This window comes from Heteronotia binoei, chromosome 1 (assembly GCF_032191835.1).
Source record: "Heteronotia binoei isolate CCM8104 ecotype False Entrance Well chromosome 1, APGP_CSIRO_Hbin_v1, whole genome shotgun sequence".
NCBI lineage: Eukaryota > Metazoa > Chordata > Lepidosauria > Squamata > Gekkonidae > Heteronotia > Heteronotia binoei.
The window spans coordinates 136,901,461-136,973,549 of record NC_083223.1 but is presented as its reverse complement, the minus strand read 5'-3'; the positions used below and the strand labels follow the sequence as shown (position 1 = coordinate 136,973,549).

The 72,089-nt window shown below is 42.7% G+C and overlaps 1 protein-coding gene across 1 annotated transcript; it reads left to right on the top strand.

The window, feature by feature from the left end:
- The first annotated feature begins 19,286 nt into the window (after positions 1-19,286).
- NOX3 (NADPH oxidase 3) lies at positions 19,287-66,141 on the top strand. The gene is made up of 13 exons (XM_060258989.1): positions 19,287-19,367; positions 19,761-19,856; positions 20,458-20,568; positions 22,446-22,530; positions 33,808-33,953; positions 35,391-35,572; positions 35,897-36,026; positions 43,775-43,867; positions 48,860-49,113; positions 54,524-54,686; positions 60,768-60,914; positions 63,543-63,667; positions 65,402-66,141. Exons 1-13 carry the CDS (start codon positions 19,323-19,325, stop codon positions 65,526-65,528), a joined length of 1,704 nt encoding a protein of 567 aa, XP_060114972.1. The 5' UTR covers positions 19,287-19,322; the 3' UTR covers positions 65,529-66,141.
- Positions 66,142-72,089: the final 5,948 nt, after the last annotated feature.

Genomic DNA, 72,089 nt, shown 5'->3' with positions numbered 1-72,089 from the left:
CGACTTCCGGATCTCCTACATCCCCCATACCCAGAACCGGAAAGCAGACGCGCTCTCCCGGAAACCGGAATACGCCCCTGCCTCAACTGAGACCGCGCCCGCTGCTCCAATCCTGCCGCCCTCAGTATTTGCAGCCACCTCCACTTCACCAGCACTCGTGGAGGACATTCGGGCTAGCCAGGCCAATGATCCCTGGGTCCAGCAACACCTCCAGGCTCTCCAAGATGACCCAACAGGGGAGTTCACAACTCGAGGCGGCCTCTTGCTACACCGCGAACGCCTCTATGTGCCGCCCGGGCCATTGCGGGCAGAAGTGCTACGCCTGACCCACGACTCGTTACCCGCCGGGCACTTTGGACAGCATAAGACCACCCACTTGCTGACAAGGGAATTCTGGTGGCCACGAGTTCGCGCTGATGTTGCCCGCTATGTCAGCTCCTGTGACGTCTGCCGACGGGCCAAAGACATCCCAGCCAAACCCTCAGGGTTGCTGCAGCCCTTGCCCACATCCTCAGGACCCTGGGATACCATCTCGATGGACTTCATCACGGAACTTCCACGCTCCAAGGGTCAGACTTGTATCTGGGTGGTCGTCGACCTATTTACCAAGATGGCCCACTTCGTTCCGTGCCCGAAACTCCCCACAGCGCAGGAGACGGCCCAGCTTTACCTGCAACACATCTTTCGTCTGCACGGACTCCCAGCCCATCTGATCTCCGATCGGGGCCCTCAGTTCTCCTCTCGGTTCTGGCAAGCCCTCCATTCCAGCCTGGGTACTCGAGTGCACCTGTCCTCAGCCTATCACCCACAGACAGATGGCCAGACAGAGCGCACCAATGCCACGCTAGAGCAATATCTCCGCTGTTACACCTGTTACCAGCAGGATGACTGGACCACTCTATTGCCCCTAGCGGAGTTTGCATACAACAACGCGGTCCATTCATCCACCCAAATGACCCCGTTTGCTGCAACCTACGGGTACCACCCTCGGTTCTTCCCCACGATCCTACCACCCACGAATGTCCCCGCCGTCGATGCCTACCTGCAAGAACTCCGTGCCAGCCAAGACTTGCTCCGAGAGCAGCTACAGCAAGCCAAGGAGGCATATAAACGGGCTGCGGACCGAAAGAGGCAAGAAGGCCCTCCAGTGCAGCCGGGGGATCAGGTGTGGCTCTCAACTCGCTACCTGCGCCGGCCTGGTCGGTCTCACAAGCTGGATGCACGGTTCATTGGACCCTACCCCGTCGTTGAACAAATAAACCCCGTCGCCTTCAGGCTCCAGTTGCCACCCCACCTCCGCATTCACCCCGTGTTTCATCGCTCCCTCCTTGTTCCGGCTGCACCCCCTGACCCAGCTCGGACTCCTTCCCCACCGCCGCCACCACCAGTGTTGGTGGATGACGAGGAAGAATATGAGGTGCGCCAGATCCTGGACTCCCGGTACCATCGTGGAGGCCTCCAGTACCTGGTGGACTGGGAGGGATACGGCCCAGAAGACCGGTCTTGGGAGCCCGAGGACAATCTTCATGCCCCGGACTTGGTGCACCAGTTCCACAACGACCACCCCGACCTTCCAGGTCCCTCGACGGAGGGGGGCCCTGGGGGGGGGGATAGTGTCATGGGTGCTGGGGACCCTTCAGAGGAAGTTGAGTCTGATGAGGAAACTGTGCCCCTGCCACCTGCACCAGTGCCCCTGCCTCCTGCTGGAGAAGATCCCAGCCCCCCTGCCTCGCCCTCTCGGGTGGCTCGTGTGCGTGACCACCTCCGGCAGGACCTCAGGGATCGGAGGAGGGCGGCACGCTCACAAGCAAGACGCTCCCTGAGCCCTGAGTTCTGAGAGGATTCTGGCCCTTCTAAGAGCAAGGATGCTTGAGTGGTAACAGGATCCTGGCTGCCTCCCTGAGCCAGCAATTAGCCCAAACGGGCAACAGCCAGCAGAGGGCTATATAGCTGTGGGCTTTGGGAGGAAGCTTTGTGGAAGCAACTAGTCATCTCCCTGACATTCTAGCATCCACTCCGGCTTGACTTTGGTTCCTGACTCCCTGACTTTGGCTTTGGACTTCTGGACTCCCTGACCTCGGCTTCTGGACCTCAGACCTGCGATACTTCTACAGTGATTCGGATTTGGCGCCTCGGACCCTCCTGCTTACTGGCTACAGACCTCGGACTGCCTCTGGACTTTGCCTGACCCGGCCCCAGCCGTGACAGAGTCCACATATGAAGAAATAAACTCTTCGGTACCAAAAAGTACTCCAGAAGGTGCTAGGAGAGTTCTTCAATTGAAAATTGTAATGTGACACGCTTCCTAGGTAAATCTCTGAGTGTTTCAGTAGCGATCTTCGTCTGACCACAATTATTCCATTAATATCTGGAACTAAATATATACACAACATAATATACTGAATATGTAACATAAGCCCCTTCCAAAACCTGAAGAAACAACACAACTCATCCAATGCTCAATGTAATGCAAATACAGTTAGTTTCTCTCAATGGCATTAGCGGTTCTAGTACATGAAAAATGCCACACCTAGCCATTAAATAGAAAACACCTGTGTGAAACTCTGAATCTAATTTAAAGAAGATGACTGCACAATTATGGTGCTGGCTGATGATGATTATAAAAAAGAAGTGAGATCCAATGCCATGTTGAGACCATGTGGTGAAACAGTATTAAATTTGTGAATGAAATAATTCTTTTTGCAAAAGTAATTTGTTTGTCTAAGAATGATTACTGAACTGCAGTTTATAAATGATCCCACACTTAAGTTCCTTGGGATCATGATTGTGCTCCAACATATGGCTAACAATTGGAGCTTCCAATACTTTGAGTTTAACCCTAGATAAGTGTTCCAAAAATCGGGCCTTAAAAGGTTGCATAGACGATCCTATGTAGAACAATGGACAGCTACATTGAAGATAGTAAATAATCTTGGATGACTCACAATTAGAAAAATATTTCAAGTGCCAGGTGAAATGATTACTAGTAACCTCGTTAGTCTGAACTGTGTAGTTACACACAGTACATTTCTTCCCGCACCTGTAATGTCCATAAGGAAAATGTGTTTCTAGAAAGCTCTTCATGGTAAGGTCGGAATGTACAAAGAGATCCTGCAAATTACATCCTCGCTTTCATCCTACTGTAGGAAATTCCATATTTCCCAAGGAGGGTTGGATAATGTGCCAATGTCTGTGCAGTATCTGAACAAGTTGTTTATAATGAGGTGTATGATTTAAGGTACAAATCATACTACTGCTGGTACTAGCTTTTTTAACAAAAAGTTCACTTCTGGGTATACAATCTGCTTTATCCTTAGCCCTACGAACTACCTCAGCTGGATAGCCATGTTCTAAAAACGCTTTGGTCATTTTTACACTGCTTGACCAATAATCCTGCTGTGATGTAGAATTCCTTTTAATGCATAGATACTGGATGTAGGGCATATTCTCCATGATATGATAGGGGTGGAAGGATCTAAAGTGTAGAAGGGAGTTGCAATCAGTGGGTTTCTGAAAAACCCTTACACCCAGTTTGGTGCCATTTCTAATATCAGGGTTGGAGGATGGCAACCCTGATTTACACTAGATCTTCAGACTTGTGGGCCTAACAGAGGTTTTCCACTGCACCTTTGTTGTTCTAAGTTCCTGTCAGTGAAAACACTACAAGAGCAGGCTAAGGGAAAGATAAGAATAGTTTTGGGGACAAAAGAGGTTTGGGGACAAGGCCTGCATTTATGACCTATTTGGTAAATGGTGTTTTGTAGTAAGGGTTAAAGTGGGAGAGTAATTATTTAAAAACATATGTTCTTAAATGGTATTTTGTAGTAAAGGGCATAGCCAACCTTAGTCACTCCATCCTAGGCTCTAATACATAAATGTCCTTCCTCTGTCCTTGTTTACTCCTGGTCTATGAAATGATGCTGTTAACTCCCTTCCCATGTATTTGAGCCCTCCCAGTACAAGTGTTGAATTCTTGGAGACAAAGGCCAGACATGAAATGCAGCATATTCTTCCACTTCTTCCAGGTGCATTTTCTAATGTGTTATAACATAGATGGATGCTAGCAGAGAATGCATGTTAGGCCATGTGTCTGCTAGCTGCTTGTTACTGACAGAAGGTTTATAGAAATTCAATAAGTTCTCTTCATGAAAACTTGAATCACTGTATTGTCAGCCAATCAAAGTTGAACCTTAGCCTCTGCTTGTTCAGAATCATCTGAAAACAGCTTTGCAACCCAATCATCTTGCATATTTTCCCCCTTTGAGAGTTTGAATGGTTGATCAAACGAATTCCAAAGCTTCTTGATCCATTCAGCACAGAGACAAATGTCACACGCTTACTTCCTTGGGAAATTGGAAAATGAGGCATATAAAAGAACACTATTTTACATCCTTTTCAAAAGCTGCATGTATAATAGAAGCTATAATGTGCTGGTGATTGTCTGGGCAAATTTTACCTTCAAAATTAAGGTTACACATCCAGAAGAACCTACAGATATAGCATACTTTATATACCTTCATATTATTGTTCATACAGGCAGCATGTCTACAAGATAAAGTAGCATTTTGCTAGGTACATATATGTTGTAAGATACATGCAGACTTTATGTTAACATTGGCTTGTAACTTAACCATTAAGAAAGTACAACCCCTTCACCTATAAATGACTTCTACCTCAATTCCATGGCTAGCAGGATTAATTAGCTTGGCAAATATATAGAGGCCACAATACTTATAATGGAGTTGGGATTCACCAGAGAAAATGGGTAACTAGGGTTGCCACATAGTACTATGTCATAGTACAACACAGCACCAATTTCCAACATAAATACACAAATCCAATAAGGTAATATGAGGCTATGTTACTGCTATGTTGCCTGTTCACAGATAAGAAAACTGGAAGAACCCCAATGGATTGGATGAAAGATTCCTCTAGGCCAGTATCCATTTTTCCCCTCTGTGGGAGACAATCAGGTGCATCTGTGAAGTCCACGAGCTGCTCCCTAGCAACTGATATTTAACAGGGTACTGCTTCTGAACATGAAGGTTCCATTTAATCACAGTATCTAATGCCTGTGGATAGACTATTTATCATGAATGTGTCTAATCCTCTGTTAAAATCATCAATGATGTTAGCGGTTATGAAAGGATAAAGGTGCTCTTAGGTTAGCAGAGGTTTATCTGTGGGGATGGGACAATTAAATTTTAAATTACATCTAGGATGAGAGAGATAGGTTTAGAGAGATCAGTTAACCTGGAAAAGGAAACTGAATCCCAGTATCAAATTCCATCATTTGACTAAACTGTTGGGGTAGATAATCACTGGTCTTGTACCTTGAATAAAACTTTGTTGGTCTTAAAGATGCTACTGGACTCTAACTTTATTCTGTTGCTTCAGGCCAACATGGTTTCCCACCTAGATCTATACTTGTCTTCCATGGCAACTTAAAACTCTGTTAATCCAGACTTTTGAAGTGATTTGTCAAAAGCAGTTTGGGAAAGGAAGTTTGAGCCTGCCCTCCTAAATTATGGTTATTTAGACAGAAAGCTTCCATACTGCAGGACAATCTATACTTGGGGAGGGATGGTGGCTCAGTGGTAGAGCATCTGCTTGGGAAGCAGAAGGTCCCAGGTTCAATCCCTGGCATCTCCAAAGAAGGGTCCGGGCAATAGGTGTGAAAAACCTCAGCTTGAGTCCCTGGAGAGCCGCTGCCAGTCTGAGTAGACAATACTGACTTTGATGGACCTAGGGTCTGATTCAGTATAAGGCAGCTTCATATGTCCATACAACTATTAACCTGGGCTATAATTCCATGTCAAGACTCAAAAATCAGAAAGACAGTTTGATGTAGTGGTTCAGTGCGCGGACTATTATCTGGTAGAACCGGGTTTGATTCCCCACTCCTCCTCCACATACACCTGCTGATGTGATCTTGGGTCAACCACAAGTTCTCTTAATGCTGTTCTGCTCAACAGCAGTTCTGGGAGAGCTCTCTCAGCCCCACCTACCTCACATAACAGGGTGCCTGTTATGGGGAGGGGAAGGGAAAGGAGATTTGTAAGCTGCTCTGAGACTCCTTTGGGTGGCAAAGGATGGGGTATAAATCCAATATCTTCTTCTTCTCTTCTTGTCTGTGTTAAGATTCTTAGTCTTGGACCCATTCCCCAGAAGAGAAATGTAGAATACTGAAACCTGACACCAGAGACCTACAGCCTGACTCAGGACACATTTTCAGATTGTGGAGTACACAGATTGGGTCTGGGGTCCTCACTCTTTGTCAGCATTATAGCCAGGATTTTGTTCTTGGGGGTGGGGCTGGCAGGGGGAAGCTTAGCATAATGGAGCTTACTTCTGAGGAAATTTGGTAAATGAATCAGGCTGTGCAAAGGAATGGAGCAGCTGCTGTTGTTTTGTTTTGACTGAGCAACTGATGTTTTTCCAGGTCAGGGCTAACCTTTTAGAAATGCTTCTTTGGCCAGAAACAATGACATGGTCCATTCACACCTACTTTCCAGCCCAACAACTTTCCAGCCCAATTTAGAAATGTTAATGACCTCCCTGGCCAGACAATGAAATTGACAGTTTTCACACCTGAAGCCAGGGCTTCTTTTGTAGCAGGAACTCCTCTGCATATTAGGCCACACACCCCTGATGTAGCCAATCCTCCAAGAGCTTACAGGGCTCTTAGTACAGGGCCTACTGTAAGCTCCAGAAAGATTGGCTACATCAGGGATGTGTGGCCTAATATGCAAAGGAGTTCCTGCTACAAAAAAAAAGCCCTGCCTGCAGCTATAAGCTGTCAGATAGCAGGGAAATAAAAATGGCTTTTACCTACAAAGGGTCATCATCTCTCCCCCCCCCTCCCCCGCAGACATGGCACTATCAATCTTCTGGCTGGGCTGGACAAATTGGGGGAGGGGCATTGCCTGGTGAGAGCCCCCTCGTAGCTATGGGCCTGCTCTTTGTCCTAAATTCCTAAATTCCTCAGTTCCTGTGCATGTGACTCCTAAATCTGGATTGTGACTGCAGCATATACTTCAGCCTTCCCAGCCTGTATGATTTTCCTAATCTGAGTGTTCATGTCAGTTCTCCCCAGGGAACCATTTCAGGTAAGGAAAGCACAGTGGGATGTAGGAGGCTGAAGCCCCTTCTGCATGTCACAGTTCAAATAGGTCATCACATACACAGGAATTCAGGAGATCATGTGTAACTTTGCACAGTCCTTTGTATACTATAATGTGGAAACTGACAAAATTGTGGTCTATCTCTCTGTCTGTGTTTGTCTGTCTGTCTGTTGCTCTTTCGTACTCAGACTCACATTCACACACACACACTCAATCAGTTTGTTAGTATAGACTAGACATTTGGACCCAGTGTAGCCAAATCCTTTTGTGTCCTTTAACCAGATTCTTGTATATCATGAAGGTAAACCTAACCCTTTCCCTTGCAGCTTCCCTAGCAATTTCGGTAGACTTCCTTATACTTTGGCAACCCTAGAACCATTTGTCATGAAAATAAGATAAATCTGAAATACAGAAGATGAATAATTCATTACCAAGAATAATTAATTCACTTGGTTTCCCTCCTTTTCATTCCATGGGGAATATCAAAACTCTTATGTGTTTTAATGGTTGCTTTCAATCTTGTAGTAATAAAAGAACTTGTTCTGAATAGAATGAGAAGCATTTTGTACCCACCTGTTGCTCTGACATACTGTAAAAGCATTCAAATGCATTTTTGTCTTAAAGCGTGAAAAGCTCCAGGCTAGCTTGAAGCTTATAGATCTGGAGGGGGAGAAAAGAACTCAAAGAATTATCAGTTGTCTTCCTCTTTCAGGGAAGAGAGGCTGCAGTCCTACGATCACTTTCATTTACTTTAATGGAAATCAGAAAATATGTAAACTGATCTATGGATGTAGAAAGCTGTTACAGCTCCTGGACCAGATTATGCACATTGCAGGTGGAAGGCTGTATGTTTGAAACACATGAACACACAAAGCTGCCTTACATTGAATCAGACCACTAGTTCATCAAGGTCAGGATTGTCTACTCAGACTTGCAGCTTCTCTCAAAGGTCTGAGGTAGAAGTCTTTCATATCACTGAAGTTACTATTTGATTGTTTTAGCTAGAGATGTCAGGGATTGAACCAGAGACTCCTATTAATACCCCAAATGGAAAACACAGAGAAAACTAGCTTATCAAGGCAAAAGACAGGGTTCTGGGCAAGCTTTCTATAATGTCTTTGTGTGCAAGAAGTCCCCCCCATAAACAGAGCCAGATTACTAAATAGGCCGACTAGGCAGCGGCCTACAGGCCCTGACACTTTAAAGGGCCCCACGCCACGCCCTTGCCTCAAGGAAGGGAAGGGCTGTCTGCAACAGAGCTGCAGTAGTACTGCCAAAGAGAAGCAGGGGTCGAGGTTTTCTTTTCTTTTTTGGTCAGGTTTTAAGGTGCTACTGGACGCTTCCTCTTTTGTATTATTGTAGCAGCTAAGCTTCCTTTATGTTCTCCCATCCAAATACTGACCAGTGCCTGCCTCTTCAAGTCTGCTTTTGCCAGTCGTTTAGCTTGGAGAAAGCAAGCAGGTTCTTAGAAAGGCTCCTGCCTGTCTCTTAATCTTGCCAGAACCCCAGGTCCTAGTTTTTCAGATTCCTCCTCTTCGCCAGTCTGCCATAGGGTTGCCAAGTCCAATTAAAGAAAAATCTGGGGACTTTGGGGGCGGAGCCAGGAGACTTTGGGGGTGGAGCCAGGAGACATTGGAGGTGGAGCCAGGAACAAGGATGTGACAAGCATAATTGAACTCCAAGGGAGCTCTGGCCATCACATTTAAAGGGACAGCACGCCTTTTTAAATGCCTTTCTTCCATAGGAAATAATTAAGGATAGGGGCAACATCTTTTGGGGCTCATAGAATTGGACCCTCTGGTCCAATATTTTTGAAACTTGGGGGGTATTTTGAGGAGAGGCACTAGCTGCTACACTAAAAATCTGGTGCCTCTACCTCAAAAAATAGCTCCCCCAGAGCCCCCAATACCCATGGATCAATTCCCTATTATTCTCTATAGGAATCATTCTCCATAGGGAATAATAGAGTGCCTAGTAGACATTTCCCTCCCCACCACGCTTTCTAAAGGGGGGGGAGGGCCTCCATACCAGGGAATCCCCCCTCCCTGCCCCCTCCCTCTCTCTCTCTCACACACAGAAATATTTACCGTACTTCTTCTTCCACCAGAATTTGCTCACTGTGAAAACGAAAGTAAGGCTGCACAGGAAAAGAAAGGGAGGGGCCATTCCTGTTTCCTGTGCAGCCTTAAAGGGACACATTTTAAAAATGGATCCCAAGCTGTAAAACAACATGACTACATGTATGTTCTCTCTCCCCCCGCCCCCAGATTTTTTAAGAGCGGGGGAGGAGGCTGAAAATTCGGGGGTCCCCCACCAGGGCGGGAGGGTTGGGAAGCCTAGTCTGCCGACAGAGGGAAGTCCCAGCCCTAACAGTCACCATGTGCAGCCTTTCCAGGCTGAGGCTTTAAGTCTTTAGGAGCCAGTCTGAATGGAGCGGGGAACAGTGGCTGTTCCCAGTGCTGTGAGTAAGAAACTAGCCCAATCCCTGTGTTTGTTTTTGCATTCCTTTTAGTTAGAGCTCATTGCACAGTAAAAATAGAGAGACAAGAGTAAGCTAGAACCTTTGGTTTCCCTGTGTTGGTCTGGAGAACTTGGTTACATTCAACAGCTTTCCTGTGTGTGTGCTGTTTATTTTGACTGCTCTGTGTGTGTGTTAATTCCTAGCTATCCTCAGAAGTTTATTCTGTATTATTTCTCCTTTGTCACAGTCATTCTTCTTTTTGCTTTGGGGAGGGGGGAGCTGAACAACTCTTTGGATGATTTGTAGCCTGCTTGTGAATGTTCTCTCTTTTTAAATGTTATATTTTGATATTTTCTTCAGGTACCATAGGGCTTTTAGTCTGTTTGAACATGAGTCTTATTTGACTGTACTAAATCTGGAGTCATAGGTAGCAGGCCCTGATTCCAGAGCATTCCCAGCAAGCAATCTTGACTGGTAGAACAGGTGACAAGATCAGTGTGAATAAATCTAGAGTCCAGTGGCATCTTTAAGACCAGCACACTTCCGAAAGCACACTTCATCTGCCTCTTATGTGTGCTGGTCAGCTGTAGAAGAGCTGGATTCAAATCCAGGAGTAAATCATAGAACCACATAGTTTGCATTTCTGTTCTTCCGAGGGTTGCCAAGTCCAACCCCAGAAATATCTGGGGACTTTGGGGGTGGAGCCAGGAGACTTTGGGGGTGGAGCCAGGAGACACTGGGGTGGAGCTAGGGGGAGGGGGGAAACGGCGCCGGGGAGCGTGGCGAGCCGCCCCGCAGCTGCCGCCTCTTCTCTGCTCGCTGTGGCTGCTCCTCTGAGATGGGCTCAGGCTGAGCCCATCTCGGAGGAGCAGCCATGGCGAGCAGAGAAGAGGCGGCAGTGGCGCGGCGGCCTCGCCCGCTCCGCCTCTGGGATGGAAGTGGAGGAGGGGTGGAGGCGGGCCGAGGGCATGGCGAGCCGCAAGTCCGGGTCCTAGAAGGGCCCGGATTTGCAGCTCGCCATGCTCCTGGCCTGCCTCGCCCTCCCCTGCGCTGCTGCCACCTCTTGGCTGCTCCTCCGAGATGGGCTCAGCCTGGGCCCATCTCGGAGGAGCAGCTGCGGTGGGTGGGGAGGGGGCGGCAGCGGCGTGGCGGCCTCGCCTGCTCCAGGATCGGGCGGCTCGCCATGCTCCCCGGCGCCATTTCCCCCCCTCCCCCCGCTTCCATTTTTTTGGGGAGCGGGGGAAGAGGGTGGAAATCCTGGGGTCCCCCGCCAGGGCAGGAGGGTTGGGAAGCCTAGTTCTTCCTAAGGCATTGTGTGTGTTTCAGTAGAAAAATAAAACAACTCTAGTCTTCAGTCTTGCAGCATTTATAGCTGTTTCATAGCTTTTGGATTCAGTATCTGAGTGCTTCCGTATGTTCCAGTTGCAATATGTTGTGGTGCTTGGGGTGAGGGGGCAACAGTGGGAAGGTTTCTACTGTCCAGACCCTGCTGGTGGACCTCCTGATGGCACTTTTTTTTGTTTGCCAATGTGTGATACAGAGTGTTGGACTGGACAGGCCACTGGCCTGATCCAACACTGCTTCTCTTGTGTTCTTAGGGACCCTGCCTCTTACGTGTGTTGGTCAGCTGTAGAAGAGCTAGATTCTAGTATTATATCTATCGCTGTATTATATTATCTTTATATTATGTTTAGAAAGAAAATGAAGGATTGTTGTATTATTTTTTCTCACAATATTTTTAAAGCAATTTCAAGTTGTTTATTTGATATCTCCTTTGTGTGTGTGTGTGTTTGTGTGCATGTGTATCTAGAAGTCATGGCGATAATTCATCTTTTCTTCAGAAATTGGTAAGGGGAGGTGCCAAAAGTTAGCCTTGCCTAGGACATCAGATAAGCTAGAGTCGGCTCTGATGACCGTGCTTAATTTCCAAGGGCTGAGAAGATCAGGCTAGCCTGGACTATCCAGGACAGGGCACTTGGAGCTTTGCTTTCAATATAATTTATTAACTTCATTTTTGTTTCACTTTTACCCCCAATGAAGATCCCAAGTGGCTCACAACATTATCACCTCCATTTTATCTTCCCACAAACCCTGTGAGGCACAGGGTGGCCATAGGTAACCAACAAGGTTTCATGGCATCAGTTTACACCACCACTCTTACACACATGCACACACACACACACAATTCCCTGGGGATGTTTCGGTGGGAGGGTATGTGAGAAGTCCCCAGTCTTCAACAGCAGTTATAATCCATTCAGATATGGCATATAGATTTCTTATTTAACACTGGTTGCTAATAGATTCTGTATTATGAAATGTATTATTAAATGCTTGTATGTCTGCAGGAACTAGAAAACAGCTAATTGTAACTGTTCTAAGTTATTTTATATTTCCAGCAACTTTAACTATGCCAATTTGCTGAGCTATATTTTAAGATAGAGAATGCTTACAAGTGTGTGTGGCCTTGTGGGAAATGTGTGTGTGTGTGTAGTATAAATATCACATAGGTGATATTTCCACCTCTTCCTAGTCCATGGCCCAAAAATCTGCTGTAAGGTTTTGTTTGCCCTAGAGTAAAAGGACTAATGTCTATAAAATATCCTGTTGCCACAAAGCACATACAAACTGATTAGAGACAGACACTTTGGTGAATGAAGACTTCTCTTGAATCTGGAGGATGGCTTGTAAAATGATGCTCAATAATAGCAGCCAGATGTTTCAAGCACGTTGTCAAGCTTGACTTTTAGGTAGGCTTGCTGAGTACATATGAACATGAACATATGAAGCTGCCTTATACTGAATCAGACCCTTGGTCCATCAAAGTCAGTATTGTCTACTCAGACTCGCAGCGACTCTCCAGGGTCTCAAGCTGAGGTTTTTCACACCTATTGGCCTGGACCTTTTTTTGGAGATGCCAGGGATTGAACCTGGGATCTTCTGCTTACCAAGCAGATGCTCTACCACTGAGCCACAGTCCCTCCCCCAAGGAGGTAGTTTTTTCATGTAAGACATCAGAATTTGAGCTGTTCTCGCCTATGCACTATATTTTATAGCACTGAAGATGTTCCTGTGGTACTATGAAAAAACAGATGAAAACTTGTTTGCACCCAGTTTGGTATATAGCCAGTGTTATGTAGGTCAGTGTGGTTCATGCTTTAGGTTGGTGAAAGATGGGGTGTTTTCGCACTGACCTTAATCGGCAGCGACATCCCTCTTCACCGCGCAGGATCTGCGCGGATTTCGCACCAATTGCTGCGGAGCACCCGGAAGAGCCGCAAAGTCCCGCGGCTTTTGCGGCGCAAATGGAAACTGGTTTTTGGCGGTTTCCATTTGTGCCGCAAAAGCTGCGGGACTTTGCGGCTCTTCCGGGTGCTCCACAGCAATTGGTGCGAAATTCGCACAGATCCTGCGCGGTGAAGAGGGACGTCGCTGCCGATTAAGGTCAGTGCGAAAACGCCCGTGGTAAATCTCTTGACAGTTTCAGAATTCCCCTTTATGTCTAGGATCAAAAATAAAACCACCTATGATGATATTAAGAGCCCCATAGCACAGTGTGGTAAAGCTACAGTACTGAATTCCCAGGAGATCCAGTTTGGTGTAGTGGTTAAGTGTGCGGACTCTTATCTGGGAGAACCAGGTTTGATTCCCCACTCCTCCACTTGCACCTGCTGGCATGGCCTTGGGTCAGCCATAGCTCTGGCAGAGGTTGTCCTTGAAAGGGCAGCTGCTGTGAGAGCCCTCTCCAGCCCCACCCACCTCACAGGGTGTCTGTTGTGGGGGAGGAAGGTAAAGGAGATTGTGAGCCGCTCTGAGACTCTTTGGAGTGGAGGGCGGGATATAAATCCAATATCTTCTATCTTCTTATTGCAGTCGGAGCCCTCTGCTCACAACCTGAGTTTGATCCCAGCAGAAGCTGGTTCAGGTAGCCAGCTCCAGGTTGACTCAGCCTTCCATCCTTCCGAGGTCGGAAAAATGAGTACCCAGCTTGCTGGGGGGAAAGTGTAAATGACTGGGGAAGGTAATGGCAAACCACCCCGTAAAAGTCTGCTGTGAAAATGTGAAAGCAACATCACCCCAGAGTTAAAACGATTGGTGCTTGCACAGGGGACTACCTTTACCTTTTTATGATTATATTATATTACTTATTTTCACAATTTTTAAAAAAATTAAAATTAAAAAACCTGTAAATTACAAATGTAAATAGTTTCAAGTTCCTTTACTTTTCCTACAATTAATGTAGTAGCTCACAGCTTTAATGCCAGTAGCTTACAAAGTAGAATTTTTGCTCACAAGGCTCCATAGCTTACAGGAAACATTGTCACCCACTTAGAGAGGGTCTCAGAGACTGGCAAAGCTGCCATGCTTCACATGGTGCCCAGACTGGGGTGGGGAGTCAGCCTTACCCAGCAGTCATAACCTAGTAGTCATAATAACTCAGTCTTTTGGCTCTCAGGGGAACTGTTATGGCTAATGAGAAGTTCTTGGATGAAAAGGCCATCAAGGAAAACTAGTGGATAATAACAAACCTCCTCTACTCATCTCTTGCCTTGAAAAACCCATGGTCCTGGGGTTGCTATGAATCACTGGGAACACAGTTGTTCCTTTAAGGCAGTGGCAGCCTTAGGGGGATGTGCTACCCTTTGGCAAATCCAGATACACCTGGCTTGCATCAGAGTGCATACCTGCAACACCTTCCTGCTCCTCTTGGGGTTCCCAGTAATCTGGAAGTTAAGCAGAGAGTGGCTGGAATCATTTAACATATGAAGAGATAATGTGGTGAGGGGGGGCACCTGAAGTGGGGAGGGGAAAGCTGCAGGTGTCGGCAAATAATATTTAACGATTCTTGTTCATAACATAAGATGTTAATTTTTAAAATAACATTAATAACTGCTAAGGTTTGTTTTGTGTAATAAAACTGGTTTATTAAAACTGTTGGCTGTTAAAATTTAAAATGTATTAGGAGATAATTTGTGAGGGGGGCCCCCGAGATTTAGAGTGCTCAGGGGCCTCCACAGGGTTTAATCTGTCACTGCCCATAAAGTATTCAAACATGCAGTCCTTCACAGTAGGCTGTGGGGGGGGGGGGGATGCTTCGAGAACTAGAGTACAGCAAAGCTAGGCTCAAGAAGGGCAGGGTTTATGTCCCGCCATCCCACGCCCTTCTTTTAAAAGCAATTTTTTGCTAGTTAAGGATCACAGAAAAAGAGAAAAAATTTACACACCATGTTACGTTTCCTGGTTCCTACTGCACACAAGAATATTAGTATTGCTTATAAAATGAGAACATGTTTTATCTGCCTGAAAACTGGCAGGTGGAGTTCCATGCACAAGAGGCATCACACTTTTATCATCCCTGTTGAGTAAACACACACACACCACAATTGGAAATTTATTTATTTATTTATTTAATGCATTATTTATAGCCTGTCTTTCTCACTGGGATTCAAGCTGCTTTACCAGAACGAGACAATACAATCAACAGGATGGGGCATTCAATAATGAATGCAATAGGATTAGGACTATAGAACCAGCTAGAAATTCAAAAAACAGAATTGAAGCAAAGTATAAGTATTAACATGAACCATTACATAGCAGGATGCAAAATAACACGGCGGGATCTTACTTACAGCAAGTGATACAAAATATTATAAAGTTATTTATCCAAATAACTTTGTGAATCATTTTGTACAGTGTGACCCTATTGAAACCCTATTGCCTGAGCCTGCTTCGGCGGGGAGGGCAGAATATAAATTGAATAAACTAAACTAGAGAAGCCCTTTTAAATAATTCAGTCTTTAACAGTTTGCAGAAAGCCAGGAGAGTGGCATCTGTCCTGACCTTCTCAGTAGGCCATTCCATATGGTGGGGCCACAACAGAGAAGACATGTGGGCGCAACTGTTTATTTTTTCCTATTTGGAGTTGAATAATTTTTAAAAAAACAAACAAACAAAACATGACAAATGAAATATATATATGCACATTTCTGGATAGGGGCAGAGGAATCATTTGAAGTTATTTCTCTTTAGGTAAAGCTGTTTTGTTTATTACCCAAGTGCTGATGAGCTCTTGCTTTCAAGTGAATATAATCAGGCTTGGAAGGGAAGAATATCAGTGACAACTTAGTCATCACCATGTTCTTTTCCCCAGTTGCCACTTCCACCCTGTCCTTCTATTTTTATCAATTTGGACAGCTCAGTGTAGACAGACAAATTGCCCTCAAGTGAGGTGTGAGTTAGCCAAATTGCCCTCAAGTGAGGTGTGAGGGAATTTATTTAGGTGGGCAACGATCACAAATGTGTGGGGTCAATGACATGCACATGTGTATACAGGAGTGAGTCTACCCAGAAACCCTCCTGAAATAATGAGATTTGTAGTCTAAAAGGGGTTTTTATTAGAAAAAGAGTTCAAGCATACTAGGAAAATAAATCACACAACAACCTCACAGTCTTAAGAAAAAGAAAAGGAAACTGGACAGGGAAAAAAATTAGGGATAAAACACAGACTTTACCAATCTCGAAGAATCCAAAAGAACAATAGCAAAGATGATAAGGGAGGGGGGGGCAAGAAACGACCAACATATCTCGCAATAATGGGCCCAATACTGATCAGGTAATCAGCCTTCCATCCTTCCAAGGTTGGTAAAATGAGTACCCAGCTTGCTGGGGGGAAGTGTAGATGACTAGGGAAGGCAATGGCAAACCACCCCATAAAAAGTCTGCTATGAAAACATTGTAAAAGCAATGTCACCCCAGAGTTGGAAACCACTGGTGCTTGCACAGGGGACTACCTTTACCTTAATTGGGGGTGACTCAAACAGCAAGGATAGGGGTACTGTAAGAAACACACTGAACTGGCCAAAACCCAGCCTTCTTATAGTTAAATTCATGTCCTAAGGTGATGTCAGATGATGCCTGACATCACCCCAGAGATGGCTCCCAGGGGGTTGACAAAAGGATTCATGGGCAATGATGGCTTTACCTAGTGCAAAACATCATAAAAATAAAGAAAACTACATGGGCAATCTAGCACCAAATTGTTCACTATTGTGACACCATAACTAACACAATGGGAGAGGGCTATGTAACAGGATTAAGTCGTTGACAGCGATCATCTTCCAGGATGTTCCATTGTGTCAGACTGTTGCCTAGATGGTCGGCAGGAAGAGTCTTTTGTTAGGTGAGAAGACATAGCAGTTCTATTGTTAACTGCGGGCTTCTTCATTAATATCTCCAAAGCATGACTGGCCTCTGGAATGTAATACGTGTTCTGGACATCTCTCTGGTATGGAGGTCTGTAGGGAAGACTGTTGTTGTTTTGAGACATCTCAGAAACATGGCTTCTGTCAGGGGCTGCTTCTGGCACTTTCATCTGGAAGACAGGAGTGTAGTTGCTTTCTGCAGAGTTGGGCAGCTCATATGGGAAGCATGAACTGGAGTCCTCTTTGCTAGGCAAGCATAACAGTCACACAGTCACAGGCACAAGCAGAAAGATGGCTGGAGCTCAGCTGGAAACTCCGCTGCATGATCCATACAGGGCAAATGTCCATACTGAGGCTGGCACAAACGCCAAATGTTTATAGTCCAATAAGACTGAATGTCCATAAACAGGGGCGGAATATATAGGCGATTGTAAGCCGCTCTGAGTCTCTGACTCAGAGAGAAGGGCGGGGTATAAATTTTCAATTCTTCTTCTTAATGGTGGGAGAGGGGGTCCAGGGCTTCCAATAGATAGATAGACAGGCAGGCAGGCAGACTTCACATACACAGTACTCTTGATTTATATATATCTTACTATAGGCACTTCCTGGCACCAGACAAAAAGACAAAGAATTGGGGCAGGATGCAAGCATCCAGCCCTTTCCCCCTGTAGCAGCCCACCCTCCAGGCGGTACCCTGTGATTGGTCCCTGGGGGGAGGGGGAAGACTCAATTTCCCCACTGCTCTATGTCTTGCCCCCAGCCTCCAGTCAGCTCTCCTCCGTTGCCCGGCATGCAAAAATTAGGCCACAGCTAATTTGGGCCTCACTACTTCTCACCAATGGCAACAGCAAAGCATATGGCACCCTTCACGTATTAATTCTTTTCTCAATGCACAGCAATTTACTCCGTATCAGAAAATGCACTCTATATGAAATAATGCAGCAGAGAAGTGCTGCTGCTGGTTCATGTCTCCTTTAAGGAAATTTAGCATCTGGATCAGATGCACTTCAAAGTCGAATGGTACACAGAGCAGTTCTCCTTTGAAGTGCAGCTACAAGTGAAAGCAAGTTTGGGAACCCAAAGCAGTTTCTGACTCTGTTCTACTTGGAAAAATCCCAGTCAGATGTCTTCTCAATTTCTCTCTCTCTCTCTCTCCCCCCCCCTCTCTTTTACTCATTTTAGAAAATTGGTGTCTGGATCAGCTGTACTTCAAAGGAGAATGCCTCTTACATTTTTTCAGCTTTGAAGTCAGGCTAATTCAGATGCTGGCTTTCTTTAAAAAGTAGTCAGGATTGGCATCTGACCCTAAGTCATGCTTAAGCCATTCTTCTTTGCTGCTTTCTCATTTTTCTTTTTCCTTCAAACCTGTATGAAAAAGTTTTGCAGTCTCTGCCATGCTGTAATAATTGTGACAGTTCCATTAAGCACTTCCACCCCTGCTGTTTCTGAGCTGTAAAAAAAAAAACACCATCCCAAAGCTGCTTTGGCCTTGAGGAAGCAGATGTGGATAAATACAGACAAACCATGAGTGTATCATGTAAGCCAATCTGGTTTGAACCATTAATTCTTCCAGGGAGAGTGAAACTATCACTGTCCAGTTGTTTGTTTGTTTGAAGCAGCTATATGTCTGGTTCTCCTATTTTGAACTCTAGATTGCCATTCACAAAAGATGTCAGCTGTACCATAGAGTTTTACCTTCCAAATGACTAGAGCATCCAGAGAAACCATAGAGTTTTCCTGGAAATGCCTAGAGCGGCCCCACACAGGTGCCGCCATTTTGATTATGTAACTTCCGGGTGACATCATCGCGCCAGTGGTGCAGGGGGAAGTCCCCCCCGCTGGCCCATTGTGGGCCAGCAGGTTGAGAATCTCCCAGGAATGAGATTCCCTGCCCCATTGCACACAATCCCCAGGGCATATACAAATGAGATATGCTAAGTAAGCTCCTGCACCTTTTTTTCTACAAGATGACCCTGAATAACCGGATCCAAAGAACCTAATGCATGTACTCAAAGGCTTCTGCACAGGCACCTGTACACTCTGGTTTTTCCACAGTAGCTGCAGATTCTTGTGCATCACAATCTCTTCACTGCTTCCTTGAGTGACTTTTTGAAAGACTGCACAGGGAACTGCAAGGTAAAAGAGGCTCAGAAATCATGGAATGCTATTAAAAGCTGTAGCTAGTCCTCTGGATATTGCCCAGATTGTTGTACACATACTTCCATCTTTGTACAGAGAAAAATGTGGAATATTTTAAGCTGTTGTTGAAATTGTGTGGATGATTAAGAAGGGAAAGGACAATGAGACTAATTTATAAGAACAACCTTTCATTTAGTCAAAAAAAATGGACAGAACAGGCTCTTAGTTTTTCACATCATAAACTATCCCCCCCCCCCACACACACACAGCCACTTGATGGGAAGTCCATAATTAGAATCTTCAAAGGCTGCTGCTCCTTAGAGTTGATTAAAAAGCAAGCAGAAGATCCAGAGATCTCAATTGGTGAATTATAGCTAGTACAGGACAGACAAAATCAAGATGATGTACTGGATTTTGAATGAAAGTCTATCAGTTATTTTATTTGTAAGTATCTATTTTACAATGAACTACTCATTTGTTTTCTGATATTTTGTAGGAAATCTCCAGTTTCTCTATTTAGTTCTGTGATAGTTTCAGACAATACTCAATCAAAAACATACTGAGAAGCCAGGATGTACTTCCTTGATGATAGAAATATAGAGACATACATACATACATACATACATACATACATACATACATACATACATACATACATACATACGGTATGTAGGAGTGTATTTGTGAGAAGTATAGCAATCTTTGTATTTTCAACAAAGATAGGATCAATCTTTATTTGTTTTTCAGAATGTTAGTAATGAACTTTTTGTCCTGCAGGGATAAGTGCAATATTGACAGAAATTACTGAAATTGTCACTGAATCTTTTTCTTGTATAGTTCTTGTGGCTGGGAATGAATCTATACCTCTTTATTGACACATTCAACTGGTATGAAGATGATGATGCTTATCTCTATACACGGGTTATGCTGGGTGTAAGTAGAAGGTTGTTGAATGGCTTTTCTGCAGCTCTCCATTCAGTTGCAATCCTAGGTACACTTATTTGGAAGTATGTCTCATTGAACATTTTTATAAATAAACATGAATAGGGTCAGGCTAAAAGACCACCCAAGCTGCATTACGCTCTGCTACTCTGTTTTTGTAGTCCTCTGCAAATTGCAACTCATTTAACTAAATTTGCCTAACTATGTAATTGCTCACAAATTATTTTCACATAATGAGGTTTATTTTTGTGTCAATAGAGTATTCTGTATCCCATCCTTGAGATCCTACTTCCAGGTGCTGTGTGTATGTATTTTTTAAAAGACTGTGCATTGGAGGGGGGGGGGAGGCCAAAGGATCTAAAGTGAAATACTTCTCACCAATCCATAATCACTTACTGTAAGGCATTCCTGCCACTGATTTCTGGCTCTGAACTGGTATTCCATTTGGTAATCTTCACATTTGTTGGCATTGCAAGCCTTAGGATCAAGACAAGGCTGTGATATTGTGTGTGTGTGTGTGTGCGCGTGCAATGTACTAAAATATGAATGGGTTCTTTTCAAATGTGTAATAATATTACCATTCTGTGTACAGTCCACACTTGCTTGGGCAAGAGCTTCTGCCACATGCCTCAACTTTAACTTCTTGCTAATCCTGTTACCAGTCAGTAGGAACCTTATTTCATTCCTCAGAGGAACAAGCTTTGTGAGTACTACCCTCTGTTGTACAACTGTTACATTTTAACTATCAATGTTATTCATACCACATTCGGATTCCAGATCAGTGTGATAGAAATGCACAATGATAGGAATTAATTTTTAGACTTAGTGCCCAGCATTCTGTCATTGTGGGGGGGGAGGATATTTCATAAGGTGACTAGAGTTGCAAATATTATACTATTTCTAAATCATACTTTTCAGACAATCAGTTCATACCATGGTCTTTCATTAATGAAAAGCTAGGAAATAAAGTCAATCATTATTATCAACTAACAGGAAAAGGAAGAGTAGCTAGCTAAGGGATAACTTTGATGTAAGTACTGGATGTAATAAACCTAGAACAAGTAAAGTTATCAAGGGTTGATACCACTATGAAGAAAGACATCTGGAATTTTCAAACTAGGGGGAAAAGTCTAAAGGGGGACATAATAGTGATGTGAAAAATCACAGATCATATAGAGAAAGCAGATAGCGAGGATCCCCGCCCCCCTTTTTCTACCACAATACAGGAACAAGGGTTCAATTAATGAATTTGATCAGCAGTGAATTCATAACAGGCAAAGAAGGTATTTCTTCACACAACATAGGTATTTCAATATTAGCTTTTAACCTTGGAGGCAAAAGGGAACTTCCATTTTCAGAGGCAGTCTGTCACTGCATACCTGTTACTAGAGGCTGCAAATAGTGTTGCCAAGTCCAATTGAAGAAATATCTGGGGACTTTGGGGTGGAGCCAGGAAACATTGGAGTGGCACCAGGAGCAAGGGTATGACAAGCATAACTGAACTCCAAAGGGAGTTCTGGCCATATCATTTAAAGGTGCTGTACACCTTTTATATGCCTTCCCTCCATTGGAAATAATGAAGGATAGGGGCACCTTCTTTTGGGGATTATAGAATTGAACCCCTTGGTCCAATCTTTTATAAACTTGGAGGGTATTTTGAGGGGAAGCACCAGATGCTATGCTGCAAATTTGGTGCCTCTACCTCAGAAAACAGCCACTCCAGAGCCCCGGATACCCATAGATCAATTCTCCATTATAACCTATAGGAATCGGTCACCATAGAGAGTAATGGAGTGCCCAGCAGACATTTTTCTCTCTCCCCCTCTGCTTTCTGGTGACCCTGAAGTGAGGGGAGAGCCTCCAAACTGGGAGATCACCTGCCCCCACCTTGGGATTGGCAACCCTAGCTACAATAGGGCCTTCATCTTCTTGTCTGGCTGTTAGATTTCTGTGGGCTCCCACTGTTCAGCTTCTGTAGGAAATGGAGAGTAGACAGTTGTTTCATCTGATCAGGCAGTGTTCCTTTTATGTTCTTAACTTTCACCACAGAACAGAATATTCACAAAATATATTTACCACGCAAAAGAAATAGTGTAAAATCATCAAATTATAACTTTATTAGGACCTGCGTTATAAAGTCATGATAATTCAGTCCACATTCACAACAAATGTAGTCTCTAAAATCTTATTGAGACTTGATTGGCTTCTGTCAAGTGATGGGTTACAGCCATGGATGCCTTCTTCAGGTTCTTGTGAGATTATTTAAACCACCACACCTTTAAACCAGTCTCAGTCCTTTTTATCTGGAATCTCTGGAATCAAGGAACCTCAGAATACAGGGAAGCTGCACACTGTAAGACAAACATTTTTAGCACCCTCTCAAAACTCTTCTTTCCTTGTGGAAAACTGTGGTGACTGTTGTAGTGTAGATATGCCCACTAGTCAGTTACATAAGCATTGTTAGGAGATTGCTGAGTTTTTGCAAAATCTTCCCCCAATACAATATATCTTAGTTAAAAGTGTTCATGAATCAGTAGAGCCATGAATTTGATTTTTAAATACATTTTTATTTTTGTTAAGTGTTACAGAGGAGTTTTGAGGAGGCAACTTGACAAAAATATCACATTTCACAAGACTGTGGCTTATGGAATAGCTGTAAATGCAAGTAAGTTTTTTTTCAGATTTCTATTTTTTATTGATAAGAAAAGGAGAGAAAAGGGACAAAAAAAGAGGGAGAAATACATAAAATAAAAAAGATTTTTGCTACAACAAATATAAGACAGCATTCAGAGGGGTGAGTTGGGCCGACACAGCCATCCCCCACACTCAGATTAAAATGGCATGTTTACATGTACACATCTGGGCCCCACCCTTACCTTGCCTCCTGACACCTCTCTGCTGCTTCAAAAAGCCACTGGGTACTTCCCAGTGACAAATCATTTGGAGCTTTTCCCTGGCACATTTCTGGGCCATCTGAATGGCCAGGGTGCACCACAGAAGCACCCTGTGAATGCACAAGTAGTGCGACCGTTCCTCCGGGGCACACACAGCCTGTGCCACTCTTGGCGACCATCTGCTCATGGCAGGATGCCTCAAACTTTGATTACTTTTTTTTTAAGCAGAGAGTCTGCCTCTGCAAGCTGCCAGTCTGAATACAGCCTATGTTTGATCACAAAACTTTTCCTTGTTCTAAATGAAGAAGAAACCACAAATCAAGTCATTATCATTTTTACTGCAGAAAGTCTGTAGGGGGTTTTCATTCTGTAATAAATTAATTAATGGTCTTTTCCCTTAACAACATAATGTTTAGCCATTGCTGCAAGGTCCAGCATCTTCTCCAACCATTCCTCTTTTGTAGGTATTGTTGGACACTTTAATTTCTGTGCCTATAATATTCTTGCTGCCATGGTCATATATAAAAATAATGTTCCATGGCTTCTTTCCAACTTATTTCTATTTAGTCCTAACATAACGGACTCTGGTTTCAATTCTATTTGTCTCCAGAATCTTTTCTTACAAGTCGACTATGATAAAATGACCCCTTGTGATGATTATATTTCCAACATGAATTAGAAGTACCCTTACACATTCTAGACAATTTGTCTGGCAACATATACCAATGATACAGCATCTTATAAAAGTTCTCTGTAAAATTAGAGTTTAAAGTAAATTTCAAACCTTTTGTCCACATATGTTCCTTTTTCAATATGTATGTCAAAATCAAAGTTTTTAACCCATTTTATTACACATGCAAGTAATTTTGGAAGATAGATCAAGATGGGTAGCAATGTTAGTCCATCTGTGACAGTGGAAAAGAGCAAGAATCATAGAATCATAAAGTTGGAAGGGACCTCCAGAGCCATCCAGTCCAATCCCCTACACAATGCAAGAAACCCACAAATACCTACCCCAAATTCACAGGAGCTTCATCTCTGTTTAAAAACCTCCAAGGAAGGAGAGCCCACCACCTCCCGAGGAAGCCTGTTCCACTGAGGAATCGCTCTAACGATTAGGAAGTTCTTCCTAATGTTGAGCCGGAAAGTCTTTTGATTTAATTTCAACCCATTGGTTCTGGTCCTACCTTCCGGGGCCACAGAAAATAATTCCATCCTCTATATGACAGCCCTTCAAGTACTTGAAGATGGTGATCATATCACCTCTCAGCTGCCTCCTCTCCAGGCTAAACATGCCCAGCTCCTTCAACCTTTCCTCATAGGACTTGGTCTCCAGACCCCTCACCATCTTCATCACCCTCCTCTGGACCCGCTTGTCTATATCCTTCTTAAAATGTGGTGCCCAAAACTGAACGCAATACTCCAGGTGAGGTCTTACCAGAGCAGAGTACAGCGAGTCACCCAGTAGCATCTTAAAGACTAACAACCTTTGTGGCAGAGATGAGCTTTTGTGAGTCACTGCTCACTTCTTCAGATTTACATTTGCAATATCAGCTTCCTGCAGAACTAGTTTAGAGTACTTACCCTGCATTCTTGTTTAGTACCTGTTCCTTCCCGTGTTCCATTGTAAAGCACATCTGATGCTTGCACAGATTGATTATTCTGCAGCAACTGGACATTCCTAATAGTACATAAGCATGCTGTAAAATGTTCATTACTTGCTTTCTTTAAGGAAAACCTTCTAGGAAAATGCACAGTATTGCTGACTTGAGCATTGCTACTGAGTAGCTTGTTTTGTTGTTTCTTCAGATTTTTTTGGTATGCCCCATCCCAAAGGGTAAATAATAAAACAGATATTAACAAAAGAGAATAAAATTGCATCTAATTTAATCTAAAGAAAGTTAAACACAGTGAACTTTAAATGCAAGCCTATGAAATAAGCAGATAACATGGGAATACCTCCACCTTTATAATTCAATTCAATTCAATTTCAATTCAAGTGATGAAGTTAAGACATAAAGCATTTGGCAATTTTGCCCTTAGGCACTTCCTTTCCTGGAGATATGAAGAGAGAGAGAGAGAGAGAGAGAGAGACCCATACCTGAAATTTGGTCCTCCTTCTGAAAGAAGGAGGTTCAGAATATCCACTTGGTTTCATGGGCCATAGGACTGGCAATTAAGAAATCAAGAAATATAAGAAAGTGATTTTTCCCCTTTTAAAATAGTTTTTAAATGTTATTGCTAGTAAGAAAAAGGAAAAGGGGAAAATGCTAAAAGAACACTAATTACAAAGTTAACCTTTCTGTAAATATATCAGCCTTTAAATCTTCTGATTAAATCTTCTGTTTTGATGTGTCATTTTAGTGATGAGAGCAGTTCTCCATATTCTCATAATCCAGTCATTCATACCAGGGGCTATAGAGGATTTCCAACAAAATGTTACATATTGTCTCTCAGCAGTTAACAAGCTCATGATAAGCTCTCTGTCTGAGGCAAATATGCAGTCTTTAATGTAACGTAACAAAGCAACCAAAGGATCAAATGGTCATTCATTGCCTGTTAATTATAAAATATAGAAAAGACTTGATGCTGAAAAGGTTCTATTTTAGAGCAACTCCAAAGGATGTGTAATAAATTTAACTGTCTTGAGTAATATCTCTGACATAAATCTGGTATCCATCATATACATTAAATAGTCTGTAAGCTGTACAGCAATACATAGATCTCACAAAATTTTCTCTTAAATCTGCTTAAATAAGTGTTCAATATAGATGTATCCATAACCATTCCCAAAGACTCTTTGGAGGTTCAAAAGATAACATTTTATTCACATTTACAATATAATTAAGATTGAGGGGGTGGGGATGAAGTGATAAGGTGTCCCTCAAAACATTTGTAGTATTCCTTATAATGCATTTCTAGTCACATGGGTGAGTTTGAATGCCTAAGGAATCCTACAGATATAAAAGGCAAGCTGTCTTGTTGATGACTCACCTACCCTCCCATTGGCTGAGTTGCATGTTGCTCAATCTCCATGGAAAGCAATCCCTCTCCAGCCTCAGGACAGACATGGAATAGGCGTGGGGGAGGTGCTTTCACATCCTATTGGCCCATCTCACCAGGTGCTCCATTTTCCCTCAGTGGCTGTTGCTAGGCAACCATAATATTCCAAGCTTGGTTCTGTCAGTAATAAGCAGGGGGGAGGCCTTTCCAGGCCTATTTTGGCCTTTGAGGATCAACTCATTGGGGCCAGTTCTGACTAGGGTTGCCAGCTCCAGATTGGGAAATTCCTAGAGATTTTGTGGTGGAGTCTAAGAGCCTGGGGAGGGGAAGCCTCAACTGAATATAATGCCATAGAGTCCACTCTCCAGAAGTTATTTCCTCCAGGGGGAGAGAGATCTGTTGTCTAGAGTTCAGTTGTGATAGCAGGAGGTCTTCAGGCTCCACCTGGAAGTTGGCTATCCTAGGCCTGGCAGCACTCCTGGGTGACTTGATGATGCCTGGCTGGTATGATTTAACTAGGCCTGGCTGCTTGCTACTGTTTATCAGTAGCCCCCCTATGACAGCCAGTGTGGCATAGCAGTTAGTGCTTCAGAGCAGGGTCTGCCAGACCCAGGATCCTGCTGTAGGAACTAACTGAGTGATTTCGAACCGGGCACAGACTTTCAGCCTAACCTACTTCATAGGGTTGTTGTGCAGATCAAAAGCGGGAGGGGAGGATGATGTAAGCTGCTTTGGTCCCCACTGTGGAGAAAGACTATCCTTTTCCTGGGTAGAGGCTCCAGGGTGGTGGGGGGGGGGGAGGAGATGGAAAGCTAAAGTCAGAGGGGCAAATCAAGGTAGGTTGATGGTTGGCTGGGAAGGAGATAGGCTTGCCAACTCCAGGTTAGCAAATTCCTGGAGATATGAGGGGGGGGAAGCCTGGAGGGGGTGGGACAATGCCATGGACTCTAAACCAAACCAGCCATTTCCTCCTGAGGAACCACTGTTGCCAATCTCCAGGAGAGAAACAAGGTACAAGCCTCCGTGAAAAACCAGCCTCAAAAAATTATATAAATGATACAAATGTTTATAAATACCCAGAAAATAGAAACAAATCATATAAAGTGAAACTAATCATGAAATAGACAAAGACCACGTTCACACTCAAGTCTCTTAATGAGCAAATTAACACCGAGAAGATGAGAGGAGTAGTTCAAGTCGTGGCAAAAGTAGGTTCTTCTAAGAAGTCCAGTGCTCCAAGATGTCTTCATGGATTTTTAGATGAAATAATTCAGTGCAGCAGGGCACAAGAAACTCAACAGGGCCGTACTTGATCCCCTGTTTCACTAACAAGCTTCTACGAGCTGCACAAAAACGTATAAGAAACAACCACAACAACTTTAAAATGTTAAAATACAGCATTACATACCTTTCGAAAACCATCATACATTTTACAATAGAGCAGAGCTTCAGAATTCTTAGCAACAAAGTAAGCACTAAACAGATCATACGCTGATAAATACATGCAGGTGTCATCCAAACGCAGTCAAAGTAATTATAATGTTTTTATTTATACCCCACCCTCCCCGCCGAAGCAGGCTCAGGGCAGCTTACAAGGCATGATATAAAATATCATGGTATAACAATAAAACAAGTAATACAATCAATAAACAAAGCAATATAAATTATACAATATATAAGTTAACATTAAAATCATTAGTCTAAAAACAATATAAAGGTGCTACAGTCGCAGTATATACAAGATGGCTTGATGATGATTCATCTTAAAAGGCTAGTTGGAAGAGGGAGGTTTTGCAAGCCCTATGGTACTGATTAAGATCCCGTAGGGTCCGCACCTCTTCAGGTAGCTGATTCCACCATTGGGGTGTCTTTATAGAGAAGGCCTGCTCCCTAGTTGTTTTTGATTTGGCCTCCTTGGGCCCAGGGATTTCCAAAAGATTTTGTGAGCTGGAACACAGTGCTTTCTGGGGAACATATGGAGAGAGGCGGTCCCTAAGGTAGGCAAATCCTCGGCCATATAGGGCTTTAAAGGTGATAACCAGCACCTTGTAACGAACTCGGTAGACAATTAGCAGCCAGTGCAATTCCTGCAGCCTAGGCCGCACGTGTTCCCACCAAAGTAGTCCCACTAGCAGTCTGGCCGCTGCATTCTGCACTAGCTGCAGTTTCTGAGTTCAGTACAGGGGTAGCCCCATGTAGAGGGCGTTACAGTAGTGACCGTTGCATGGATCACTGTTGCCAGGTCACGGCGTTCCAGGAAGGGGGCCAACTGCCTCGCCCGCCTAAGAGGGAAGAAGGCAGATTTGGCAGTGGCTGCTATCTGGGTCTCCATTGTCAAGGAAGACTCCAGCAGCACTCCCAAGCTCCTGACCTCGTGTACTAAAGTGACAGACATCCTAGCACAATGAGTCAACTCCACAAAACATTTAAAGGAAACACGACAGATCCCAATCATTATGTACCAGAGTCTTGAGTTTGAAGAGCCATCACATTTCCTGTCTTAGGAGCCATTTATCGGGATCGGTTTTTCCATGAAGCCAGATGGGAAATTTTTCCAATACAAATTTTTTTAAAGAGTCAGCATCATGTTGAAATGCTCGAAAATGTTCAATGAGTGGTGCATCTGCCACTGCATTTTTAATACGAGATTTAGGTTTAGAGCATGGGCAAAGAATGCCATAAATACATAATTTAATGGAACATGTTGTCGTATCTTTAAGAGTGACCCTAAAGCCAGTTGAGGAATGAACAAATTCTTTGAGTTTCAGACAGAGGGTGCAAGCAGAACACGTTCCGCATTTATGGTGCTCTCCATTTTGGTCCGTACGTGGTCCCATTTTGGTGACATTGGGCCTAATAATGTTTTTTGTCCTTCTGTACCTGATTTTGGGGAATAAACTACAACCTGGAATGTCCTTAACTAAAAACCAGTATTTTTAAAAAATCCTTTGAATGGAGTATGAAAGAGTAGAGAACTGAAATGCACAGGACAAGCGTTCAGGCTGCTGGGTAGGATGTTGTTGGGCATTAAACCCTTTATCCAGCATCGAAGTTCTAGTAGCCTTCTTGACACAATCACAGGCAGTTTTTAAAGAAGAATCAGGATAGCCCCGCGCTTTACCTGGCCTGAAGATCACTCAGAATTGTAACTGCTCTCCAGATGGCAGAGATCATTTCCCCTGGAGAAAATGGCTGCTTTGCAGGGTGGACTCTGTGTCATTATACCCTGCTGAGGCTGCTTCCCTCCTGCTTTGGTCCACACTGTGGAGAAAGACTGTACTTTTCCTAGATAGATGCTGCAGGGAGGGGGGAGGAGATGGAAAGCTGAAGTCAGATCAATTCCTCTACAAAAAATGGCCACCTTGAGATGCATACTCTATGGTATACTGTAACACAATGATGCTAGACCAAAAAAAACAACAGATCATGCCACAAGCTCACACTGATGCTAAATGCCACAAGGCTGGATAGAACAGGAAAAGGTGACAACAATGCACAGCATATGAAAGGAATGCTGAGCTTAAGCATCTGCATGATTGTCGTCATGCTATGACACCACAGCAAATTGACACTGCCTTCAGTGAGGAAGAACTCCAATGTGGCATTATTCCCATTAGGATGAGTCAGCTGAACTTTTGTTCTTTGTATTAGTAAAAACCTCAGATGAGTATGAGTTTTACAATGTTCTGTGATGATTGCTTATCTATCACACCCAACAATTTATCAGTTTACTTTTATCCTAAGAACGGACTCCTGAAGAATGCACACATTTGTCTTGAAATTAGCATATTATTCCAGGAATACAAATCCATTAATTCTGCTGGGTTTAGTTTTTATATTGACCACTTACAGGTGCATCACAGTGCAGTCCTTTCAGTTAAAAAAATCTGATGGAAATCTTCACGAATGCAATCTTATAAACTATATGCTTGCTTACTTCGAAGTAAATCCTATTGTGTTCACTGGGATTTATTCTAAGGTAAAAATACATAGGATTGCAGTCTTAATTTTATTAAAATCAAAGATTCAATTTGTAAACTCCGCCTGCACCAGCATGCCAAAATACTAACTATATTTAGAAGCTGGATGAAACAGTAGAGCTACTTAAAATTATTCCAGAAATACACATTGGTGGCATGTTGGGTGGGGTTAGAGATTATACCAAGGAAATCTTTAAAACATACCAAGGAAATCTGTTTCATCTTGGGTCAGTACAGAGACAATGTTACCTACTGATAAGAATCAAGGCCAGGAGATCATGACTTTTTCCATGTCCTCATCTCTTCCTTTTTTCGTGCAAATTTCCCTTCCCAGGCACTATTGCTTTGACCCACAATTCAGCTTGTAGATTGAAACATTAACCATTAGCCCTAATCTAGAGTATGAAACCAAACTAAGACTATATGCAAAATGTGGTGGCTTGGATCTTAGGAGAAAGAGTTACCTACCATCAGAAAGTGTTGGTGATTTTTTACAATTTCCCTCTCCTAACAATTTTCCCCTGTCATTACTTGGATGGCCCAGGTCCATCAGCAGGGCTTTTTTGGTAGCAGGAACTTATTTGCATATTGGGCCATACACCCCTGATGTAGCCAATCCTCCTGGAGATTACAGTAGGCCCTGTACTAAGAGCCCTGTAAACTCTTGGAGGATTGCCTACATCAGCGGTGTGTGGCCTAATATGCAAAGGAGTTCCTGCTACAAAAAAACAAACCCTGGTCATCAGATCTCGGAAGCTAAGCAGGGTCAGCTTGGGTTAGTACTTAGATGTGAAATCACCAAGAAAGTGCAGGGGTGCTATGCAGAGGCAGGCAATATCAAACCATTTCTGTTCATCTTTCGCTCTGAAAACTCTATGGGATCACATAAGTCAGCTATGGTGTGGCAGCACTTTCTACCTCCAATGCAGACCCTCACTTCACACCCTTTTCAGTCCCTTATGATTCCCTTTTTCTCAGGAGCAACATTTTAGGGAGCTCAGTGTGCTGCATCAGGAATACAGGAAAGTGCCAGCCCACTGGCAAAAGTGCCATATGCTAGCAGAACACAATCTTTGGATCTACCCAACAACCTTTGCTCACTATTGAGTGGTTTTAGTTAGATGTCAGTACTTGATTCAGCAATATACATTGCTGTACACATATGTTGATTGATTGTAATGGGAATACTAAAGCAATTAATTACAGGGCAGCTAAAACTTCAACACACCTATTAACCCAAATAAGCATGCTGAAAGACAGAAGGTTTTTTTCTTCTCATGAATTAGTATGTGTACTAATTCAATAAGTGCTGTATATGCTTCACTGAAAGAAAATAGATTAATCAAACATAGCTGGGTTAACTTTCTTCTTTCTTTGCTCACTGCACAGGTTGATAATAACCTGTAATTACAGCTCATTTGTGTGTCCCCCCTCCCGCCCAATAAAAGAACCCAGTGATGAGCTAGATAGAAAATAAAGATTAGTATGCAAGAAAGTAGTATGGATGTAAACACCTTACACATAATCATGTAATCCATCAGGATTTTTCTTTTCCATAACTCAGAACACATGATAGGCAGATTTCAAGAGCAAGGGGTACTACCATTAATATGCATGGAACTTATCACACTCAAAGGCTGACTCATTCATGGCGATAGAAGGGACACTTTATGTGCACATTCCTTTGCTCCCCGCTGAAGTCAAGGAAGAAAGGTAATGCAGGGAGCTCTAGTTATACATCAAAATAAATATGAGGTTTTGTGTTCTGGGTGCTTGCTCAGATTCTAAGTTTCACTCAAATTTATATTTACCTTTACAGTAATGTATAGAAGCTATGAGGACACAATCGACCCCTAGGCACATGAACAGCTCTGCATATGGAAAGGGAGTTAGTGGAAGAAGAAGAGAATAATACAGTGAAAAACAGGATGATCCCTTTATGATTCCTTTCACATTGTGTATTGGATTATTTAAAACTTCTGATCCCTAAAGGTCTAGCCCCACAACTGCTATTTCAATTTCAGTTTTAATTTCTGTGAACTGAAGATGTGATTCCATGAAATTTTATCTTTCATAGCATGAGATTTATCCTATAAGTGTTCATTTTTCAATTATTTGTGTGTCAATAAATCAGCACACATACACAAACACACAAGTGGGGACCTTTCACACAAGCAGGGTGCATCTCATTTCCCCTGTCTCTTTCCCTGCTTCCCTTTGTCCTTCCTATCCACCAGGAAACTGATCTTTATCTGCCCCCTGTCTTCAGATTTCCCTCCTTCACTACCCCTGGCAGCCACTCATTGGGAGAAGTTTAACCAAGCTGTGTGATGGCTGACAAAGCAGGGCCAGAGCCAATGGCTGTATTGCTGGACCCCAGACCAGGTTCAGTTACATGGTGGCCATGGTCATTGGACCTGCTTCCTTCTCTCCTTACCATCCAACAACCAATCTACCCTTATCTTTCCCACTGTCTGGCTGTTCAGTGGCCAGGCCCAGTTCCACAGGGGGCACCACTGGGATGGGCCAAGTTGTGTGGGTAGTGAGTTTCCAGGAGTCACCACTGTTGGAATCTGCAATATTCTAAGTTCCAGTCATTATAGAGTTAATACTGTTTACCTGTTTCCCTATCGTCTGCCTGACCCAGGAAGAACTTGGCTCCCTGCCAGTAGAAAGAAAGCCTGCGGAAAGACTGTTTGCTTATCTGTGTTAATTGGTCAGTTAGTCAAGTGACTTCTTTGTCCAGGCAGGCAAAGATCAAGAAGAAGGAGGAAGTCGACCTTTAGCCATGTGTCTCTCATTGTGTTGAGATGTAGCTCTTAGTGGCTTGTTGTTTTCCATCCCATTTCCCCCATCCCTGTGGTAATAAACTTATGATTTTGTTTTCATACAAAAGGCTCTCTTAATCTCTTTTGATCCACCGATCCATCAAACTGTTTGAGTCATAGAAATTGAATTTCAAACAGAAACCTCTTAACAACCAGTTTTCCTCCTTCAGGTGACACAACTGTGGACAGGGGTGGGTGGGACATTTTCCAGGGCTTTTTTGGCCTCTCAGTACACTCCTGATCCCCCTCACAGTTTTGCTTTACAGAAACCAAGACTTTGAAGGCTTGATGCTATTGTCGCCTAGCAACTTCCAAAAGCCATTGAGAGTTCAGTAGGCATTCTTTCCTGAATGCTATAACTGTTGTTTCTATTGCTTGGGGATTTTTAATTCCCCAATGTTTTGGGTTTTTTGCTAGAGTTCAGATTGTTTTCTCCACCCTAGAACTTCCATCTGGATTTATTCTTAGCACAATTTTGTATTTCTATCAATTCTATCTTCTGTGGCATGATTCAGCTATATATACACATGCATACATAAACCTGCCAGAACAACAGTAGAAAGTGGAAAACTAAAAATTACATGTGAGCACAAAAAATAAATTAAATTAGGACTATCATACTAATTTCATGTTATAAATGAATTCATTTCATATTGCCACATAAACCAATTCATATACATATATATTTATATATATATATATATATATATATATATATAAATTATCATTAATTATCATTAATATATATATTAATCATAAGGTTCCCTGCCTATGTGGATCAAAAAAGCTAAGGTTACTGCAAAGCCCCAGGGGAAAAGAGCAGTACAGCGACCAGGCAAAAGGATAGGAGAAGGGGAGAAAGCAAAGGACAGGCAGGTATTTGTTTATTTACAGAATTTATATCTAGCCTTTACGCACTCATCAGGGCCACCTACACAATAAAAACATACATAATAAAAATAAGTGTTAAAAGACATTAAAATTAAACAAAAATACATCATCAATACAATAAAAAATCAAAGCTCAAATACACATGCAAGGAGGGAAGGAAGAATGGGCAAGAAATGTGTGTGGGCAGAAAGAAGGTAAGACCTGGCTGGTAAGACAGGCAGAAGCAGAAACAGCAAGAGTGAGAGAAACTAAGGGCAAGCAGGGAGTGGATTTCAAGAGAAGGAAAGTTCTGTCTATTTCCAGTATCATGTCATAATTTTCATTTTGTGCAACTATTTCTTTATAGCCATTCATATCATTGCACATTTGGTCAACATAGAGCGATATCACCTTAGCCATTCAAAACAAGCCGGAGAATTGAACAACAAACTGTCTGGCATTGGTAAGAGAGCCAATGAAAGCTACTTGAATCCTATCAGGAACCATGACACAGTAAGTTGACATTTATATTGGTTAGTTGGTGTTTCTTATCAGACCTACCCCCCCCCTCCCTTCCACACACATTACATGCTGATGTCAAATTGTCAAGAAAAGAGCAGCTGAGCCTGATGCAGAAGTTCAGTGAAAAGCATGGGATTTTTGCATAATGGGGACATGTGGGTGGCTCATTGTGCAATAATGTAAAATTGAGAAGCATGTGTTGCCATCAGGGCTCTCCATTTCCCCCCATAGCATTAGCTTACTGTTCATGCACATGCATGCATCCCGGCTCCCAAAACTCGATTCTTTAAGAAAAATGTGATACACAATACGGTGACAATTTTAAAGAAAAGGAGATCTTGAAGTTCAACTTTTGACAGTGGTTGTGGAGCTCTAAAATGTGCTCTGGGATTGTTTTTATATATTAGATTCTGCAACAATATCTAGGCAGGAATTTGTAAGGTAAAGAGAAGATCAGATAGCAAGACTAGTACCTACCTTAAAATCTCTGAAGAAAACATTTCCTTTCAGAAAAAGAGAGAAAACAAATGATACAGGGAGGGATCAGATAAAGCCATGAAAAGGAAGAGGAATGTGGGCAAGCCAGAACAGAAAATCCTTAGTGATATACCATGTCTTATTCTAAAAGAGAAGCAATGTGGCATTGTGAACATGTCCCTTAACAACAAACTCATTCCTGGTGCTATAAAAGGCCAAGTGAGATTAATTGCTAGGATATCTATGAATGGGTCTCCAGTATATTTCTTGATTGAAAATGAGCTGTTATGGGAGTTCCCCATTCAGGTCTTATGCACAGCTTATGGGGAATGTAGTTAACCCTTTCCCCCTACACCATTATCCTTACCTCAAACAGCCCCCTGAAGCTGCTATTCACAGTTGTCTGTGTGCTTACCTCAACAGGCAAATAGCAGTTCTGTGTGGTGGGATATGACTTTGGGGAAATAGGGAGGGGGGGGGTTGGGGGGGTGGAAATTTAATATACTCTTCCTTGTGCACATGCACATCATAGCCACAGTTCCAGTCTGGGGCTCCTGGGGGGGGGGGGCGATTCTATTTACCAAGAAAAAACACCCAGAGATGGGTTTGCAGATTCTGCACAGCAAGATTATTCGTTGCTGTTTTGATCATTAGCTTTCTGCTTCATCAACTCTTGCTGTAATAATTTCTTCTCTTTAGGAACACTCCCATGTAGCAAAACAGGCAATGCTAAGATTGTATAATTTCCTCTCTTCATTTCACAGAAGCAAACAAATTGCAGCTAATAATTTCACAAATTTCTGGCACAAACCTAAGTGGGAAACAGAAGTGTTTTTAAAATTAATTTCACAGTGTATCTCATTTTTAAATTTTTGTTTCATGCATTAGTTTTTATGGTGAAACTGCAACATTAATTCAGCCTTCCTGAAAAAAACACTGTATTCTTTTTAGAACACAATTTCTGATATATTAACAACAACTGCTGGAATGACTGGTCTCCTGATCACCGTGTCTTTAATTCTGATAATGACCTCATCCACAGATACCATTACCAGATCATTCTATGAAGTGTTTTGGTACACTCATCACTTATTCATTGTTTTATTTATTGGCTTGGTTCTCCATGGTATGGGGTGAGTATCCCTATGTATCTCATGGCATGATTTTATTTCTGAAATCCATAGTATTATGAGGGGGTACACTTGATCCAGAGGGTGACATAGAAAAAGGCTGGCAGGAAGGCAAGGCTGCTGCTGTCTTCTGTGTGCTCACCTGAAACAGATCTATAGTTTCTCAATATTCCATCTGTATATTGGTAAAATGTTAAGGCTTTGAGAGTGACTGGAGCCAAATTTTCATGATTCCTGGAGATACTTTTTGACAGTAATGAAAACAAAACTGAGTAAGCATTGTTGACTCAAATGTAGGTTTGTGTATTTGGTTTTTTTTCTGTTTAGATGGTTCATCCGTGGCCAGACTCCTCAGAGCCTGTTGCTGCACAATGTCACATATTGTAAAGATCATTATTCAGAGTGGGAGACAGCAGCTCAGTGTCCTATGCCACAGTTTTCTGGAAATGACCCTGCGGTAAGGATAATACTTGCATCATGAGTCATTCATTGTTCCAACTGCTCTGGATTGCAAGGCTCTACATAAAGCCAAGATCATGGGCCACAATGGCTTTGCCATTTGATAGTGATTATTTCCATTCATTAGTGATTACTGAACACACATCGTTTCAGTTCCTATTATGTTTTTCAGTTGCAAACAGGATGCCAATTTTTGTTCTTTATTTGGCTGCTGATGAGCAGTTTGAGTCTGTCAAGTTACTGTTCACATATGTGAAAAATACAGAACAGTGCAGTCAGCTGTGTTTTTCACATGTACATTCTCACACAGCCTGAGGAGAGCTCTAGCTCCCACCCATTTCACTGGATGCCACTGGCCAGTCAGCTGTATAAAGGTAAAAAGGTAAAGGTAGTCCCCTGTGCAAGCACCAGTTGTTTCCGACTCTGGGGTGATGTTGCATCACAACATTTTCATTGCAGACTTTTTATGGGGTGGTTTGCCATTGCCTTCCCCAGTCATCTACACTCCCACCCCCCCCAGCAAGCTGAGTACTCATTTTACTGACCTCGGAAGGATGGAAGGCTGTGTCAACCATGAGCCAGCTACTTGAACCCAGTTTCCACCGGGATTGAACTCAGGTCATGAGCAGAGCTTGGACTGCAGTACTGCAGTTTACCACTCTGCGCCACGGGGCTGTATAACTAGTTCACAAATCAGTCAGAGATTACAAACAAACCCTTTATTAGCATTGCTTTACCTCTTTGTCTTCCTAAATTATTCCATGCATGTGCATTTTCACATAGGCTTATGGCTTACCCCCTCCCATGATATTTGATGACCTGACCATTCATGACCCTGGTGGAGAATCAGTTTCACATATTGTGCAGATGCCAAAGCACCTGCAAGGCAAGGACTGCAAGGCACCACAAGGAAATGAAATCCCACTGCCACAGCTACTGCACATCTGCAAAGAAGTGTGAGAGCTGTTTGACTCAGTCTGCTGCAGACCATCCAGATCCTAGGCTTAGCTCAATGAGATCACACCTGTTGAATAGGGCATGTTTGCCTGATGAACCTGTTTGCAGGGGAGCGTGCCACATCCCTACCAGTCATGCCTTCTGAGCCATCAGAGAATTCCATTATATGTTACCATTAGGCTTTTAGTTCGGGGGGGGGGGGAACCCTGCCTAGTTGCATGGTGCAAAGAACAAAAAAATGATGCAGGGGAAATTTCTAAAAGAAATGAGGAGAAAAGCACAAGTTAAAAGTCTATCAGATGGAAGCTATGGCGTTCTTCTAGCAACATTGTAAACCCACAGGGAATAATTAAGTAACAATCATGTCTACTCTGTCACAAGCTTTACTGATAATACTCTTACATTTAAGATTAAATATTTTTAGGCTGCTACTCATAAAACATCTGCAATGAAGAGAAAGGGGACAGGAATAAAAACACAATGTTAGAGGAAAAAAAGTCAATAATTTGCAAAGATGTTAGTGGCTGACCTAGATTAGTTCCCATGTGAAACTATTATTTAAAACTACTCTGCCTGCATATTAAGAAGTCGTTGAATGCATCTCTACAAATCTCTACAAAGAAGTCGTTGAATGCATCTAAGGTACAAATGCCTCACAAAATAAAACAATACAGTGCAGAAATGTAAATGCTTCTTATTTACTTCTTATTCCCATATACTGATATTAATGAGCATAACAGCAACTGGTCAGTTCTTCTTACACACCCAGAAGAATACTATAGTATCCATGGTACTATAGTGATTAGTAACTTTTTTGCTTCCTCCTCATCACTGTGATGAGAACCAGTTTGATGTAGTGGTTAAGTGTGCAGAGAACTGGGAACAGAGAACTTTATCTTGGAGAACTGGGTTTGAGTCTCCACTCCTCCATGTGCAACTGCTGGAGTGACCCTGGGTCAGTCATAACTCTGTCAGAGCTGTTCCCTCAAGAGTAGTTTCTGTCAGAGTTCTCTCAGCCCCACATACCTCACAGGGTGTCTGTTGTGGGTAAGGGAAATGAGATTGTAAGCCACTCTGAGACTCCAAGTGAAGGGAGGGCTGTAAAGCCAATCTCTTCTTCTTCTTCTTGTCCCAATATGCCTTCGAACCTGTCCCATGAGTTGAAGAGTTAGCATCTTGCTAATACCAAAAAACCTGTCCTATGCTCTCCTTAGATTAAACTGCTCACATTGCCTATAAATTATAAATGCAGTCCAGATATCTGATCTAGATTTATAGCCCCTAACAGAGATCCCTGCAAATTCAAGATAGATCTGAATCTTGAGGCTAGTCAGCTCCTGTTTAAAATATGGCCTCAGATTCTCCTCTAATCACCCTTCCAGCTTTAACCTCCAAGCTTCCAATGGGAGTTCTTTAGCATCCTCCAGGAACTCTTTCCTATAGCCTTCCTTCACCTCCATCTGAGTGGAGGTATCTCCACAACCTTTCCTTTAGGGAAGCCCACTTCCCTAACTTCTGAAAGGTTCCCTTTTCCTTGCCTATTAGCTAAGAGTTGGAGAAGTATTCTAACCCCTTCCAGCAAGCAGTCCCTTCTGGGCTTTCTGAGAAAAAATGACCATGGTCAAAGACTTTAATATTTGCAGCCATTGTATGAAAAACTTCATTCAGTTGTCTTACACAAACCAACTAGTCTACAACATACAAAAACTGTGATATTTATGAAACCAGATGCAACAAACAAATAGCCAAACAAATAGCCAAGGAATTTATTTGTTTCAGTAAAGAACACCCATTACCAAACAATTAAGGCAGATATGTGGGACCATAATATAAATAAAAGCCAATGACCTCAGTGTCACTTAAACAATGCCAAAAACAGGAAACCAAGACAGTCAAAACATTGAGTTCAAAGTACCCATCACATTTTTATCTCACCCTTTCTCACTCAAGGCAATGTGCATGGTTCTTCTTTCCCTCTTTCGTCATGGTCTCATCACAACAGCCCTGTGAAGTAGTTAGGCTGAGACTGAATGATGAGGCCAAGGTCATCCAGGTGGGTTCATGGCTAAGTAGATCCACATTCCTTTCGAAAGCACCTAGCTTTTGCTTTTTTGATAATCAAATGGAAAATCAGCAAGCTAGCCAAGGAACTGAGTAAAGCACAGAATTCACAGAGTTTTGTTTTGTTTTGAGCATACAATGCAGTCTTCATGTATAGGAAAGAGCCTCACAGATTTTACCAGGCTTCCCTACTAATGATGCTAATCTGTCATCATTGTACAAAAGCCTGTATCCCCAGTCCCTATCTTCAACTCATTCAAGAACATTTAATGCCAATATTAATGATTTCATCACCTTGGCAAAAGGCAAGCATCCTGAATACAAGGAAAGAAGCTTGGTCACTCAACAGGCCATCAAAGACTATTCATTTCCAACAAAAGGACACTTTAAAGATACAGCTGCTTGCTAAAGGATCAAAGGAACATATTTGAAAGCCTCAGCTGAATTCTCAAAGACGATATCAAATAGTTTAAAAATTCCTCACCAGGGTTTTTATGTCTGTGCAATACAAACAGAAAAAAGAAAGCCCTTTGCTTTTCCTTTTCTTTAGCAAGTAATTAGGCCAATGATCTACTTTTCATCAGTGACATTTTACACCAAGCACCACTATGCCTTCATAAGCCTAAGTGAATGTTTCCACAGACAAAATATAGGTTTATGCATCTAACAAAGTGGGCTCTAGCCCATCAAAACTTGTGCTTTCTTTTCATTTTTAGCTCTATGATCAGCAATCTTGCTATGTGGAAGAATGTAGATTCAAGGCAGTGTAGTCCTTTAGAGGGGCTCACGGTTTAATGGTGCCATTTCTATTGAGCAACAAGCACTTTTCTGATCAGATTGTACAGGGGACACTTGATTTCTCTTTATACATGTACTGAGCAATTAACATGTTACATTGAATGCATGCACAGCTGAACATGTGAATGAAACCCCAGATTCATCCCGGTTCTAATCCCTGGTTTCATTTGTAAAGTAAATGTACATTGGCTCTTTCTTACAAACTGATGCACATACATATATGCAAGATGTACATGCATTCACAGTGATGTGTGAAATGGGTTGTGTCACTATTATATGCACTGATGCTACAAATCCCAAGCAATAGGCTGTAAGTGACCTATCACTCTCCCCACCCATAATCTGAAGTGCTGCAAACTCCTGTCTTCTGTATTCTGTCACTAACAAAGAAGAGTTACAGTTTTATTGAGAGTAAAGATATCATGAGTCAGCAAGTGTGAGCCCCAGAAGAGATTCTCACTGCTGTAGATCCTCTTGCTGGATTGGGACAATGAGTTCAAAAAAAATGCTGACAGTACAATCCTAACCACAGTTACATACCTCTAAACCTATTGACTTCAATGATTTTAGGTGTAACTTTGATAGCACTGTGAGAAGGGCTTAAAATGCAGCAACTAGAGCTGTGTACATAGCTGCCCTTGCTGGATAAGATTTGCATGTAGATTTTAGCCCATATCCAGAATGTAGTCCAACACTATTAGCTAGTGTTTTCAAATTAAATGATCAACTGTTTCAAGACTAAGGCAATATTCAGCCCATTGCTCACATCTGTGCACTGGGGCAGTGGGCCATAGGTGTTTGTTTGCCACACAATGACATCTGTATAACCCAAGAATAGCCAATGATTGTCTGGAATGCAGTTTTTGCAATGGTTTTGAGGACTCACCCAGACAAACTGGGAGTCCTAGAAATGGAGAACACAGAGTGGACTAATCAATGATATCAGTTTGTTCTGCTTTTTATCAGGAAGCTTGAGAGGAATGCTTGCAATTACCTCAAAGTTGTCTGGACAGTTTTAGTTGGTCTTTTTCTTACATTTCGAAAATGGAAAACCGATCCATTACAGAAATCCCAAACAAAGGCTAATGCATATAATCCGGTTAAATTCAAGAGCATGAAAATCTGTGTTATCAGAATATGGAATGACAACTACTCCTACCATAGCTAAGAATTTTGGGGATAATGTCTAAGCATCCTCTTAGCAATGGCAAGGTACAGATGGCCAAGAAGTTTAAGTGTGCATGTGTTTTTTTAAGTCTTTTAAAAAAAACTTTTAAGAAATCGTAGTTGTCCCCATTTTAACCTAGAGCTAACTAGCTGCACATTGATTATAGGGCAAGATCTATATTAGTGATTATTGTTCACAATGAAATGAGTAAAAAGAGGGCCTGCCCATTTGACAGGGATTTTAACGTGAAACCAAAACAAAGCAGATGATTTTTTTACTAGTGTTTCTTCAGCGCCACTAAAAATAGATTTGACCCTTTAATGCTATAGAGTCAGGTGGAGGCTGAGGACAGATCTTGCTCTCGGAACCAAAATGATTAATTTATCTCAATGGAGAAAGATAATATGACAATTACTGATGAGAATATTTCAAAGAAGTGCCAAGATCTCAGTCTGCAAGCATTGCAAACTACACTTATAGCAAACACATTGAAAGTTATCTATCAGAAGCTTGAGTTCATTACAGATTATCTTTTAAAGATAAAACCATTGGACCAGGAACATTCATTACAAGGACACAAGAAGCCCCTTTATTCAGATATGGGTAAAAAGAACAAAACATGCAGTGAAAGGCCTCTGAATAACAAGAAAAGGTCTTATTCCCTTTCTCTTTCCAAGAAACAAAAATGAGCTCCAGGTGAATAACCTTCAGATTGTAATGACTATTTTCCCCTTCAAAGGAAAATTGATAAACTGGTAGGATATACCAGTAGGATATACCAAGTAGGATATACCAGTTTCCTCTATTAATCAAAAATTTACTGAAAAGCTACAAGGGCCAATCTGGGGGGAGAGATATATTTTAAGTTTTTTCTTACTTAGGACCCCAGCAATGATGTTCAATAGGGCCGCTTGTTTTAAATCCAACTCTCACATTCCTTATTCAATCCGAGCAAAAAGCCACTTATCATGTCTAGTCCCATTTAAGGATAGGAAAACTATTCACTCAAAGAGAATTCAACCTTCTACTGAGTATAGATTCTTGATCGAATTCTCATCAACTAATAAAGTCCATGTTCATGAATCAGACTTATTTGACAGGATGACCTGTGAGAGTTTTAGTCAACCAGATGAAGCCAAAATCTTTTCCCCATTGCCATCTCCCTCAAAAGATAAGCAGATGGATCTAATGGATGCAAATCTTGTTCCATCATTTCATTCCTTTCCCATTGAGGAACAAGACAATATTATTGCCTGATTCCAGAAACTCCAACATACACCAGTACGAATTAAGCAGGATCGAAACCAAGTAACCAATCCAAAAAAGGTATCATCAAATGACCCATAGAGGTCCCCTAATCCTTAGCCAGCCCCCTAGATTGTAACTACCTATTTCTTACTGGTAAGGAGACACATGCTCCAAGCCTGACAAGAGAGAAAATTCCTATCCCGTTTGAGCCCAAAATTATAATTAACCCAGAGAATACCCCCGAACTACCTGCATCAGATAATTCCATAGCCCAAAACTGACTAACAGGGACTTGCGGACTCCATAGTTTGAGTTGGAATATTGCTGACTGAACCTCAAGAGTTTGTTGTAAAGGCACTAAAACATTTATGGCCTCCTTTGATATTCTACTCCTTCAGGAGAATTGGCTAATGGATGAACCAGTCTTTCCTGATTACTGTACTCTCTTTCAGAGAACTACCATGGGCCCGGGGGAATGGGGCAGGCCACAAGGGGGTTTAGCCTGTTTAATCTCAACTAGACTGAGGGTGCATTCATCCTACACTAAATGTGTTTTACAAGTGGATTTTTGCTATTGTAAAAATCCAGTTGCAAAACACATTATTTAGTTAAGTGTGAATGCAATCTGAATATTGGACCTTGCAATCTTTTGGTGGCAGATGATTTTATTATTGCCTTCCTATTAAAGTTAGATTATGCAACAGTTATCCTTTCTTCTGTTTACATTCCTTCTCCACTCCTAGTATATAAGTCCAGGGATGGGATCACCTGGATAAAACTGTTGATGATTTGGAAGTTAATTTTCCAGAGACCCCTTCAGTACTAGCAGGGGACTTTAATGCAAAAATTGACATTGATGATTATATGCTGTTGTCTAAATTATTAGAGTCTGAAAGTGATGAATTTCTTAGCCTTGTTTGGCATAATAGAAAATCTAAGGATAATGTAAGAAGTGGCTTGAAGCTAACTAAATTTGCAATTCAGAAAAACTTTATCCCTCTGAATGGCTGGTTTAAAACTGATGGAAACAGTGACTTCACTTACATGAGTCCCAAAGGAGTCAGTGTAATAGAGTATATCTGGCCCCCACCTGTATATCTCCCCCATTTTAAGTTCTTAAAAGTTGATGACTTCTTGGGAAGTGATCACCTCCCAGTCTTCAGATCTATAGACCTATCCTGCGAACACTATGCCATGTATGTATAAAACTTCTAGTTCAGATAAATATTTGGCCATTTTCCTGGCAGTCTGATCAAGTCCAAGTGAGGCAGGAGAGCAAGTATAAAATTGGACAGGACACAGTTTATGAGATTCTAGATCTAAGATTCTCTGTTTGATAAATCTAAAATTATAAGATTCATCAGATAAAAATCTTAATCTTAGTTTAGCCTTTTATGCTTTGAACAGACATATCTGATTGTTGTTTGGTTGACAAGTCTCTGTATATCTCTTTTCATGCCAACAAAGGTGTGATTGGATTGGTATAAAAATTCTATTTATATTATTCACAACAGGCTTGGAAGTGGGTCTTAAGTCCTGTGATACTATACATCTGTGAAAGGATGATAAGGTTGTGGAGGTTTCAGCAGGAAGTTGTTGTTACAAAGGTGTGTATATAGTCTTAACATTATTATCTATGTTAAAATCAAAACATATAGTTATCTTGTTCATCAGAAGAAAATTCTGTCCTTTCTTTGATGGTGTTACTCATAGTTCATTTTCATTACCATATTCATGACTACTTCAGTACTCAGCTCTTAATATTGCTTTTAAAAAAAAACAGTTTTCCTGCAAGAATCTAAAACTGAGCTACAAGATATGCCAAATAACCATGTTAAAAAAGATAGAAGGGGTTTGTGAACTGTAAATAGTTATGCTTCCTGGAGCAAAGGGGGGTGCAAAAAAAAAACCCCAGGTATTTTTTGGGTTCAGCTATATTGAACCTGAAAATGTTGATGATTTCTAATATTCCCAGATTCCATTATGAATTCAAGATTTCCAAACTTTTTTGGCTCTATTGTACCCTATGGGGACTGCTATAGTCATTTGTCTCCATAGGGCAAAATGGAGAATCGAGGCACTGAAACCCGGAAGACAAGTTTAACCATTCCTGGGTTATACCAAGAGGTGGAAATCACCATTACCATGTAGACTGTCTTAGTAAATCTTCCTCTCCAGAATTCTCTGTTTGTTTCTTGTGAGACAAAAATGCCTTTTGTATACTGGTTCCAGCTCCCCACTAGATAGACAGACATGAAAACAAACAATATAAAGCAGAGTAGCACTGAAAGACAAATATTTTAAAAAATTTACACACTTACTGTACATGATTCCAGAGACATCCATTATAAGAAGGCAACAACTTTGTTAGAATCAGGTCAAAGTCACTCCCAGCTCCTGTCTGAACAAAATACCACCAAATCCCCAATTGCCCGAACTGATATGATCCCTGAAATAACCACTCAACTTAAGTGCCACTCAACTTAAAATTACAGTTTCATTCTCTCACAACAGGAAGGATTTGTCTTGAATGAACCCTGAACAAATAGGTGGCTGAAGTATACAATGAAGCTGATCTCATGAACCCAGTGTAAGAGGGAAAGGGAGGCAGTGGGAGACCCTCATAAGAGAACTGCTCTATAGGTTTGTTGTTGTGTAACAACAAAGTTAAAATAATAAAATACTCTCAAGGAAATAAAAGGCTACGGTTCCTGAATAATAATCAGCCTGGTTTAAATAACTATATTGAAGCCTTAGGGCCACATACTTGTATTTTAGAAACCGTCAGGGTACCATCTCTATTATTACTGGACAGAAGATCAAGCAGATGGTAATTTCTACAATGACTGGAGAAGTACACTAAAAGATCAAAAATGCTTTCCAAGAAAAGAAAAAAAAATTGTTTAAGAAGTCTGAGAGACACAAGGTCAAAACCTTTGTTCACAAGGGATATTGGAGAATTTTCTGAATGGTTCTTTAGTTGGCAAAGCATTAAATTTAGCCAAAGAGAAATAACAGCAATAAAATGGAACAGAACTAGGGTCCAGCTCAATAAATATCTGGGAACTTTGGGGGGTGGAGCCAGGAGCAAGGTTGTGACAAGCACAACTGAACTCCGAAGGGTGTTCTGTTCATCACTTTTAAGATGCACTCTTAAAATGCCTTTGTTTCATCGTAAATAATGGAGGATGGGGAACCTCTTTTGGGGCTCATAGAATTGGACCCCCTGGTCCAATCTTTTTGAAACTTTGGGGGGGGGGGTTGAGGAGAGGCACCAGATGCTATGCTAAAAATCTGGTGCCTCTATCTTAAAAAACAGGAGGCCCCAGAGCCCAAGATACCTACGGATCAATTCTCCACCATACCCTATGAGAACCAGTTCCCATAGGGTATACTGAAGTGCCCAATGGACATTTTCTCCCCACCCCCTCCACTTTTTGATAACCCTGAAGCAAGGGGAGGGCCTCCAAACCAGGGGATTCCCTACTCCCAACTGGGGATTGGCAACCCTAAAAAAAAGTTATCTACTGCAAGCAAAAGAGATCCATGATTAAAAAACAAACAAACAACTTCCACAAAGCAAGAGGCAGACATATTAAGTTCTGCATCAGATGTGAGAGAGAACCCATCTTAAATCTCAGGCCATTTCTGATTAGATCAAAATACCAGAGCAAGTAGATGGGAAGTAGAAAATCCAAGATCTGGGATATTCGCATCTACTTTATGGCTCCAGTTACTCACAAAATGATCCAATCTGAGATGGTCAAGTATACAGTAGGGCCTGCAGTTCTCCCAGAATTACAAGTGATCTGCAGACTAAAGATATCAGTTTTCCTGGGGGGGGGAGAGTAGAATCTTTGGAGAGTAGAATCTATGATATCATATCCTTTCCCTCTCCAAACTTTGCCTTTCCCAGGTTCACCCCCCAGATCTCCAGGAATTTCCCAACCTGGAGCTGGCAACCCCCAAATAGGAGAGGTAGAGAATTTGCAATAGACAAATTTAACCTGAACTTTACAGAAGTTGGTCCAGGCCAAGACAGCTAATTTTATTCCAGCTTTGAGTTGAAAAGGAGAATACTAGGGTTGCCAAGTCCAATTCAAGAAATATCTGGGGACTTTGGGGGTGGAGCCAGGAGACTTTGGGGGTGGAGCCAGGAGACATTGGGGTGGAGCCAGCAGCAAGGGCATGATAGGCATATTTGAACTCCAAAGGAAGTTCTTGCCATCATATTTAAAGGAGCTGCACACCTTTTAAATGCCTTCCCTCCTTTGGAAATAATGAAAGATAGGGGCACCTTCTTTTGGGGACGTAGAATTGGACCCCCTGGTCCAATTATTTTGAAACTTGGAGGGTATTTTGGGAAGAGGCGCTGGATGCTATGATACAAATTTGGTGCCTCTATCTCAAAAAACAGCCCCCCAGAGCCCTGATACCCACAGATCAATTATCCATTATTCTATGGGAATCGATCTTCATAGGGAATAATGGAGTGGCCAGCAGACATTTCCCCCTCCCTTCTGCTTTCTGATGACCCTGAAGTGGGGGAAGGGCCTCCAAATCAGGGGATCCCCTGTCCCTACCTGAGGATTGGCAACCCTAAGCTCAGAAGGCAAGTTCACCCAGTAACATTGCTTAGAACAGCAGCCTTAATTCAGCATGCCTACTTCAAAGAGCGCTCCCAAATCAGCGTGCACAAGGTTGGGGCAGCTCTCTTCAGCAGGAAACAGAGCCACTGCAATCTTTCTTGCGCCTCATAGGGAGTAAGCTCAGCTGAAACACTGGGATTTGCTTCCAAGTAAATGTGCAAAAAGAAGAAGATTATGAAGAAGTGGGATGACAGAATGCAAAGTGGCTGCAAATTGATCCCAGCAGGTTCTCTGTGTAAACGCCGGGATTGGGAAGAGAAAGAGAGGAGCCAGAAAGCGCGGGGGGGGGGGGCGTCAATCCTACAAGGGCTAGGCAGTATGCAGTTAACTTACCACTCCCCCCCTGCCCCGCTCCAGGAGGCCCTCCTACCTTTGTGTGCGTGACTGCAACCAAAGTTCCCTTCAGAAGATCAGACGAAGGGGGCTTTGAATCTTGAAAGCTGTTTATAACCCTAAAAATCTTGGTGGTCTCTTAAGGTGTTCCTGGACTCGGCTTGGCTCTTCTCGTGCAGAGGAGCTAAGCTCTCCACCTTAAGCAACTGCTCACAACGGAATCGCTCCCAGACGCCATACCCCCCACCCTGCTTCCACCTTTTTGGAAAGCGGGAGAGAAGGGGGCTAATCCTGGGGTCCCCCGCCAGGGCGGGAGATTTGGGAAGCCTAGAGAATACACAGGGCCTAGGGAAGGGTCTGGGGGAGGGAAGGAACTTCAATGGAGCCTGAGGAGGGAAGGGTCTGGGAGAGGGAAGGGATTTCAATGCAGTCCACCCTCCAGAGTTACCATTTTCTCCAGGTGAATGGATCAGTTATAATCTCCAACCACCACCTGGAGCTGGCAACCCTAACAGGGCCCCCAAAACTTCACAGAGTCCTATATAATATCAGAACAGTGGTCAGTGAGGTACTTGCACAAGTCATGGTGTGTTGCAGATGGAAGTTCCAAGGAGAGGAGTAGAATAAGTAACACAGACTTGCTCAAACTGATAACTATCTAGAGGTCAGGATCATAGCTGTTGATGCCCTGACATAGAAAAAAACCCCATAATTTTTTATTCAGAATATTTAGTATGCAGCAATTTGTATACACCATAGGAGGGGAAAAAAGGTTTAAAGCATGTTGGGTACCCACTGGCAATAAAGAAGTACAGCATCTTCAGCATGTATTAATATAGGGATCAGAGGCCTACAAATCTTGCCACATAAAGGTCAGATGTGGAAAGATTGTAAGGTAGATCAGACAAAAGCAGATCAAATAATCAAGGAGCTGGAACACATCCCTATTGGACCATATATGTAACAGGTATGGGATGAGTTGTGACCATGAGGATTGCAGTACACCTTCAAGGTAGATGAAGTGTGTAGTTGCACAATTAGACTGAGAAGCCTGATTGAAATTGTGGTTGAGGACAATTTCTTCCATAAGTATTTCCAGAAAACACAATCAAAGGCAGTTTGCAAATCAATGAATGCAGCACAAAGTTTCCCATTCTTATCTGATGTATATTTACTAGCAGGATGAGCTAAGATGTGAACGTGATGCAGTGCTGTGCTGACTTTCCTGAGTCAATTTTTTTCAGGTTCCAGGACAGACGATTCCTGCATCCAGGTCACTGACTTAAGAAGCAGATGGGTAGCATATAGTTTGCCCAGGGCTGTTTTTGTAGAAAAAGCCCAGCAGGAACTCATTTGCATATTAGGCCACACACACTGATCACCATTGTTTCGCCCAGCAGGAACTCACTTGCATATCAGGTCACAGGAACTGTAATCCTGTGTGTTCCTGCTCCAAAAAAGCCCTGAGTTTGCTCAAGGGTGAGAGAAGACTAATTGGATGATAACTCACAGTATCCTTTCTATCTGTCTTTGTATTGCCTTTGTGCCTGTTTTTGTGCTATCTTTTGATGAGCACAACCAATATACTGTGTTGAGTATATTTTAAATCTGGCTTAGGTAGTGTCTCATTCCTCTGGAGTTCTGGAGCTTCATATGAAGAAATGTGGTTTTAAGATGGCGGCTGGTCAGTATATCTTTCTTCAGTGCCCTTCGATCTCACTGTTGGAGTGGCACCCTTTCACTCTCACTTCAGCCCCTGAAGAGGACTTTTTCAGTGTACATATAAGGTCAGTTGGAGATTGGACGGAAGCCCTTTTCAATGCCTTTGGAGCAAAGGAAAAAGTCTTTCAGGAGCCCTGGAAGCTACCAAGGTTTGATAATTAATTGTACTATTGCAAATTATCATTTTTGTGTTGATTAGTTGAAGATTTGTGAAACTCTTTTACATATCAAAATACAGCATAAATTATAGTTATAGCAAAATACAGTATTATCAGATCTTACTAGCAAAAAAAAATCCTTGATAATGCTTTACTCCAGGAAAGCTACTTAAAATATGTCACATTATCAAATGATTTTTTTTTTCCTGTGGACATGATACATTCAATGATAAGCTCTTTTAAATCTCATTTTCCCCCAGTGGGACCATTAAGCTAACTCTTACTAGGAGAAAAAATTATTTATAATAAACTTTACTTCTAATAATCTACTGCTTCTGAGCAAATGTGCTTAATTATGTTGTACTGGTTTAGGAAAGTTTGAGTTAAAATCAGAAATGTTTTTTTTGTACAGACATGTTTAGATAAGCCAAGTTTAAAATATACCAAAAACTCACCACAAAACCCATACACAAATATTCCTATTCTGTTGTGCTGTGGCAACCTCTTGCTAATTTGTATATGTATTATTTCCTCTGACTTGGCCATGAAACCTTTTTATCTTTTCTAGGGATTATAAAATAGCACCAGAGACAACAGCAGAATGATCTCTTGTATGGAGATGCTGGATATTGACACTGAGGGCCAAACTAGACATGACAGTGTCTGTGGATCCATGGGCATGGCTTTTTCTGTACTTCAAAGGGTGCAATCAGGGAATTAGGGAGACTCAGTCCACCATGTTGCAGGTCTGAGCAAGACACAGCATTTTAAAATCCCTTTAAAATGACAACAGTGTCCATGGGTTGGACCCCATCGCATCTAGTTTGGCCCTACATTTGAACCATCAAATATGTGTTTTTGTATATCTGCTTTCAGTATGCAAAAAGCAAACATGTTTTTGCAGTCTAACACAAAAGTAGTGATATTTATTCAAATACCTGCCAATTTACTAACAGTACTGGAGAATGCAAAGGGCTAAGTATACATTTTATACTTTTTTTCTGGCTGCCCAGATAGGATTAAATTCAAATCCTGTATTTTAATAGCCTTGTGAATTTATGTTACTAAATCACCTCTAATCCAATGAATCAAGGATTAGGTCTTGAAAATATTGTGTAAGAAAGAATAGATGACGCAAGTGGAAATGTGCAACAAATTTGCAGGGAAGGTGCATCCCATCCCTGTTCCTTTGCTTCTTTTCATCTCCTGTCATCTCTAATAACTTTTTACCCCCTCTTTCCCACCCCTCCCCTTCTTTGACAATCTCTGCCTCTCTTTCCCACCCCTCCCCTTCATCATCAATCTCCCACTTCCAAATCATCCCCCCTCTACTTCTCCTCCCACTCCTTCTCCATCAAATTCCTTTTCTGCTCCCCCTTCTCTGAAAATCTACCTCTTCTTTCTCCTCCTCTCCCCTTCTCTGGCAATATTCCTCCATCTGTCTCCCCTCCCTACCTTGACTGCCTGATACTGCTCGGAGAACCACTTGAAGGCTCAAACAGCAGGCAGGACCCTCAGGAGCTGCTGCATAGGTGGCAGGGCCTTGGGAGCCATGTTGTAAGTTCTGAGACTTCCTTTCTGTCAGTGTGAGCTGATCCATGGGTTTAAATATCTACAGATTGGCCTACATTTGAATATTAGATGTATAGAGAATTTGAAAAGGGGTGTTTAGTGCTAGTCATGCACACAACTAGTCAAGTGCAGCAACTAGCTGCCATAGAGAATGGGAATTCTTGTGTCCAACAAAAGATGCATCCACCTAGCTCAATGGGATTTGAATGGACATCACCTTATGCACCAGCACAATTTTACTTATTTGTTTATTGATGGCTTTTATTTATTACTCTCGTTTTTGACCACTTGGAGCTCTGTATTCACATCAAGCAGATCTTTCTTTTTGGACTGGGATACATTTGTTCTAACCTGAAATCTTACTTTAACTCAAGACATTTTAATATGTATATGGATTAAATGCTGCAATATCATTTCATCCCCTTCTTCATATTTTCAGTCCTTCACTACATAGCAAGAAGTTCTCAAACTGAGTAGAAACATTTCTAAATTAAATCAGTTCTTCTGTGCTGTAATCTGCACAGTATAGAAAATAACAGCACAATCCAGAGGGGGAGGGCGGAAAGTCTTTTGGGAGCAGATGAGCCGATACGTGGGCACAGAAAGGGTGTGCATCGATCTACGACCAGCGCCACCACAGCGGAGGGGAGGTACGTGGGTGGGGGGCTGCCCAAGTGCCGCTCTGTCTGAGGGAAGCAGTGCCTGAGGGCTGTGCCCAAGTGTGGGCAGAAGTGAGGCACAGCGTGGTGTTCAGATGGAGGAGGAGGTGGAGTTGGGGGCACGGCCAGGCTTAGGCAGCTTCCTGAGCAGTTTGGCCCATGACACGCCCCCCACCCGAGAGGTGCAAATTTACACCAGCAAAAATAGCGGCACGGCCCATAGGCACTCGTTGAAACCAAAAACAAGGGTTGCCTCCGCCGCTGCGGAAGCTCAGAAACCCCTTAGGGAGTGGCGTGATTGCCTCACCAATTTCCTCATGCCTCGGGCTGACAAGCCCCCACCCCAGCACCCAGTCACGGTCTCCCCCCTCCTAGAAATACTTCCACTCTGGCCTTGCACAGCTCAGTTGTTAGGGAGAGGAGTGCATGGCAGGAAGTTCTGCCAGCAAGCTCCCGGCCATACAGACTTAGAGTGAGGGACAGATAGGCACGTTGGTGATGGGTTATGCACAGGGCGGTTGCTTTGAAAGTATCTTTGACTTGCGAGGGGGAGAGAGAGGTCTCTCCCCTGGGGCTAAGTGCTCTTGTTTCCAGGTCTCCACGGGTTCCGGGCTCCTGGAGGCTCTGCATGCAAGGACTGTTTCCCATGGCTAGATAAGTTCCACTGTGTCCCCCCCCCCCAGCCTCTCCCTCCCCTCGCTCTCGACCGCTTGGTGTGCGAGTGTCTCTGGCACTTGAACCAGGCAGTGGGCTCCAACAGGGGTCATTTGCTGACCCTGCTCCTCTGTGCTGCCGCCTGCTCCCTTCCCTTGGTCTGCCCTCTGCTGCATTCCCAAGCCCTGGCAGGGCATGAGGTGTGTGTGTGTGGCAGCTGCTTTGTTATGTGGAGGTGGGTCAGAGACTGTCCCTTTAAGAGAGCGCCGGGCTGAAACACAGCCTGCTCTTCCATCTCTATCTTCGTTTTGCAGGTGGGACTCCAACACAGAGGCTTCCGCGTGTGCCACTTCACCGCCCCCCCCCACTCCCTCAGCTGTTTCTGCTTACCTCTCAGAATGGAGCCCCTCCCATGGCGAGACTGCCCAGCACACGCCAGGAAGACTGCTGCACTCTGTTCCGGAAAAATAAAGTCTGAGCTGTGCCCTTTGTTATCTCTCCTGCTTGGCATCTGCTGCACGTTCCTGGGCAACCCCCCCCCCCGTCAGTGGCCTCTCCGAGGGAATGCCTGGGAGGGTGGGCAGACTTGGTTTTGGAGGGGGGAACAGTCTATGAGACGCCACGCTGCCCCCCGCATGGCTGGACAGGGGAGGGGAGTGCCGTCCTTCAGCCTGCCCAGGCTGACAGCCTCCTCGACCCCACAGGGCTGTTGTGCACAGGGGGGGCTGATGAAGTGGACTCAGAGTTCTGCGGCTGATGCACTCACACTCTGTGTTCCACGGCTCCCGGGCTGCTCACTCCCAGACATACATTCCAGCTGCTGCCTATGACAGCGAACTCCTGCACTTCGTACTTCCCGTTTGTCTGCCTGCCATTGGCAGAGTCTCTGACAGCGGGAGGGTGTGAGAGGATTGATGGCTTCTCTGTGGTCACGTGCGGGCCTGTCTCGCCCCCACCCCCGCCTCGCCACCAAGCCAAGCTTGTCATGTGTGCATGCCCAGCCTCACTCCTGTTCCCTCCCCATGTTGGTGGGATGTCTCTCCTTTGCCTGTGATGGTCTGCCCATCATTGGCTCCGTTGTCTGTTTGGGGGTGGGTTGGGGATGGCTATCAGCCTCTCTGGGGCCGCCTCTCCCCATCTCTGTCATGAGCCGCGGCGCATGTGCCAAAACTGGCCAATCGGGGGGGAATTGGGCTGGCCCTCCCCTCCGGCTGCCTCCGCCTCCCTTGTGCCACCGCCAGCGGCATTGCCATGGTGACCACCTCCCTCCCAGCAAGCTACGCCTCTCCCCTCCCCACGCTCCAGCATGCTGAAGTCCTCAGGAAGTCTACTAGCAGTATGGCAGCTAAACTGCAGCCGGCCGCTACTTATGTCTGGATTGGGCTGCCCATCTCTAAAACCAGGATGCTTTTTAGTAAGTCATAATTAAATATGCAAATACACCCATTAAATGTAGACGTGCAATTAAACAAGCAATCAGATATTGAAAATCATTTAAATTGTAATGGCATGCTTAGATAAATGGCCAGGCCCCCTTCTTCACATAGTCTTCCTGCTCTCTTATACTGTGATAAATAGTCTCTTTAATATCAAAATGCCACTAATTGCAATTTTATAATATGAAACAAACGAGTGATATGAAATGATATATCTGATACCTTTTTTGGGAACAGTTTTTCCATCTTTTGTGATCCTAGTTGTATTGCATATTGTTGATTTCAAGTCTCACATTGTCTGATTTTATTGTTTTACATTTTCTGATCCACCTTGAATCTCAGCTATATATATTATAACAGCCTGGATTGTCCTGACTAGCCTGAATTCACCAGAGCTTGGAAACCATGTTTGTCATGGTTATCATTTGGAAGGGAGACTGCCAACAAGGCCAGGATTGATATGCAGAGGAAGGCAATGGCAACCAACCTCTGCTCATCTCTTGCCTTGAAAACTCCATGAAGAGTTGCCATAAGTCAGTTGCAACTTGATGAGTCTACATAAAAACATATAAATAAATAAATAAATAAAATTAGGTCCTTTTTTCTCGTAACAAAGGAAACAGAGCTAATATTTCAGAAAATACAAGCCTATTATCAACAGCACCTTTAAGACCAACTTAGTTTTATTCAGAACGTAAGCTTTCGTATGTTCTAAGCACACTTCATCAGACGAGGAATCTGGCACAGTGAGCAGAGCCACACATGGCTGGTAGGCAATAGCTCAGAATGTAAAATGTTCAAACAGTGATAATATTAGACTTGTGATCAGTTTAGTTTAAATGTTACTGCTGACTTGATGTATAGCAGTAACAAATATATTCAGGTGGGTAGCTGTGTTGGTCTGAAGCAGCAGAACATTTGAGGCCAGTGGAACTTTAAAACCAGCCAAGTTTTATTCAAGGTATAAGCTTCTACAGCTTATACCTTGAATAAAACGTTGTTGGTCTTAAATCTGCCACTGGACTCACAATTTGTTCTACAACAAATACAATTATGCTATGTTATGTTATGTTACTGCAGACTAGCTGTGGATGGGCCTTTTGGAGCTGCAGCAACAGATGTCTTTCAATATCAAATCAGCGTATGTATCGCAGCAGGAATTGGAGTTACTCCCTTTGCTTCCATTCTGAAATCCATATGGTATAAATGTTGTACTCTAAATACAGAGCTGAGTCTGGGAAAGGTAGGCAATACCTTGTACTTATTAATTTCATTTGTAAAGATACCTTCACATTTTTAATAAGTATTCAGGATGTTTATAATAGCTAATACACTGATTCTATTAGATTGTGACATCCTGTATCTACCCAAGGAAGGCAGAGCTATATTTCCACCTCTCTGCCAAGGCAAACACTTCTACCAGCACTCAGTCTTACTTATGGCTGGCAACTAGTTGCAATAACCTGTGATGTATCCCCAAATCTGGTTTTTTTTTTTTAAAAAAAGTTATATTTCTAAAACAGCTTGCCACTTCTCTGCAGATCACTGAGGACTGTGTCACTGGAACACTGTTATTCTGTGGCAGTGATCAAACACTGGTGTAATAGTGCTGAAGCCTGATGGTCTGTCTGTATTAAGATTTGGTCTAAATCCTAGTCCATGTACATGAATGGTGCAGAAGCTGATAGGACTCTTCACTTCCATCTACAGCTGGGGAGCAGTTAGAATAGCTGCTACTGCAGTGTGATGATTAGTATATTGACGTGTACTGGGAAGAGTATACTGAAGTGTACTGTGAGTTCATGAAGCTTCCAGAATTACCTTGGGCCAGTTGCCTTCTTTCACAGCACTAAACTTTGGGGAAGGGTGGTGCTCAGTGGTAGAACATCTGCTTGACACACACAAAGTCCCATATTCAATTCCTAGCATCTCCTGTTAAAAGGATCAGGTGGTAGGTGATGTGAAAGACCTATGCCTAAGACCTTGGAGAGCTGCTGCCAGTCTGAGTAGACAGTAGTGACCTTGACAAACCATTGGTCTGATTCAGTGTAAACAGAACAAAAAATGCCAAGTGATAGATGGCTGGTTTGCTATACAAAGTCCCTAGGCATTTTGCCATGCAAGCTTCATCAGGGGTATCAGAATATTCACCTAGTGCTAGAATGGTCCACAGCAATGACAAAGCCTGCATCGCAAAACATGTAGGTACTTTGTATGATAAACCAGCCATCTTATCACCTGACATTTTTTTCCTTTTTGTTCTATTGGGACATTGCTGAGTGCAGCCCAGGTTTTCTTTACCCTGATTCAGGGTAAGACAGCTTCATGTATTCAAACCTATCTCACAGGGCTGCTGTGAGGACAAAATGAAAGAGAAGAGAACCATGTACACTGCCCTGAGCTCCTTGGAAAATAAAACAATTAATGAAATAATTAAAGTAGCCATAATAAGTGTTGAGGAATGCTACTCATGAAATGCCATCACTGTTCTTGTCCACATGAATTCTACCGTTGTTCTAAAACCCACAGATAAAACCAATGGATATTCTAGCTCAAGGCAGACAAAGTTAGTAAGCTTCAATGCTTAGAGAATGCAATACAACAATTCCAAAACTCTAATGAAAGAAGTTTGGATACCTTAACAAATCAGTGAGATATTTTAGTAAAGGCCTTGTTTTAAATATATGGAACTGAACTGTCTAAAGTTGAATTCATGATGGTAAATGAGTGTGAAGAAGTGGAGTAATCGGATGACTTAAGGGCAAAATCTGGAAATTGCCAATCCACACCTGCGTCATCTTGCCTTTTAAAGCTCATTTTTAGTGGTTGTATTCTATAAAATGAATTGCAGAACCCCTAACCTGTATTGGTTGTGTCCCTAATTTTTTTCAACTGGTCCTTCCGACAGCCAGACCAATTTCCCACTAGCCTCACGCTCCTCTGCGGGGGTTCCATTGGATTTCACATGTTTTTCCCCGGGGCTGCAATTAGCTTTGCCTTTTTCGCATGGCAAACAGAAACTGGTTTTCAGAGGTTTCTGTTTACCGTATGAAAAAGGCGAAGCTAGTTGCAGCTCCCCAGGGCAGATAGTGTGAACCCCAACAGAGGCCCCGCTGAGAAGAGGAGCGTGAGAGCGGTGTAAGGCAAGTGGGGAAATCACTCCCAGTCTTTTAAGCCGGCTATTAAGGGATTCATATGTCAGTCCGTGATTTGGGCATGTAGATGCCAAGCTTCAGAGGTTGGATAATACTTCCTTGTTGTCTGTGTCTTTCTCTACAGCCTGCTCTCTGATGAAAAAAAGAGATTATTTAAGTGGGATCTAAATAGTACTTTTCTCTGTGCCCATATTGTGTGCTCTCCTGCTTTCTTTGGCTTTACATATCTTAAGTTCTGCTGTCCTTCTGAAGAAGACAGAAGTTCTCCACCAGCCTGCACCCCAGGAAGATTATCACCCTCCCTGCATCACTGTGGGTGAATCAGTTCTGAAGACAGTCCAGCAGTTCAGCTACCTGGGGTGCATCATCTCCTCAGATGCCAAGATCGACAAGGAGATTGACAACAGGCTGGCAAAGGCAAACCGTGCATTTGGCCGACTGCACAAAAGAGTGTGGAGCAACAAGCATCTGAAAAAAGGCACAAAGATCAATGTTTACAAAGCGGTTGTGATGACAACCCTCATCTACGGCTCCGAATCGTGGGTTTTATACCGTCATCACCTGCGACTCCTTGAGCGCTTTCATCAGCGCTGCCTTCACACCATCCTCAACATCCACTGGAGTGACTTTGTGACCAACACTGAAGTCCTCAAGCAGGCAGAGGTTACCAGCATCGAGGCACTGCTGTTGAAGACGCAGCTGCGCTGGGCAGGGCATATTTCTAGGATGGAAAACCACCGCCTTCCCAAGATTGCCCTGTATGGCGAACTCTCCACCGGCCATCGAAATAGAGGGGCACCAAAGAAGAGGTACAAGGACTCCTTGAAGAAATCCCTTAGCACCTGTCACATCAACCATCACCAGTGGTCTGACCTAGCCTCAGATCGCAAAGCATGGAGGCACACCATCCACCAGGCTGTCTCTTCCTTTGAGAACACACGCATAGCTGGTCTTGAGGACAAAAGGAGATTGAGGAAGAATCGCACTGCTACAGGACCAACCCTAAATCAGACTTTTCCCTGCAGCCGCTGTGGCCGGACCTGCCTGTCCCACATTGGTCTTGTCAGCCACCAGCGAGCCTGCAGCAAACGAGGACTATTGCACCCTTCTTAAATCTTCGTTCGCGAAGCCAAGCCGAGAGCTGTCCTTATATTGATTTCTTGACCATCTCAGTTGATAGAAGAGCTTTCATTTTGAGCTGGTTCAATGTACTACCTACTGCTGTCTTGAATGGGCTTACACTAAAAATCCCTACTCTGATAGGGTTGCCAATTCCAATTCAAGAAATATCTGGGAACTTCGGGGACGGAGCCAGGAGATATTGGGGTGGAGCCAGGAGCAAGGAGGTAATAAGCATAATTGAACTCCAAAGGAAGTTCTGGCCATTACATTTAAAGAAACTGCACACCTTTTAAATGCCTTCCCTCCACTGGAAATAATGAAAAATAGGGGCACCTTCTTTGGGGACTCATAGAATTGGACCCCGTGATCCAATCTTTTTGAAACTTGGCCAATCTGGTATAGCAGTCTACCTCAAAAAACAGCCCCCCTCCAAGGCCCAGATACCTGCAGATCAATTCACCATTACACCCTATGGGAATCAATCTCCATGGGGAATAATGGAGTGCCCAGCAGATATTTCCCTCCCCCTCCCCCAAAATCATTAGCATAGGTTCTTGGCCTGTATGTGTCCAAAGTCTGGTCAAAAGGCCTGCTGCTTTAAGCTGTAAATTAGGCCTCTGGCCTGGAGACTAAGGCTGATTCCGCACTCACCTGATTCCGCACTCAGGGCAGGTTTCCGTTTCCACGCAGAGCAAGCTGGTGATTTCGCACCAGTTGCTCCACACTGCCATTTTGTGTGGTGCAAACCCGCAATTTCCCCCCCCCCCCCCGCAGTGTAAACCTGTTGTTTTTTTCAGGTTTACACTGCGGCAGGGCAAATCACAGGTTTGCCCTGGGCAAAATGGCAGCGTGGAGCAACTGGTGTGCAATCGCCAGCTTGGTCAGCACGGAAATGGAAGCCTGCCCTGGGCCAAGGTGAGTGCAGAATCAGCCTAAGTGTCTGTGCTGGCAGAGATAATATTTGGTATCTGGCCTGCGGTAAAAGGGTTCAGCTGGGAGTGGTACCAGCTAGTGTTAACTCCCCAATTAAAAGCATCCCATACAGCTGGAGGGGGAGAATCAAGGCCATCCTAAATCACCCCATGTTCAGCAATTAGCTTGGAGGGTGATCTTATTGCTCTTGGTCCTAATTGGTTGCTGGGGTCCCAGCAACTGATTGAAGCCGAGCATAAAGTTTGGCTACCCAAAGCCATCTTTGAGTCTGACTCCACTCAGACTTCCTGCATGTACTTGCGTGTCGTATATTGGTTGTCTGAACTACTTAGGCTATCTGCTATGTCTTCTATTGTGATCCTGCTGTGTTTGGCTGAATGCTAAGAACCTTCTATTCTATCCTCTCTCCTGCTAGCTGTGTTTTGGGTAACTATGTCAACTGTGTAGATGTGCTGGTGAAGTCTAGGTTTGTTATTTTATTTCCTTCTTATAACCATGTTTTATGCTTATTTGCACACAATAAAATATCTCTTATATAGTTAAACATTGTGGAATTTTTTGCTCTGAAGTCTCAAAGCCTAAATCTAGTGCATAGACTATTGGCTACCTGCTAAAGTGATAACTTCTGTTTGTTCTGCAAGCTTACCTTGCAGGGTTCTTGTTAGTCTCCCTGTAAGGGCTGGAGAATTCCCCCAACCTCCTGCCTAGTGTGTGTACTTGGGGGGGGGGGGCGCGTCTACTGATCCAGGCTGGACTCCTGTGGCTTTAAGCACCCTAAAAGGGACTCCCTACCAGGCAGTGGTTAGAGTTGGCTGTTGCCTGGTGGTGTGGTTCCAGGACACTCCTGTTTTCTGATGACCCTGAAATGGGGGGAGGGCCTCCAAACTGGGGAATTCCCTGCCCCTACCTGGGGATTGGCAACCCTGTACTCTGAGCATCTATGTGGCTGCAGATCTGACTCCATTGAAACTATACAGCATGTACTTTTTTCCTGCCAAAGATATAAGCATCTAAGAACACAGTTCATTGATCCATTAGTTCCCGATCCTGACTTGCCCATAGCAAGTAAGCTTCAACTCTTGCTCGGTGGCTCTGATCCAGACATTATAGTTCTACTAGAGAAATTTCTCCTGGGCTTCTTTGGATATAAGCAACATGAGGTGAACTCAAAGAATCCATGTATTACTAAATAAGCATAATATAGTAAATAAAATAATCAAAAGGGCTAACAAGGAATAAGAATTCTAAATCTGGAAAATTAGGTATTGGGCATGTTTTATTGACTGTAATAAACATAGCATTGCCTGAGATAAGTAGAGTATAATTCAGCTGTTGTCAGTCTTGTGACTTTTGCTGTCGTTAACTTTCTGCTTATTATATTTAGTAAATTTTAACTGTTGTTTTTATTAGGTTTTTTAAATGTTGTGATCTGCCCTGAGCCCATCCTTGGGAAAGAGCGGATTATAAGTTTCCTAAAATAAAAAAATAAAATAATATTTTATAATGTAAATACTGCATGTGTAATTATATATTTTTGTATATTTTCTTATTTGCTTAAGATTAATTGGTCTGTGAGCATTAATAAATTAATGGAATGGAATTTTCTTCAACATAGCTCCTCTGCTGCAAAACAGAGAAAATAATGTTGATCTTCCTGAAAGGATCGTTGTAAGGATAAGTGAGAGATGATGACGAGCTTTTTGAATTATCAAAATGACTGATAGAAGTGCAAACTATGATTATTTTAACTATAAAAGCCCACCTAGAGAGTTCATGGCTCAGCACTTATTTGGACAACACCTCCTTGGCCCAAGTCCCTCATGCTGTTTTATTACTGGAAGTAGTTTAAATAAAGTTTCTCAAGATGACTCTTGGAGATAGCCCTTGTTTGTTTGTTTGTTTTAAAATCTGTTTAAATGGTAAACAAATGTGTGCTGGAGTCAGGGAACTCTGAACTGTCAATGCTGGATAGAAAATCAAGTATAAATTTACACCAGAGCACAGTAGTCTGCTATAAGATTTGCCACTTATCTCAAAATAAATAATTTAGGAACCATATAGGATGCCCGATGAAAGCTTGCACTTTGTTGAATTGTTTTACTTTCCCTTGACAGGTTTATTTCTATTGGATTTGCCGAGATCCATCTGCCTTTGAGTGGTTTGCTGATCTCCTGTGCTTGCTGGAAGCACAAATGGCTGAGAAAGGGAAAGCCCATTTTCTAAGCTATCACATATTTCTTACTGGCTGGGATGAAAGTCAGGTATAAATGAAATCTGATGGGACTGTGTTACTGAATCTTCCTTTTCCAGGGCTGCAGCCTAAGGAACAGTAATCAAATGAATGCTTAATTGCATGAAGCACAGCTTCCTAAAAGCAAATAGCAGTTATTTGTCTTCTGAAAATGTCTTTTTAAAGTACAGTACCCAAGGAGTCCCAGGGACTCCACATGAGACGTCCGCTCTGTGCCGCAGTAGCTCAGCACCTGGATTTGCAACAGCTATTACCTGGGCACCTACCAAGCCTTTCTCTCCTCTGTGCATCTCTCATATTCTCTTCCTACTCATTCCATCTTCTGTTCTCCCTGTGGCTCAGTTACGCCACCAACCAAACTCACTGTTTCTATCACCAATTGTATGTCAGTCTCTACTTCTGGTATCTATTACCACAGCTCACAGAAAGGCAATGGATGTGTGTATTCAAATATCCACTCCAATCACATATAAAGTGGCACGTTGGTGGATACATGGGGAGAGAGCTATTTTTTAAACCCAAAATAGAGTGCATGGATGACGGGAGCAAAATCTCTTCTGACCCCCCTCCTATGCTTTGTTTTTGAAGCTTTTTAAACAGTCAACTTATGGCAGCCAAATAGGGTTTTTAAAGCAAGAGGTGAACAGAGCTGATCTGCCATTGCCTTCCTCTGCATAGCAAACCACAGCTTCCTTGGTGGTCTCCATTCATGTACTAATCAGGGCTGACCTTGTTTAGCTTTTGAGATGTGATATGGGACTGGGCTAGCCTGGGCCATCCAGGTTAGGGTACTAGAAAATCTCTATTCCTCATGTTTAAGAAAATATAAATGTCATATGAATGCGTGGCCAATCTGGTATAACAGTTAAGGTGTGAGAGCCAGCCTGGTGTAGTGGTTAAGAGCAAAGGACTCTAATCTAGAGAACTGGGTTTGATTCCCCACTGCTCTACATGAAGCCTGCTGGGTGACCTTGGGCCAGTTACAGTTCTCTCAAAACACTCTCAACATGACTTGCCTCACAAGGTAACTGTTGTGGGCAGAGGAAGGGAAGGTGATTGTAAGCCACTTTGAGACTCTTTAGGTAGAGGAAAAGCAGAGTATAAAAACCAATTTTGTATCATCTTCTTCCTCGTCTTTCTTATCACTACATCCTTGGTCTTTCTGCATTTATTTTCACTGCCTAAGCAAATGTCAGAGATTTTGGAGATAGTGCCCGGGGAGAGCCGAGTTTGGGAAGGATGTGATGTCACTTCCAGGTGATACTGTAGGCTGCCTTCCCTACTGTCTATGGTCTTTATCATAGGGATTAGGAAAATTCATAGAGTGTCATTATGTGGAAGTCATTTTTGTCCAGCTCCTCGATCCCTCTTTGATAAGGAACCAACTCCATTACCTGATCTTCTGAGATACAATTAGGGATGTCAGCCCCGGGGAGGGGGGCTCCCCTGATTTTGCAAATACCTGCCTGCCACCAGCCAGCTGCCCAGTGGGGGAAGCCCCGCCCCAACAGTGAATACCCACAGCCACCTCTCTCCCTCCCCTCCTGTGAGATTTAAAGGGCTCTACAGCTGATCAGTGGGAGCACATGGTCCCTTTAAATGCATTTTGCAAGTGGGGGCCACATGCACCTGAACTTCAAGTGGCAAATTTGCCTCTTGGAGTTCAGGCATGCAGAATGCCAGTACCCCGGCTTGCAAAATGGTCCTTGCAAGCTGGTCCTGAGAGCATCTTTAATGGTGTTTCATCCTCAATGTGATGGTGTCACTTCTGTGTAATGTTATCACATTTGAGGACATCCCCTCCCCAAACTGGAGAGCCAGTTTGGTGTAGTGGTTAAGTGTGTGGACTCTTATCTGGGAGAACCAGGTTTGATTCCCCACTCCTCCAGTTGCACCTGCTGGCATGGCCTTGGGTCAGCCATAGCTCTGGCAGAGGTTGTCCTTGAAATGGCAGCTGCTGTGAGAGCCCTCTCCAGCCCCACCCACCTCACAGGGTGTCTGTTGTGGGGGAGGAAGGTAAAGGAGATTGTGAGCCGCTCTGAGACTCTTCGGAGTGGAGGGCGGGATGTAAATCCAATATCTTCTTCTTCTTCTTCTCTAGGGATGCCTCCAAAGTCCCCCACTGGGGAGGACCTGGCAACCTGAGTTACAGTGAGGTGGCACTCAGGAGTGGCCTTTCTCTGTTGATGTCCATAACCTTGTCAGGGGCGGCTTGTATAGCTCCTACCCTTTCCCCATTTTTTTGTGTGAGTGCAACAAACACGTTTGCTCCAGAGTGTATTTGTTGTTGTTAAATTTTGGCTATAGAGTAGCTGGTCCCTGTTTCCAGAGGGGTCTTTTTTACTGGTACTATTTTTATTATTACATTATTTTATTGTTAGCCAGTTAGATAGTGTCTTTTTGATGCAAAAAGAATATTAAAAAGGTCTTAATTAAAAGAAATGAGCACTGATGAGACACCCCTACCCTGTCTGAGGCATGAAATAGTTGTCCTTTAAAATGGTACTTCCTAGTAATTTCATTTTTGCATTAATGCATATCTCCATCCATGTTGTTGTAGTATAACTTTTTCTTGTTTTGTATGTACTATTACAATGTTGATTTTAAAACACTGGTGTTTTGTTTAATTCTAATTTAGGCTACCCACATTGCCTTACATAATGATGAAAAGGTGGATATAATTACGGGCTTGAAACAAAAGACCTTCTATGGAAGACCAAACTGGGACACTGAATTCAAGCAAATCGCAGAAAATCATCCTGGGTAAGGCAAGCTATTGAATAATGTCATTTGACTGTCTTTCCCAGGGTAAAAGGCAGGAATAGGCATTTGTACCCTTTTAAAAATTACTCTTTAAAATAATTTAAGTTGGGTTCTTATGCTGAAAGCATCTTTACGCATAATAAAGCTTTAAATGAAGAAATTTTGGATAGACAATGCCAATAAAATCTAATTTTTGGACAAGAAAATCTAATATTTAGAAGTATTTCAATATCTTGGCATTTGTCCAGCTATAATTGAAAGACACAATCCAATTATTGTTCAGCACAAAGGACAAAGTAACATTAATTTCCCTTGAAAATGGTTATTAAAGAGATAAACAGTGAGGCCTTTTTCTTACAATGTCAAGGATGTGTTTGTTCCCCAACATAATTGGCTGTGGATCTAAAGGCAATGCTCTTATGTTATTAGTTCGTCTCAGCTAGAAAGGCTGATGCTGAACTCAGGAGTTGGTTAAGAAAAGCTTCTTTGTTCCCAGAAGACTTTGAAGCAATCATCACAACTTATTTTGTATTCATCAAATAGAAAAACCAAAAAAAAAAAATCTTAGTTAGGCCCAATGTTTACCTACCAGCTGACCAAAAATAAACCCGAGGAAACAAATTTTCAAATATTATTTTAAAACTAGTTATGTGATGGACTGTGTGAGGGGCAGCCAATTGTGTTTTTGCTACAAAATTCAGTTCCTATAGACTTTACATGAAAGCTGGAGATGAGCTGTGGAGACAAAAATTGGCATACATGAAATATTTTTTGTAAGCCATCCATATTTGTGCCTGAAAATATTAGTCTCCTTCATAAACATTTTCTGTTTTATTTCCCTTTGCTGTGGAAAATAAAACATTCCAAAAAGTCAGCTCAGTGTAAAGTTTCTTGGTGTTCTGACAGTATCTCCAAATCAATGGTTCATAACAGGGGTAGCCGAACTGTGGTTTAGGAGCCACATGTGTCTCTTTCACATATATCGTGTGGCTCTTAAAGCCCCCACCACCCCCTTAGCCAGCCTGGAGATGGTGTTTCTCTCTTTAAATCACTTATCCAAGCCAAGGCAGTCAGTGGCTTGGAGAATGCATTTAAAGTTAAAGTTGTTTTCTTTCCACCTCTCCTTCCTCCATCTTCCTTCCTTCATTCCTCTCTCAAACATCTGATGTTTATTCTATGTGGCTCTTACATTAAACAAGTTTGGCTGCCCCTGGTCCAGAAAGTCATGGAGTTTTTGCTGCAAAACCCAGTATCCACAGACTTTACATTAAATCTGGCATCACATACTAGTGAGGCTTTCACAGCAAAGCAGCAGATGGATCTGAGCATTGTTAAGACATTGCATACAAAACCGAAAAGATATATCTCAACCTGTGGAAATCACTTTCTCAATCTCTTTCTCACCTTCCTCCTCTTTCAAAGGAATTTTTTCCCCTTAGACATGAACCTGGGCAAAAGATTGACCATATCTTGATTCCTATTTGGCAGGGTATGCTGAACAAAAGGAAACAATGTAAAATCATACCTTGCCTAATCCAACCCACTCTCCTAATGCAGGATTTTCCACCCCTCTCTGCCAGATATCCCCTGCCTTGAACAAACTCCATCACTATTATCACTGACCAAATTCCCTGATTTTCCTGGAAGGTAGAATAGTTATTAAAATGTATTCAATGAATTTTTAAGGGTAAGATTTTTTGAATAAAACTATATTTTAAAACCTTTTTTTGGCAGTGACAGCATTGGTGTTTTCTTTTGTGGACCTAAAGCTCTCTCTAAAATCCTTCAAAAGAGGTGCAAACGGTATTCATCTACAGTTCCAAGAGGTGTTCAATTTTATTACAACAAAGAAAGTTTCTAGGTCTTGTTTTGGAAATCTATGTGTTTAGGTTATTGTCTTCTTTATGTCTATTGATTATGGTAGCATTGTACTAGCAAGCCATTTGGTGTTCAGTAAAGGATATTATTGCTTGGATTGTGTTATATTTTAATCTGTTTCATCACTTGGTGTACATTTGATGGTTTAAAATGTCCAGCAGGAAAGTTCCTTCCTGCTTCAACCATCCCATGAAGTCTGGCATAAGATGTAGTCCAAATTCATACATACCACTTTAAAATGCTTTTCACCATTTCTCCCCTCTCTTGCTGTATAAGCGTGGGAAACAAGTGTTAAGTATACATGTATACATGTGAAACACAGAAAAGAAGTTTTAAGTGCATTTGTATCAGAGATCAGAACTGATTGATGTACATTTAACCTTACTGTGCTTGACAATCAATGTGTGACTTTGGCCCTATCTTAAACCTTATCACATGGGCTGCAGGTTCTCATGAGAAGCTAACAAGCAACCCTAACGATCACCTTTATAAAGGTGGTGTACATAAATTGGCCTGATGGATGTACAACTCATATATCTTACAAAGTGAGCTGATTCGCAAAAACTCATGCTTTAATAAATGTTATTAATCTTTAATGTGCCACTGGATTACTGTTTTACATTGCTATTACAGCCCAACACAGCTATATGTCAGGAAATATACAAGTTAGACAATTAACAAACTCAAAAAAGTAAAAGAAAAAACTCCTCAGGTATATGACTCTCAGACCCAGAGACTTATTAGTGTCTGAGGTCAGGTCCCACACTTGCCCTCAGGGGGAAGACCAGCTTCCATTTGCAATTAATAACCAATTAATAACACCTGCAGAATCGACCAGGTTCAATATTATTCATATTAACCCATGAGAAACCAGAGATGCTTTGCCTCAAAGTGAGATTGAAACTCCCATGATTGACCCCCCCCCAACTGAAGCACCAAAAGACCTGCCTAGAAAGGATACTGGAGGGTCTCCCCAGTGAGGCTGATTCCGCACTCACCTTGCTCCGGGGCAGGCTTCCGTTTCTGTGCGGAGCAAGCTGGCGATTTCACACCAGTTGCTCCAGGCTGCCATTTTGCGCAGAGCAAACCCATGATTTGCCGCACCACGGTGTAAACCTGAAAAACAGATTTACATTACAGTGTGGCAAATTGCAGGTTTGCCCCTGTTACATTTCTTTGAGGGGGTGAACAAACATGTGGACAAAGGAGACCCGATAGATGTTGTTTACCTTGACTTCCAGAAAACTTTTGATGAAGTTCCTCATCAAAGGCTCCTTAGAAAGCTTGAGAGTCATGGAGTAAAAGGACAGGTCCTCTTGTGGATCAAAAACTGGCTGAGTAATAGGAAGCAGAGAGTGAGTATAAATGGGCAGTCTTTGCAGTGGAGGACAGTAAGCAGTAGGGTGCCGCAGGGCTCGGTACTGGGTCCCATGCTCTTTAATTTGTTCATAAATGATTTAGAGTTGGGAGTGAGCAGTGAAGTGGCCAAGTTTGCGGATGACACTAAATTGTTCAGAAGGGTGAGAACCAGAGAGGATTGTGAGGAACTCCAAAGGGATCTGTTGAGGCTGGGTGAGTGGGCGTCAACGTGGCAGATGCGGTTCAATGTGGCCAAATGCAAAGTAATGCACATTGGGGCCAAGAATCCCAGCTACAAATACAAGTTGATGGGATGTGAACTGGCAGAGACTGACCAAAAGAGAGATCTTGGGGTCGTGGTAGATAACTCACTGAAAATGTCAAGACAGTGTGCGTTTGCAAGACAGTGTGCGTTTGCAATAAAAAAGGCCAAAGCCATGCTGGGAATTATTAGGAAGGGAATTGAAAACAAATCAGCCAGTATCATAATGCCCCTGTATAAATCGATGGTGTGGTCTCATTTGGAGTACTGTGTGCAGTTCTGGTCGCCGCACCTCAAAAAGGATATTATAGCATTGGAGAAAGTCCAGAAAGGGGCAACTAGAATGATTAAAGGTTTGGAACACTTGACATGATAGAGAACACTTGGACATGATAGAGATTTACAAGATAATGCATGGGATGGAGAAAGTAGAGAAAGAAGTACTTTTCTCCCTTTCTCACAATACAAGAACTCGTGAGCATTCGATGAAATTGCTGAGCAGACAGGTTAAAACGGATAAAAGGAAGTACTTCTTCACCCAAAGGGTGATTAACATGTGGAATTCACTGCCACAGGAGGTGGTGGCAGCCACAAGCATAGCCACCTTCAAGAGGGGGTTAGATAAAAATATGGCGCAGAGGTCCATCAGTGGCTATTAGCCACAGTGTGTATATGTGTGTGTGTGTGTGTGTGTGTATATATATATAATTTTTTTGGCCGCTATGTGATACAGAGTGTTGGACTGGATGGGCCATTGGCCTGATCTAACATGGCTTCTCTTATGTTCTTATGCCCCGTGCAAAATGGCAGCGTGGAGCAACTGGTGCGAAATTGCCAGCTTGCTCTGCACAGAAACGGAAGCCTGCCTTGGAGCAAGGTGAGTGCAGAATCAGCCTGAGTCAGACCCTGGTGCTTAGTTTTTAATTTATTCAGTCTTATAACTTTTGTCATCTCAGTTCAGGTCAGTTCCTTGGCATCCCTTCACAAAAACTGTGGCTCCAATGTGGGGTGAATAGTTCCAGCAAATCTTCACAGATAAAATGGAAGAGAGGGCAATAATGTAAACCATGTTGAGTCCCCATTGGGGAGAAAAGTGGAGTGTAAATTAAGTAAATAAAATATATAAATACTATCAGCTCTTCCTTCTCAAGGAGCCAACAAGAACATATGAGGATAAAAAAAATGAAACTGGAGCCTCAAAAGGATTAAAGGACTGGAATGACTCAGGAGATTGAAGGCCCTTGTTTCAGAACTCACCAAAACTGCAGCAGAGTTAAGACCTAGAAAAAAATTGCTGGGATTCAAAGGGACAGGAGTAGAGGAGAAATAAAAAGTTATGCATTTATGGTTTCTGCTGATGGATAAACACTGAAATACTTCTGTATACTCTCTCTTGCATTTGTATCCCCATCCTTCCTTCAAAGAACTCAGAGCAGCATACATTAGATACTTCATCTTCATTTTTACCCTTTAAGATAGGTTAGGCTCAGAGCAGAGCTGGCCCTAGACTGTCTGGCATCCTAGGCAAGGCTAACCTCTGCCCCCCACACACACACACACTGATGACGTCACTGAGTCACATGGGGGGTACCCAATTCGGTGCCTCCAAAAGGTTGGCACCCTCGGCAATTGCCTAGTTTACCTAGTGGCAGGGCTGGCCCAAGATCACCCAGAGAGCTTCATGAATGATTGGGATTTAAACCTGGGTACGCTTAAATCTAGTTTGACACTGTCTCATTGTTATACTGGTTGTGGATACTGCTTCATGCTTAGGAGACGAAGCATGTGGAACAAGTTTCCTGGCTATGCATTTATTTTCCTAGCATAATGTTTTACAGCAAGTGATGTGCATGAGGAACAGCCATTCCCATAACATGGCCACCACAAGTGGTTGAAACCTTTTGATCCTTGCTTATAAAATAAAGGTCCTAGCTTATCAGAGCGAAAATATAATTATGACATTCTACACAGGGTCCATTGAGTGTTGCCCTACTGTCTTTTAACATGTAGCTGTTGCTCCATTTTCCCAGCAGTTTTCCATGTTTCTGCACTGTCCACTCATTATCCGAACATCTGACAGCATGTCCATGTGTTCAGCTGCTTACAATTACAGTTGCTTGCTATTGTTTCTTCAATCACTTGATGATGCAATTGCAAAACCTATGGCTGGGGAGCACGGGTACATGTGCAGAAGCAAATGCACAACAGGGGTAGAAAAGACATGGAATCCAAGGTACCTGAACAAGTTTGCATTCAGTATCTCTAATAGTTTGGGTCTCATTAAGAGAATAAAATGCCAGAAGGTGAATGAGCAACAATGCGAAGAAGTTCAAAAAGGGATGCTTTAGACACAGGACATGACCCATGCTAAGAAAATGGATTAGATTGGATAACTTCCATTTTTGTGATTCTGAAACAGGCTTAGTTCCTAAAGGTCCATTTCATTAGCACAATAGTAGTTCTTTCATGGGTACTTCCATTCACAGAAAAAGGAGGCTGAGATTTGCTCTTCCGCCCTCACACTGAACACTCCCACTTTGCTGGGTTGGGGGGGGGGGGTCCCAGTGACTCATTGTAGTGCAGTTTTCTTAGGCACAGAGGGCTACAGTGGGAGGGGGAGACAAGGAAGTTGTCTTCCTACAGCACAACTCCATGCTGCTTAGGATCCAAACTGTACTTTTTTGCTCCATTACTGCATTCACTCCAAATGAATCAGGGTTCCTGAAGAAAGTATCATTTTTCATCTTCTCCTGTACTTTGCCAAATTTCCCTTTCTTTGTATAGTACAGCTATTTTCTTCAGTTTGGTCAATGATCAACCATTTCTAATACATTTAGGGAACACAACACTCATGGGTTTACATGATGAAGTTTTTCTTTCTAAAAAGAATAAGAAACTATGAAAACGCCAGAGAATTAATACATACCGCTAGATTTGTTCAACAGTAAACAAAACAGATATTATATTTGTACTGAGGTGTAAAATACAGATCAAGGGGATCAGATAATGCGTTTACTGATCCATGCAATAAAATCTGATGTACAAAACATCCCATGTGTGTCACCAGATGAACAAGACAAATGACAACATTATACATACACACATGCACTAGGGAAAAAACACACTAGGAAAGACAACAGATAGTAAGACAAACCCACATAAGGAAAAAAAATGTTACTGAATTCTACAGATACAGTTTATAGTCTTCTGTTTGGGGAGTTAATTTGTATGGAGAGCTTGCTATAAAAATGCAGTTGTAGTATTATTGAGTTTAAAGCTATGCATCTTAGTTTTAAGGGATTTTTTTCTGAGTGAAATGATTAATGTGGGGCATAGAGTAGAGTCATAGTGTAAGTGATAAATGAGCCTGTGTCACTATGCCTAGAGGTATCCCCTTTCCTCAGTGGTTGTGCTAAATCTCCAAGAAAGCTGACACATTCATACACACACAGAGCATGTATACACACAAATATTACATTAAATGGATTGTATAAAAAATTGAGGAAAGTCAGGCAGTAACAAACATTAGCTGCCTTACAAGGAAAGATCCAGATTGATTGTTTTAATGCACCTGTATGGAAACTAACAGATGGTAAAGTATCATTCTGACATGAAAAGGTAGGTGTAGAGAAATCCTTAATATCTGTGCTCAGCTAATGTCCTGAAACAAGATGCAATGTTTAATTTCTGTCTCGACCCAGCTTTTCTTGATTGTCACAATTTATTTCTGCTTTTGCAAATGATATAGAAAAAGTATTGTGTGTGCTCGGTCAGACAACAACATCTGACTCCCGTCTTGCAGTTGTCAGCCTCCCATGCTTTCCCCCAACTTCCTGACATGGCAGAAAGTCTGGTCTTTATGGATCCTACCAGTTTCATAGCAGTTCCGCAGATGTCTGATCACTCTCTGGTGGAATGAAGCCTTTTGGGAAGTCAGATCACTCACTTCCTGTTTCACCCCATTCCCTCCCCTGAGTTACCAATGTGCACCTAAGTTACCAATGTTACCCACTTGTGCATTTTGTTGTCCTTCCCTCTCTGCTCGCTGCATTCACCCCTCTCTCCCCCAGTTGAACCAAAGACAGCCCCCTCCTTCCTCTGGAGCTGCCACCTCACCGTCCCTTCCCTGAAATAAGGCAGCTGTGTGTGTGAGGCAGTTAGCGAGGTGTGTATAAACGCATATTTGCACCTCTCTCTGTGTCTCTCCCTCTCACAGGAACTTCTCACTAATCTATTCTCTCCCTCCATCTTTGAAACATTTGAAATGTTGAATTTATCAAATAAACCGTTTCATAAACACTTCCCCCATGCTGAACTACATCGCAGCAGTCTCCTCCAGCAATCCCATTGGCCACCAGGTGCCACCATTCTGCCAGGAGTTTGAAGCACTGCTTCCCTTAAGCACTTATGAGCATGCTCAAAAGACAATGATTTTTAAAATGTCCACTGCCCCACTCTGTGGCAGCTGCATCTGCTCAATCAACCATGGGGTGAAAGTGAATTGAAGTGGGTTACAGGGCAGATGTCTGATCAAAAATCCCAGCTATAAAAAAAATCCTGTATCAATTAGAAGCAGGGCCACACTCCATCAAACTGCACATCTGATCACAGCCTTTGTGTCTGCCTTTGGCATCTTTTTTTAAAAAAATGTGATGAAGAAACATCAGAAGACATTTAAAAAGAACTTCCTTTGTCCTTTTGGAAGATAACAAAATCTGTCAGTCTGCTTGTGCCTTTTTGACAGCAAAAATTGCACCAGGTCTATAGAAGGGCCATATCAGAGCATTATAAACATTCATTAGCAGTCCTTTGAGCAATAACTGCATGTGAAAGGAATGGTTCTACTCATACATCATCTCTGGTTTGCTTGAACCATAGCCTGTTGAACAAGCTCTATTAGTTTTCTAAATGCACATAACAGAC

Coding starts and splice junctions, on each gene's coding strand:
- NOX3 (XM_060258989.1), top strand. CDS start 19,323: ATGATGTACTGGATTTTGAATGAAAGTCTATCAGTTATTTTATTT. Junction 22,531..33,807: donor TGGAATAGCTGTAAATGCAA/GTAAGTTTTTTT, acceptor ATTTCTTTATAG/CCATTCATATCATTGCACAT. Junction 33,954..35,390: donor CTATCAGGAACCATGACACA/GTAAGTTGACAT, acceptor TATTCTTTTTAG/AACACAATTTCTGATATATT.